The sequence below is a fragment of the Rhipicephalus microplus genome, chromosome 6 (assembly GCF_043290135.1).
Source record: "Rhipicephalus microplus isolate Deutch F79 chromosome 6, USDA_Rmic, whole genome shotgun sequence".
Taxonomy (NCBI): domain Eukaryota; kingdom Metazoa; phylum Arthropoda; class Arachnida; order Ixodida; family Ixodidae; genus Rhipicephalus; species Rhipicephalus microplus.
In genome coordinates, this window is record NC_134705.1 from 129,718,268 (window position 1) to 129,790,356 (window position 72,089).

The following is a 72,089-nucleotide window of genomic DNA, read 5'->3' on the forward strand; positions in this document are numbered from 1 at the left end:
CCTCAACCACTGGGACAATGAAGAAAAGCTCCGTCGTGTGTACTTCTACCTGGAAGACACTGCAAGGACCTGGCTAGAGAATCGGGAGTCCACACTCCGAACGTGGGATGTCTTCTGCGGCGCATTTCTTCAAACGTTCGCAAGCGTCGCTCGCAAAGAGAGGGCCGCTGCTCTACTCGAGACCCGGGTTCAGCTACCAAACGAAAAGGTTGGAATTTTCACAGAGGAGATGACCCGCCTATTCCGTCACGCTCACCCAGACATGCCTGAGGAAAAGAAAGTTCGTTTCCTCATGCGAGGGGTCAAACAGGAGCTCTTCGCGGGGCTGATGAGAAACCCACCGAAAACCGTCCAAGAATTCGTAGCCGAAGCGACCACTATTGAAAAGACCCTCGACATGCGCACCAGACAGTATAATCGTCGCCTGACTGCAGACTGCGCTGCTGCTCAAGTCAGTAACTACGGAGACCTGCATGAAACGATCCGAGCGATCGTGCGGGAAGAGCTGCGCAAGCTGTTGCCTTCGGCGCAGCCTCAAGTGGATTCGATCGCCGACATTGTGCGAGAAGAAGTTCGGCAATCGCTTCAAATTCCCCACGCACCGCTGCCCGAGCCGGAAGCTATGAGCTACGCCGCTGCACTGCGCCACAACGCTCCTCCCCGTCCACGCCAAAACGCCGCCCCATCGCACTTCCGTCGACAGACGCCACCGCCGCCACCACCCCCACCGACGTCATACCGTTCGCCAGCGGCCCAGCGCAGTGCACCGAGGAAGACTGACGTCTGGCGCACCCCTGACCATCGCCCGCTCTGCTACCACTGCGGCGAGGCCGGACACACATACCGCCGTTGCCAGTACCGACAGATGGGACTGCGTGGCTTCGCCGTCAACGCACCGCGTCCACAGCCAGGAGAACGACCACGTGACATCGCCGACTACCTGACAGGAACTCGGTGGACACCACGAAGCCCTTCGCGTTCGCCGTCGCCCGGCCACCGCACGTCACCGCACCACCGACAGTACTCTGGCCCAACGCGGGGCCGGTCTCCTAGCCCGTATCCGGGAAACTAAGGGCAGCAACCGGTGGAGGTGCGGTTGCTGTGCGACGAACTACCGAAGATCCTCCGACGACGACGACGCCGCGACGGAGCTTTCCGAACACAACGCCAAACAGGCAAAGCCCTGACGGCGAAAGCTCACTTACCGAAGGTGGCCGGACGACGCAACAGGGAAGCAGCGGAACAAGCCGACGCAGCCGTGACCCGACGCCACGCCCTAACTGTAATGCGAGACGGCGAATTAGCGACCTCGACGTTCTTATCGACGGCCACAGTGTGACCGCTCTCGTCGATACTGGAGCCGACTATTCTGTCATCAGTGGGTCGTTCGCCGCGAAGTTAAAGAAAGTTAGGACAGCTTGGAAAGGCCCTGAAATCCGCACAGCCGGAGGTCATCTCGTAACGCCTGCAGGAATCTGCACAGCGAGAGTCACCATTAACGGCCGTATTTATCCTACAGACTTCGTAGTCCTACAGCGTTGCTCGAGAGATGTCATCCTTGGCATGGACTTCTTATGCCTCCATGGTGCTGTCATCAACCTAAAAACAAAGTCAATAACGTTATCCACAGAAGAAGCACTACCGCCGCGCACGCCGTCTGGACACCATGCCTTGAATGTGCTGGAAGAACAAGTCACCATTCCGCCTCGCTCAAGCGTCATTATTTCAGTCGGCGCTCCTGAATCACCTGACTTCGAAGGCGTCGTTGAAGGCAGTCAGCATCTGTTGGTCACCCGAAATATTTGCGTCGCAAGAGGAATTGCAGAGTTGCGGGGAGGCAAAGCAACGGTTATGCTCACAAATTTCAGCAATGAGTACAAACATGTGAACAAAGGAACAACGGTCGCATACATCGAAGAAATTGTCGAAGCCACCAGCGCTTTCACCCTCGCCGATTCTGCGGAACCTGCTCAGAGGAACCAAGCCCCTCCCATAGCTTTCGACGTCAATCCCAGACTTCCGAACGATAAGCAAGAACAGCTCAAGGCCCTGCTCCTGCAATACGAAGATTGCTTTTCGTCGTCATCGAAAATTCGGCAGACCCCAATCACGAAACATCGCATCATAACCGAAGAAAATGCCAGACCACTTCGTCAGAGTCCGTACAGGGTTTCGACGCGAGAACGTGAGGCCATCAAGAGACAAGTTGATGAAATGCTGCGGGATGATATTATCCAGCCGTCCAAGAGCCCATGGGCATCCCCCGTAGTGTTAGTGAAGAAAAAGGATGGGACCCTACGTTTCTGCGTCGATTATCACCGCCTGAACAAAATCACAAGAAAGGACGTGTATCCTCTCCCACGAATAGACGACGCACTTGATCGGCTCCATAACGCCAAGTACTTTTCGTCAATGGACCTCAAGACTGGCTATTGGCAAATCGAAGTCGACGAAAGAGACCGAGAGAAGACGGCGTTTATAACACCGGACGGCCTCTTCGAGTTTAAGGTGATGCCCTTCGGCCTTTGCTCAGCGCCTGCAACTTTTCAACGCGTTATGGATACAGTACTGGCAGGATTGAAGTGGCAGACTTGCCTTGTGTACTTGGACGACGTCGTCGTGTTTTCCTCGAGTTTCGACGAGCATCTTCGGCGCCTTGAAGCTGTACTTCAAGCCATCAAGACTTCCGGACTCACACTGAAGCCAGAAAAGTGCAGATTCGCGTATGAGGAGCTCTTGTTTCTGGGGCACGTTATCAGCAAGTCTGGAGTTCGTCCCGATCCACGGAAAACAGCCGCCATCGACGACTTCCCGCCGCCCACTGACAAGAAAGCCGTGCGCCGATTTCTGGGCCTGTGTGCCTATTATAGGCGGTTCGTGAAAAACTTCGCCCGCATCGCCGATCCTCTCACTAATCTTACCAAGGCCGACGTGGAGTTCAAGTGGGAAACGCCACAGGAACACGCTTTCCAGGAGCTTAAACATCGCCTCCAGACGCCTCCGTTACTTGCCCATTTCGACGAATTCGCCGAGACAGAAATACATACTGACGCAAGCAGCGTAGGTCTTGGCGCCGTTCTTGTGCAGAGGGCTGACGGACTTGAAAGGGTTATTAGTTACGCCAGCCGATCGCTATCCAAAGCAGAAGCAAATTATTCCACAACAGAAAAGGAGTGCCTCGCCATCATCTGGGCTACGTCGAAATTTCGCCCATACCTCTACGGCAGGCCCTTCAAAGTTGTGAGCGACCATCACGCATTGTGTTGGCTAGCTACCTTGAAGGACCCCTCAGGTCGCCTCGCACGATGGAGCCTGAGACTTCAAGAATATGACATTACTGCCATTTACAAGTCCGGCAAAAAACACTCCGACGCCGACTGTCTCTCTCGTGCGCCTGTCGACCAACCACCACCCGACGACCCGGATGACGACTACTTCTTGGGAACGATAACTACCGACGACTTCGCTGAACGAATGCGGGCCGACCCGGAACTTAAGGCCCTAATAGAATACCTCGAAGGCAGGACCGCCGAAGTCCCGAAGGTATTCAAGCGCGCACTTGCGTCGTTTTTTCTACGAAACGGTCTTCTACAAAAGAAAAACTTTTCACCGCTTCGGGCTAAGTATCTCCTTGTGGTGTCTTCAGCTCTGCGACCAGAACTCCTGCAGGCCCTGCACGACGATCCGACGGCAGGGCACCTCGGTGTTTCTCGCACGCTCGCGAGGATACAAGAAAGGTACTACTGGCCGCGTCTTACAACCGACGTCACTCGTTATGTGAGGACATGCCGGGACTGTCAGCGATGCAAGACACCGCCGACAAGGCCAGCGGGACTTCTGCAGCCAATTGATCCACCTTGCCGACCTTTCCAGCAGATTGGTATGGACCTATTGGGGCCGTTCCCGACGTCAGCTTTCGGAAACAAGTGGATCGTGGTAGCCACCGACTACCTCACCCGCTACGCCGAGACAAAAGCCCTGCCAAAAGGCAGTGCATCCGAGGTAGCTAAGTTCTTCGTCGAAAATATCGTCCTACGTCACGGCGCCCCGGAGGTCCTTATCACCGACAGAGGAACGGCATTCACTGCCGACTTAACTCAAGCGATCTTGGCATACAGCCAAACAAACCACCGCCGCACGACAGCGTACCACCCACAGACCAACGGCCTCACCGAGCGGCTTAACAAGACGATCGCCGACATGCTGTCAATGTACGTCGATGTCGAACACAAGACGTGGGATGCCATTCTTCCGTATGTGACCTTCGCATACAACACGGCGGTGCAGGAGACGACGCAGATATCTCCATACAAATTGGTCTACGGAAGGAGCCCGGCAACGACGCTCGACGCCATGTTACCCAACGTCACCGACGAAGAAAACCTCGATGTGAGCGAGTACCTTCAACGCGCCGAAGAAGCCCGACAACTTGCGCGTCTCCGTATCAAGAATCAACAGACGACCGACAGCCACCGTTACAACCTTCGACGACGCTTCGTGGAATACCAGCCCGGTGAACGTGTTTTGGTGTGGACGCCGATACGTCGACGTGGACTAAATGAAAAGCTTCTGCGACGGTACTTCGGACCGTACAGGGTGGTTCGACGTCTCGGCCCACTTGATTACGAGGTTGTCCCCGACGGCCTCACGAACTCTCAACGACGCCGATCGCGACCTGAAATCGTCCATGTCGCGCGCCTCAAGCCGTTTCATGCGCGTTAATGAACTAAAACAGTGTTTTGTTTTTGCATTGTAATTTATTCAGTGTACTTTCTTGCATATGATTGTACCTTCATCTTTAGTTAAAGCATCGAGACGATGCCTTTTTCAGAGGGGGGCAATGCCACGTTCCATTTTCCAAGTTTTTGTTATCGTCCCAAAACACCACATGATTCTCAGCGCAAACCGCCCCTGCAGTTTTCTAGAGGGTTCCGGACTGTAGTAGATCATTTCGATAAGATCACGCCCACTGTGCGAATGGTACAGATTGTTCTGGAACGCACGCCGCCGCCAGCGATAGCACTAGAACATTCGACGGCGGGAGTATAAATGCCGACGCGCTTCGCCGCTTGTCAGTTGTTGATCGAAGGCCGACGCTCCGTTCGCCGCTATCAGTTTGAGACTGCTATCTGTGCGAGACTGCTGCTGTAATTGGACTTTCTGTTTACCGGGCACAGGTTCGCCCAAATAAACAGTTAAATTCCAACAAGAAGTCTCCTGTCTTCGGCCACGTCACGACCCCGTGACAATATGAAGAGGAATATTTATTGAGTTTGCCCTTGACTATTATATCAACAATTTGTATTACCACGTTCATTATGCCAAGAGGAATTATGTGCATTATAGTTCGTGATAATCCAAATACCAGCGTTGTTCTTATGAATACATGCACAAAATACCAGGATAAATATATATTTGCACTTCCTAACTGTTTAATAGCACTAAGACTAGAACAACAACTACATATTTGCTACAACTTCGTCTTTATCCGTCACTTTTAGTCGGTCCTGCCTACTTCTCTCTTCTGTTTACTTCCAATTTTCCTGGCGGCAAGGGTTAACCCGGTGCAAATAGCCTACCTTGTTCTAGGCGCATTGGGTTATGGCAGTGTTGTACGACTGACGTCTGCAAGTTTTCAGCATTCGCAAACTTGCAGTGTCCCCTTGTTGGGCTCAGTGGTGGGTGGCCGCCAACGCTGCTGAATAAAGATAAGACCGGCATGCAGAGAGCATTCCCCCTACTTACTGATCACACCGGCATAAAGCATGTACGCACCAATGACATAAATTGTTTCCAATAGCAACGCTTCTTCACTTCCACGTCAATCACTGTGAGAAAACTGGAAAGAGAGCCAGTACCGTATCTCTTTTCGTAGTTGCCAGGTGTCTTACCGAAACTCTTGAAGGTGGATACAAGGTAGCCAAAGTGGCTAGTGGAGACCTCCTCCTCCAAATTCGGGACAAAGAACACTTTGTAAAGCTAGACTGCCTCTCAACTTTCAGTGACGTACCGATCACCCTAACTCCACACAGATCAATGAACATAACTCATGGAGTGGTATCTGATGCAGACTTACTTGACCTGAGAAAAACTGAACTTTTGGAGGGGTGGAAGAGCCAAAATGTGACTAATGTACAGAGAATTATCATCGGAAGAGATAACAAGGAAACACCAACAAAACACCCAATACTCACGTTTGATTCCAGTAAACTGCCGGAATCTATTGAAACAGGGTACACGAAGACCTCTCTCAGGCCGTACATCCCAAATCCTGGTCGTTTGCTCCAATGCCAGAGATCATGGCTCTAAAAGCTGTCATGGTCGCCCGACTCCACATTGTGTGCAAAATGTGGAGTCCTAGGCCACGTGTCTTAAAACTGCAAACAACCGCCACACTGTGTCAACAGTGAAGGAAACCATGTGGCATATTCACGCTCCTTTACATACTGGAAGAAAGAAAAAGAGAATTACATTGAAGGGGGGGAGAACAGTTCATTTAATGAAGCTAGGCAAAGAGTCTAATCAATCTATGGACCTACATATGCTGATGTGGCGCATCAGGATGCACCGCCGCACCAGCTCCTATCACTCCTTCGGCCTGCGCAAAGCGAGCCAGTGGTTGTGGCAGCGGCCTCCAAGGCGGCTGTTGTCCAGACTACTCGGCCTATTCGCGTACAGTGACCGGAAACTCCAGGGTCCTCCGGTCTCAAGGCCTCGCCTCACCAGGCGAGGCCCAGAATTTGAACTACCAGCTCGCACGTGCGGGAATCCAGTGCCTCCGAGGAGGCAATGGATACGTCGGTACCCTTGGTGCCGAAAGAGCGGCGTGGCTCCTTCAAAATCATATAAGATTGTAAAGAGAAACAAGTTTTTTTTTGTGCTTCAAAGGGTAGTTGTTACAGGATGTCGTACATGAGAGAGTGAAGACTTGAAGAAGATGTGTTACGATAGTCCAGTGCTCCTTGCGACACTGCTAAGGAGAATGGTTCCTTGTACGCCTCAATTGTTGTCAATTTTTTTCTAGGTATTGTTCTATTTGTGGCTTGTACTTTTGGAATGTTTCAGAGTAGTGTGAAGAGCTCGATATAAGTTCGAAACCTTCACCAAAAAAGCTAGCTCGGTCCTCTAAGGTTTCCTCAGGGGTATTGAACAATGAGGGAAAATATTTTTATGGGCCTTCCATTTTATGCACCTTATTCCACACTTTTCCCTCATCTGTGTACGAGTTGATCCTCGCTATGAATTTTGTCCATTTCTCTCGTCTGTCTTGTCTGCGTGCTCTCCTTGCCTGCCATTTAACCTTAAAATTTTCCAAGTTTTCTGCTGTCAGAAAGCCACAAAACAACGCCCACACTTCGTTCCAAGCTTTCCTACAAGCATTTGGTCAACCATGAAACTTGTGCTTTGGAACACATTCCGCTCGTTTCAATAACGCAGTTAGATGCGGCATCAACAATAAAAGCTGCGAAACACATGACAGCATCACCTCAGTTCATGGCATGCTGGAAAGAAATTGGTACTGCTCCCAATAAGCTGAGTCAACCTTCCATCTAGGGATTCTAAGTAGGTAGTCGACCATTATTCGGCGCTGTCAGGATGAATGGGAAGTGACCACTCTCATGCGGGTTTTAACGACATTCTATTCAAACTCGCCTGATAGGGACAGTGATAAAATGATAAAATTTATCGAGGTGTACAAACTGTTCGCAAAGCTAAAATACGCAGGCTCCTTTGTATTTAGCACGCATAAGCTAGACGAATGAAGAAGCTGTTCAATGAGACGTCCTTCATAATCACAGTGGCAATTGCCTCACAGGATACTGGGAGCACTAAGATCACCTAAAATTAAATAGAGTTCAAGGAGTTCATCCATTGTTGATTCTAAGTCGTGCCTGTTAAGATGTTGGCCACCATATCCTCTTGCGATGCACTGAACACTCGCTCAAAAGAGCAATCTGTGTGTCGCTTAGACTTTGCCTGAGTCGATGAAGCCTTTGTTCCACCGAGTCAGAAATTTATGGGACCGCCTTAGCCTCCTAATTGCCCTGGATTTTGTCAGAACTTGTAGAGAACACTGGTGTGGACTGCTTGATTGTGCACAGGGTACCGCTGGCTGCTCCAACCATAGCGGCAAGTGGCTTTCACCTGGGCACGCTTGGTGTGGTCCAGGTATCCGCCAAAAACCCTTGTGGTGAGGCCCCTCGTTTCACCACTTCAGCGAAAGATGTTCTTAGTGCGAAGGAAGGTAAAAGGTGTTGTCGCGCTTCGTGGAATGTGATATTTTCCTTAACATTTATGGTGATAATTTTTTTTCTTGTTCAGGCTGGGCACGCTCCGGAGTATGCAGGATGTCTACTTTTCAGCTTGCACAGAGAACTTCGTCGCATCTGCAATCATCAGTCCTCTTACCAGTTGTGCCGCACTGAGCGCAAGTCAGCTGACCTCAGCAGGTCTAAGACCCGTGTCAAAATCTCTGTAATTCAAATCAATGCCTCGCGTTAGGAATGTGCGCACGCACAGGAAGTTTTACATTGCCGGTTTCGCGTGTCTGGTATGCCGTGGAATAGTTGAGTTGAAAGCAAGTAATAAGTGCTTTGTTGCGATTTCAGTGTTGTCGAGTGTTGTTATTATGTCTTTGTTCTTCCATGCATCAAATAGTTCAACTTCACTTAGGGTCATCTAATTTCATTGGATGCAAGTCCTACTGTGTTCATGGTACGATGTGCACATACTGACGCGGAGATATTGCGAAAAGCTGCGAGGTGTGAAAATTCGTTGAAGTGTTCCTTCTCTCATTATTCGAGTGAACATCCCCACTTGCTATCTTTGTACTCTCATAGCCGGTTCGAATGGTGGCCTTTAGACCCATGACAGGAAGAAAAGCTGAGATTTCGCTGGTTTTGATCGAGGAGCGTTCGCATTGCAGAACGTGATATTTCGGGAAGGTTTCGATGTTTTCGGGGAAAAGGGGCTGCATCCATTTGAAGGGGCACGATCGGTTACGCAGTGTTCCTCGAGGGACGAGCCTCGAGGGACGAGCAGAGCCGGAGTGGCCGTGAACGAAGAACAGTAAGACGGTTTATTACTACATGCATACGGAGTACAAAAGAACACTGAGCGCCCGGTTCACAGCGCTTACATAGCCATGAAGCACCGGCGCTATCAGCGTGACGTCACACAGGCTTCGCATGACACCACACTCCTTCCCACAATAATAATGGCCTATACCAATCGGGAGGTTTTCTTGTACGAGCACTGTGTCGAAGAGTCTGAGCACCAAGAGGAGACGCAGGAATTCGCAGAGGGGACGTTGCCGGGGCAGAGCCTTGATGTGGACTTGCGTTTGGTTGTTCCGAGGGAGCGGAGTCTCCGGGTTGCTCCGGCGGTGCGGTAGCAGACCTGGTAGACGCATGAACCGGAAGGGGACTGGGGCTCGTAGGAAGGTCCTCGGACCCAGGGTCTGGAATGGAGCTGGGCACGAAACAGGGACGCTATCTGGGGCCTTCTTTGCCACTCTTAAAGTAGCGCGGACGTAAATTGTCTACATGCATGAACCTGTTTTCGGATCCTACGCGCACAAGGTACGTAACGGCACTGCACCTTTTTTCGGTGAGACCTATCAGCCACTTGGGATCACCTGGACGAAGGCCTTGAACCAGAACGCTTTCCCCCTCTTTGTAAGCTCTTTTCGACCCTGTTTTTTCGTCAACTTGAAGCTCTACTTTGGAGAACCGTTCTTCCATCCGTCTCTCTAGGTCTGGCTGTAGCATAATCAGGTGAGTGCGGGGCGACCACGACAAAAACAGTTCTGCTGGTGTCTGCCCCATGGTTGTGGTCGGTGTGTTCCGGTACCTAAACATAGAGAGATCTATGCGGTGCTGTAGGGTCTTACTCTGGCCCGATGACCTTTCTTCGAGAAGCTGTCGCGTAAGATGCCGTTTCACCGTCTGGACGCATCTCTCGGCGTTTCAACTGGACGCAGGGTGGTATGGAGGTGTTCTGGTGGGCCACACTCCGTTCTTAAGCAGGAACTCTGTGACTCTTTGCCGTGAACTGAGGCCCGTTGTCCGTAACGACCTCCTCTGGAAGGCCATACGATGCGAACACCCCACGCGGGCTCTCGATGGTCTTCTCGGTCGTCGTTGAATTCATCACAAACACCTCCACCCACTTGGAGTGTGCATCCGCCAGCACGAGGAGCCACTTGTCTGTGAATGCCAAATCCATGTGGATTCGCTGCCATCTGGGGCTCGGCCAACCCCAAGTTTGTAGTGGGGCTTTAGGTGAAGCATTCTGCATCAACTGACAAGTACAGCAACTTTTAACAACATTTTCAAAATCTTCAAACTGAGGCCACCGGACATGGCTGCGCGCGAGAATTTTCATACGCGTAACTTCGGGGTGACCTTCATGACAAAGTGCCAATACTTGTTTACGCAAACAGTGCGGAACAATTACCGGATTTCCCCACGTAACGCACTGCTGATCTACGGATAGTTCATACCGGCGAACAAACTACGGTTCCAATTCACTATCAGTGACATCCACAGGCCAGCCATTCATCGTGTACCACAACACTTTCGATAGCACTCTATCAGTATTCGTTTTCTTGCTGATTATGTCAGCAGACAGTGGAAGTTCATTGACAACAGAGAAAAATTGTACGTAATGAGAGACATCTCGCTCATTTGCCAATGGCAATCGCGAAAGCGCGTCGCCGTTTCCTATGTTGGTGCCTTTTCGGTACACCCATCTGTAATTGCACGGCGCCAGTACCACAGCCCATCGTTGCATGCGCTCTGCAGACATTACTGGAACTGGTCTGCCGTGCCCCAGAAGGCTGTCTAATGTCTGGTGGTCTGAATAAATGACAAAACTACGCCCAAATGGGTATTTGTGGAATTTCTTCAGCCCAAAGACCACGGCGAGAGCCGCTTTTTCAATGTGAGCATAACCTTTCTCTGCTTTGCTCAGTGCCCTAGACGCATAAGCAATAGGTTTTTCCACCTTAGGTTTCTCCACCAATAGGTTTTCCACCTGCTGGTATGCAGTGGACAAATCCAACACCATGAAATATTTGCAACCGGCCAGATTTACAAACAGGTCCTCAATCACGGGAAGAGAGTAATGATCAGTTCTTAGGCATGGGTTTAGTGTCCGCATGAAAATCCCACACACCCTGACCTGGTTGTTTGGTTTCGGCACCACTACTAGTGGCGTCGCCCATTCACTCTGATGAACAGGTACTAGGACTCCGGTTTTCACGAGGCTCTGCAGTTCCGAAGACACTGCTTCTTTGACTGAAAATGGTACCGACCGCGCTTTACAAAAAACGGGTGTGTCTTTAAGCACTAACTTAATGGCCCGGTTCTTAATTTGACCCAAGGTAGGCTCAAAATCTTAGCATATTTTTTAAGCAGCAACGCCACTTTGTTTAAGCAAGCCCCATGCACACTAGCCCAGTCTAACTTCAGTGCTGACAGCCAGTCTCGCCCCAACGGCGTAGTGCTGGTACTCTCGTTTGTTTTCACGACAATTAGCGGAAGTTGTTTGTGCTGATCATTGCGCTCTACAAAAACGTTTAGCTTCCCTTTTACCGTCAGCGAAGTGCCACCGTAGGTTTTCAGCTTGAGACTGCATGGCTCCAAGGGTAGGCTGGGCCAGTATTTCTTGTACAGTGACTCCGGTACAATTGACACAGACGCCCCTGAGTCAATCTGCATGCGCACACTTTTCTGATCTAGCTTCAGGCAAATTTCGTAGAGTCTGGCGCGCCCCTCACAGGAATAGATATTGTACAGCACATGTTCACCCGCGTCACTTTCCTCGTCTATCACGTTCGCAGCGTCTCTACCTCTGTCCCTACACATCTCCACTAAGTGTCCAACCCCTTTACACACCCGACAACGGTACTTGCGAAATTTGCAGATAGATGATTCATGCTCTGAGCCGCATCAGAAATAGTGCGGTGGTTCCGCACCTCTCGTTCAAGCAGGCATCCCTGAAGTTTCTTCTTTCCAGCGTGGTGGGCATTTCCCGCTCTCTGTTTTGCGGTTAAGTGTGCTGATCATTCTTTGCGCCGACTTGGGCTGAAAATCCTGGCTTTCTTTCCGGGCCAACTCGATACTCCTAGCAATATCGCAGGCCTCTTTAAAAGCCAACTTGCTTGTCTTTAGCAGCTCTGCTTGTGTTTCTTTGTCACAAAGTCCTGCCACATACCGGTCGCGCAGCGCGTCGTCCAGAAACGTTCCGAAATCACAGGATGTCGCCAACCGCTTCAGCTCTACAGCAAAGGCTGTCACCGCTTGCCTACCTTGTTGAAAACATTGATTGAACTTGAAACGCTCAGCAATCACGGAAGTTTGGAAACGTACTGCTCTTTCAGTGTCCGTACTAGCTGTGCGTACGTATTGTTTTCTGGATTTTCTGGCTGCAGCAACGTTTTCAGAGTTTTGTAGGCTTTCTTTCCTATTGCCGTAATGAACACTGACACCTTCAGGTCGTCACTCACTTGGGAGGCCTTCAGGAAGTGGTCGAACCGCTCCACGTAGGACTTAAAATCAGTGCTATCAGCGTGACGTCACACAAGCATCGCATGACACCACAGTTTCGATGTCAACGGGGCAAAAGGAGCTGCATCCTGTTGAAGGGGCACGATTGGTTACACGGTGTTCAAAAGTCACATGAAAACGTGGCACTTTGGCAGTGGAGCCTACTACCGACCACGGAGCGCAGCAAGGGCACGTGGCAGAACATGTGAACAAGTGCGCACTACGCAAGCAGTACGCCGTTGCTATAACCGAATATGGTTTAGCCTAGGTAGGATAGTCACACAAGGTCAACCCAAGCCACCAAAAATAATGAAGGAAATGAAAAAATAAGAAGCTAGGATAGACCTAAATGTGGCTAAGGTACTCGGCTTCTCACCAGCAGGTCGCGGGATCGAATCCTAGCTGCGGCGGCGGCATTTTTAGTGGAGCCGAAAATGCTATAGGCCCGGTGCTCAGATTTGAGTGCTCGTTAAAGAACCCCAGGTGGTCAAAATTTCTGGAGCCTACCACTACGGCGTCTCTCATAATCCTATTGTGATTTTGGGACGTTAAACCCCACATATCATTAGGACAGACTTAAATTGCAGAAAAAGACGAAGATGGAAAGAAGAGAGAGACAGGAGAAAGTGACTGCCGGTTCTCCCGGGTGGACCAACTTAGTGGTATTGTCTACGTGAAGCTGGAGCCAAAGGGTTGTGTTCCCTCTGCCGGAATGCCTCAAACGTCCCATCGCCGAGCATTGGGTCAACCACCAGGACTTTCTTTTCTCCGGACACGACAAAATCACGCTCTTCTAGGCATAGGAGGAAATCTAAGTCATCCCGTTGGCTCGTGTCCGTGCTGATGCCACTCTTCAAACGCCTGCTTACGCATACAGCCCTGCGGGCACTCGTTTAAAATATAAACCCTTTCTGAAACTCCAGCATCAAATGTTTTCTTTGCTATCAGTTGCTGAAATCCTGTCTTAGATCGTGCCAAGTGTTGTGAAGATTTCGCTTAACGTATTCATGGCTAGGCTTTTTCAAGACGCCCCGGAGAATTTCGGTATTTTCTTGCAGCTTTTTCTCTTTCTTCGCCCATGAAAACGTCAAAGTGGAGGACGTGCATCAATGTCTCTTTATTGCGGTCCTCGTACGCTGAAAAAATAACATTAGGGTCAGTTTTATGTTCATACCAAGAAAGCACGTTCTCAAAGAAGTCTCCGAAATCCACTCGCTATTGTAGGAACAGTTAAAAAACTGTCGAAAGTGCGTTTACCGATTTGGCATGGTGATTGTGCATGGTATATTAGTAAAACGCCACGAAGCAATCGTAAGGGTTCCTCGTGATGTATAAGTACTTCGCCTTTTTGAAGTAAAGGTTCATGTGAAGAAAAAAGTGGGTCTTCATAATGTGCAGTTTTAGTGCGTACAATGCGCTGTTGGCTCCTTGCATCACTAAAAAGGACATTCACATCCCTTTATCTAATAAATCTTTAGGTTCCTTGGCCTGCATGAGGATTTTGTATAGGATGTGATGCAATCGTATGGTTCTACATTTAAAGTAGCTGACAGCGAATAGGTCCTCCCGTTGTGGCTTGTAGGCCAGCATTGACAAGACCATGTAGTCTGGAAAGTGCTTGCCCTGATAAAGTCGTCCAATGACTCTTCGGAACACATCCGCAGCCACTGTTTCCCGTCTGATACTGATGTAAAACTATGATGCGGTGCTTCAGTTGCAGTGATGTGGGTACTTGACTTGTCACTGGGGGACAACATTTCAAGTATATGCTACATTCATTCATTCACTTTATTTCCTTAAAGACCACATAATATTTATAACATATAATATGTTACAGTAACATATAGTATGTTATATAACAACCACATATGTTAATTGCATGAGAGGTGATGGGTTATACCTTGACGGAATAAAGTCGGGCCGGTAGTGGCGGCAGTGCTGTGGGAAAGGTCATCCCATTCAGCAAATGCACTCGGGAAGAAGAAGGTGGATGGAGAATGTTCTGGTGTGGCTGCGTGGTCTGGCGCCTTGGAAGGCATGGCTGGTGTGGTGAGATATGTGGGCTGGAGGGGTGATGAATTCTGGTCGGTAACATGAGCTGTAACAAAACTTGTGAAACAGGGCTAATGTAGCTATGCGGCGACAAAGCAAGCGTTGATATGGATGATTCTTCTTTGAATGATGACACACTGACAGGATACGAATAAGTATAATGAATAAATCATACCCTACGGTTCTGTAAAGCATGAGTGAATCGGTTAGATATGCCCGAGGCGGGCTATCTAAGTTTGCGGGTATACATTGGCAGCGGCAAGCACAGCACCGAGTTAGGTGGCGGAACATGGGAGAGGCCTTTGTCCTGCATTGGACGTAGCGAGGCTGGTGATGATGATGATGATGATGATGATGATGATGATGATGATGATGATGATGTTACGTCAATGGCTTAAAAGACACTTTATTCGATGAAAAGAAATGAACTTATCAATTTCGGAATCTCTACAGAGATCAATGATATTCGTGCAGGCCGTATTTTCTGCAGTCCTGTCCTTCAGTCTCCAAACGTGAAAAGTGATTTTTTGCCGTGTCCTGCAACATCTTTTCTAATGAAACGTTTTCCTTTAGGTCTGTTCCCACTTGCTCTGTATGTCACAGTGCACTTCAATCGACGTTATCTGCTCGTTCAGTGTCAATGCAACAATGTCATTGAAGGCCGACCGGGGCTTTTTTCTGAACATTTCTTTCATTTTCTGCATGAAAAAAAGTGCTCGACTTTTTCTTCATGCATAACATGTACCTAAACCGAGGATAAGGTACGTTTATTCTTCTGCTCTCTAACACACTGTACTCGAAGAGTTTCCAGAAGAAAGTAAACGTAAAAACTGGGTTTCGATATTGAAGTCATTTGTCTCAGAAAATGACATCCTACTAATATACAAAACATGAGATCGGTTGGTAAATGAAATACTCAGGTACATAAAAAATCCACTCGCTTTCATAATGCGTTGGTGAGCTGTATTGAAACTAGCTGTTTGATAGTCGTTGTCACAAGTAGACATAAATTATTCCTTATGACTCCGTGAGATGTTCGGCCTGTGAATACACAAACTAAAAGTAAAGTGAAAACCTTAAAATAACCAAAACGTGCCAATTCAGACCCCGTAGTGTCTTACCTTAAGACCCGAAATGCCCAATCAAATACAAAAAGGCATCGTGGGCCTCTGCGTCAGTGAGAGGTATGCAGAAATATTGTCATGTGATAGTTTTCTAGTAACGTCATACCTTCAAAAATGAATGAATGTGCATTAAACAACACTATAAGTTCTTAGACTTGGCGGGTGGGTGAATGTTTTGTGTGAATAAGCTGACAACAAAGGCTGTATCTGAAGGAAACGAGTTAAACCGATGCACACGTTTTGATAATCAAGCTATAACGTCGGCATTCTTTGTACCTGCATACCAAGCGATACTTTGCAATACATTGTGCTTTATGAAATACTTTGTGCAATACTTTGTGATACTTTGTGCTTTACGCTTAACATGTTTACAACCAGGTCCACTTCGATGGGTAGTTATCAGTGACTCACAGTCTTCATTAGTTTCTTTAAAAGAATCAGCTTGGGCAACAAAGCTTGTGAGCTCGCATATGAAATGCAGAGGATGTACGCTATAGCAAAAGATTTAAACCACACCATAATGTTCCAGTGGGTAGCAAGCCACTGTGGGATCGCAGGAAACGACATATCTGATTACATTGCACATGCAGCACATCAAGAAAATAAATCACTGCTACCTCTATCGATGAGCAATGCGCGGTGTCTCATAAATAAACTGAGCTGTCAACTGTCTATCGAAACCTGCTTCAAAAATGGTGCGCAAAACTCTCAGTTTTATAACATTGATCCCGGTATAAAATTTATTTTTCCGGTTAAGGTTAGCCGATCAATAGAAACAGTCATCCATATGCTTCGACTTGGTACAGCCTACTCGAAGACCTTCCTGTATCGAAGAAGGAAAGATAGCAGTCCTACGTGCTCATGTGGAGAAGCTCAAGAAGATGTGGAGCACATTTTTCTGCATTGTAAAATTCTTGATGTACCTTGAAAAATTGAATTGCTGCACAAACTTGAGAAAAAAATAAGAAAGACGGAAAAGATCGCAGGAACTGCGCTCTTTCCTGTCTCCCTTATTTTCCTTCAAGTTTGTGCAGCAATTCAATTTTTGAAGTATGAACCAACTAGTATGCAAAAAAGTATTGCTTGATGTACCTCAATAAAACCTTTTACAAAAACAGAATTTTTGGTGAAATCCATACATTGCTAAACTTTTGAGTCCATGGCAAAAAGGAAAGCTACTAGCCACTGCAGCGCGTTCAGTCGTTCACTTTCTGGAGGCTTCAGAAATAACTCAAAAGTATTAAACAAAAAATTGTGCTATCGTCACTTTTAATCGGTATGTTTCAAAACAGTATTTTCGTAAACTTCTTTGTCTGTCTGCCTGTTTCACTACAATATTTCACTACTACAAAGTATGAGTTTTTCGGCACACACAGACCTGCAATGTTTTGAAGAAAATGTGTGGTGTCTTTTATGTACGACGCGATAGTGCATGGACTGTGGCTTACATGTTTGTCCACGTATTCTGATATGGGTTCAGTTATTGTACCGATGCCTGATATGATTCGTCGACCTGAGTTACGTGGTTTATGAATTTCTGGGAGGATGCAGAAGCGACCAGGACGAGCGGATGCGGCTCGGATCAGTTTGTGGTCAGTGTTGGTTATCTTTTCTGCATCGAACAGTTTCTTTAGTTCTGTTGATATACGTTTGTATTCGTCTGTTGGATCACCTGGGAGGCGTTCGTAAAATTTTGAGTCGTCAAGTTGGCGGTATGCTTCTTGTAAGTTTTTGGTTGTATTAAGGACTACAATTGCTCCTCCTTTGTCAGCTGTGTACAGGAGACACACTTAAAACGAACTAACACAAACTTTTTACGTCACTACATAATCTTCCGAAAGGATATAGATGATGCCATGCTACCATCCGGTGGTGTAGCGGTTATAGTAAGTCAAGGTATAGCATGCACACAATTACCCCTTCAAACTTCTCTCGAGGCGGTGGCTGTCCGAGCAGTTATTCTAAACAAACTTGTCACTGTTTGCTCTTTGTACATACCTCCGCACCACCGTCTCGAAAAACTTCAATTCCAGTTTTTAATAGACGAACTACCTGAACCTTATCTGGTCCTTGGGGACCTGAACGCACATAATGGTCTGTGGGGTGACTCTCGCTGTGATGCCCGAGGTCGTCTCATCGAACAATTCCTCATTTCATCGGGTGCTTGTCTGTTGACTAGAAAAGAGGCAACATACTATAACCTTGCCAACAAAACTTACTCTTTCATAGACCTCAGTATCGCATCTCCTTCACTTGTACCATTACTTCAGTGGAAAGTCATAAATAATCCATACGGAAGTGACCGTTACCCTTTAGTTTTGAGTACACCAATAATAAATGAATGTCCTCCACATGTTCCCAAATGGCTGGTAAACAAAGCCAACTGGGAACGATTTCAAAAGCTTACTCACCTAAATTGGACTGACATATGCGGTTAGGCATAGATGAAGCTGTGCAGTACTTCACGGCTTTTCTTACTGACGCAGCAACCAAGTGCATTCCACAAACATCTGGACTGCCCGGCAAACGACACGTTCCGTGGTGGAACACTGAGTGTCAGAATGCGCGAAAGGAACAGAACAGGGCATGGAGGTTGCTGCGGAACTCGCCGACAGCGGAAAACCTTGAGAGCTTTAAGAAAATAAAATCTCGAGGCAAGAGAACACGTAGGCAGGCCAGAAGGGAAAGTTGGCACAAGTTTTTATCAGGGATAAATTCGTATACACAAGAGGCCAAAGTCTGGAACATGGTTCGCAGGGTAGCAGGAAGAAAAGTACACTCACTCCCACTCGTAAACACTCAAGGTGATACCTTGGAAGATCAGGCAAACTTCCTCGGTGCGCACTTTGAACGGGTATCCGGCTCGTCCCACTATACTGACACTTTCCAAAAATACAGAACAAGAATAGAAAAGCAGAAACTCGAACACAAATCTACTAGATACGAAGCATATAACCAAGCTTTCAGTCTAGCTGAGCTCCGAACATCTCTAAACTCCTGCAGCACTTCTGCCCCAGGTTCTGACCGTGTGGTGTATGAAATGTTAAAAGACCTACCAGCAGAAACACGAAAAACCTTACTCTGTTTGTACAACGCTATCTGGTTTTCTGGCACTACCCTACCTCCTGGAAAGAGGCTACTATTATTCCCATTTTGAAAGAGGGCAAGGACCCTTCTTCAGCTTCAAGTTATAGGCCTATTGCACTTACAAGCTGCTTGTGCAAAGTCTTCGAAAAAATGATAAACTGCCGACGTGTACATATCCTTGAAACAAACAATTTGCTCGACCCATTTCAGTGCGGTTTTCGAGAAAGTAGATCCACCACAGACCACCTTGTTCGTATCGAGGCACAGATCAGAGACGCCTTCGTCCATAAACAATATTTTCTTTCTGTGTTCCTCAATATCGAAAAGGCTTATGATACAACATGGCGTTTTGGAATTCTAAGAGACCTGTCCCACCTTGGTGTGCGCGGAAGAATGTTTCACATAATCGAAAGTTACCTGTCAAACCGGACATTCCGTGTCCGAGTGGGCACGGTTCTTTCCCAAACATTTGTCCAGGAAACAGGCGTGCCACAAGGTGGTGTACTTAGCTGTACACTTTTTCTCATCAAAATGAATTCTTTGCAGTTGTACATTCCCCGCAATATGTTCTATTGTACATATGTCGACGACGTTCAGCTTGGCTTCAAGTCATGCAACTTGGCCATGTGTGAGCGGCAGGTTCAGCTGGGTTTAATTAAGGTCTCCAAATGGGCAGATGAAAACAGATTTTGACTTAACCCACAAAAAAGCACGTGTGTCTTGTTCTCTCGAAAGAGAGGCATGCACTCGGAACCTGACATTCGACTGAACAGGCAACGTCTGTCCGTCAAAGGCAAGCATAAATTCTTAGGCTTGATCTTGGACAACAAGTTGACCTCCGTACCGTACATCAAGTATTTAAAAACAAAATGTTTAAAAGCCATGAGTGTTATAAAAGTGTTGTCACGTACTTTGTGGGGTAGTGATAGGCAATGCCTCATGAACCTCTATAGAAGCGTCATTCGCACCCGCTTAGATTATGGGGCCGTTGTCTATCAGTCTGCCACTCAAAGTGCCTTGAAGATGCTGGACCCTGTGCACCATGTGGGCATCCGCCTTTCTACGGGTGCTTTTCGCACCAGCCCCGTAGAAAGCCTTTATGTTGAGTCAAATGAGTGGTCGCTTCATCTGCAGAGAACTTACATGTCCTTTGTTTATTTCCTTAAGGTGAAAGCAGACAAAAAGCACCCCTCATACTCTACAATTATTGATTTGTCGAGCTCAACTCTGTTTAAAAACAGGCCTTCGATGAGGCAGCCCTTCTCAGTTCGCCTGAAGAGTGTAGCTGAGGAAACTGCAGTGTCACTTGAACACAGTTTAATGGCTCCTGTAGCATACCCACCACCGTGGCAGTGGCAGACTATAGACTGCGAAGTGTCTTTCCTAGAAGTTACAAAACATGCACCTATTGCCCATATCCGAACATACTTTTTGGAACTTCAACACAAATACACACGTCCTGAGTTCTTCACAGATGCCTCCAAGACTAACTCCTCTGTGTCCTACGCTGCTGTCGGCCCATCCTTTTCGGATGCTGACCCTCTACATCCACGCACAAGTATCTTCACAGCGGAAGCTTACGCGATACTTGTGGCAGCTAAACACATCAAACAATTACAAATACAAAAAGCAGTAATTTATACAGACTCTCTAAGTGTGGTAACGGCTCTGCACAGTCTTAAAAAACTAAAAAACCCGGTCCTTGTCTCACTTTACTCCATTTTGTGCACACTCTACACACTCAAACAACATGTTGTAGTGTGCTGGGTGCCAGGGCTCCGTGAAATCCAAGGCAACGTGAGGGCGGATCAGCTCGCTGCATCCGTCCACGAGAGCACCGCCATTACATCCATATCAATCCCGGCCCTTGATCTTAAGCCGTCTCTGAAACGAAACCTCAGAGACTACTGGCAGAGCAAGTGGGATACACACACACAAAACAAACTATACGTTATCAAGCCACACCTTGGCCATTGGCCACCAGCATCAAAATCACGTCTAACAGAGGTAACACTAACAAGACTCAGGATAGGACACACATACACGACACACACACACATCTTTTGTCCGGTGGTGATCCACCATTGTGTGATAAATGTGGTGAGGCATTAACAGTTCTTCACGTTTTAATTCAGTGCAAACAATTGGACACTATAAGAAGACAACACTTTCCATTACCCTACCGACAACATATACCTTTACACCCTTCAATGTTCGTCGGTAGGGAACCGTTTTTTAGTCATAAATCATTATTAGCGTTTTTAAAGGAAACTCATACCTTTCATATCATATACCCGGGCATACCGTAGCACGACCTCTCTAGAGAGGTTTTTGCTGCGGTGGCTACACAGGAAAGCACTTGCCTCACGGCCCTTGGACGCAAGGGTATGAACGAGTGAGGTACTTGTGCTAATGCCATACATGTCCACCATCGTTTATCATTATCACTAATTTTTGTCACCTATTCACATCACACACACCTTTCACGACATGGTCATGATTTTATTACTTGTATGTTTTTACCCGCCTTATTGCGGGGAATTTTATGGCCCTTATACAGCCGCTAATCACAATCATTGTCCATATTTTTTGTCCACTGAACTGGCGCTCTTTGGCCATCAAATGGCCCTTGCGCCAAAAAACACCATATATCATCGTCATACGAATAGTCTTCACGATGACGGCATAGCTGCATTACAAAAGATGTACACAAACCATAGGCAATCGAACACCCAAGATTTCTCTGCCATCGCAACTTTGACGGGGATGGTCCTCTAATGAAATTCATTTGAGGTTAACTAAGAGTATTTTCGACAAATCAGCGGGACCGCTATGGGCACCAAAATAGCACCCAAAGTTGGAATCAGAATTTCTTGCACAAAGTTCTTTGAAACCACTGTTATACAGAAGATACATAGACGACATCTTTCTTATTTGGACACACAGCGAGGACGAACTACTCAGCTTTATCGACAGTTGTAATGCTGTGCATCCGAACATACACTTCACACACATACTCGCAAGTAACCGTAAATTTTCTTGATGTCACTATAACGATAGTTGAGGACAAGCTCTCTACAACCCTACATCGCAAACCAACGGATCGACAACAATACCTTCATTACCAAAGCGATCACCCGTGCCACTGTAAAAAGAGTATTCCATACAGCCAGGCTCACCGGTTTAAACAAATCTGCTCAAGAGACGCTGATTTTGACACGAGCTTACATAGGCTAAAGCTTATGTTCGAGAAACAAAAATACCCCCCACATGTAATTGATGACGCTGTTCAAAAAGCGAGAAAACTGAAGCGTGATGACTTACTTATGAAGCGACAAATGCAAAAAGACCCACAACGAACAAACGTCTACTTGACTTACAGCAAAAACTTCCCTAATGTAAACAAAATCCTTAAACGACATTACAACATTCTGAAACAAAGTGAACGTCTGAAACGCGCATTCCCATCCGCTGTAGGCGTCGTGTACCGACGACCTCGCAACCTGATTGATATGTGGGGTGTAACGTCCCAAAACCACCATATGATCATGAAAGACGCCGTAGTGGAGGGCTCCGGAAATTTCGACCACCTGGGGTTCTTTAACGTACACCCAAATCTAAGCGCATGGCCCTACATCATTTCCGCCTCCATCGGAAACGCAGCCGCCGCAGCCGGGATATGAACCCGTGACCTACGGGACAGCAGCCGAGTACCTTAGCCACTAGACCACCGTGGCGGGGCGACCACACAACCTCAAGGACACACCTGTCCACTCTGAAATCAATACCTCACCCCCCAATAATTCATGCCGACCTTGTTTAAAGTCACGATGTCTTGTATGTAAGGCGATGCGAGAACCACACAAAGCAAGCAGCACACAATACAAGTTTTGGATTAACATACGAGGAAACCTACCATGCGATTCCTCTAATGTGGTATACCTACTCGAATGCAACGTGTGTAGTATGCAGTACATCGGACAAACAGAAACACCATTTAGGATTCGCTTAAATAATCACAGAGTTCATGCGAAATCAGCCCCAAATCTACCCCTACCAAAACATGTTAATCTTCCCGACCATGCATTCGACGAACTCTCAGTAACGCTCTTAGAGATGGGTTTTAAATCAAACCGAGAACGTGAACAACGAGAGTCATACCTTATCCACCGATTTAGCACCTTCGATAGATGAATAAATGAGAATGCTGGTACACTTGCAGCAATGAAAGCATTGGAAAACAATAACGGCAATAATGAAAATAGTATCTGAGTTCACGGCACTGCAGCTGCGAAGGGCACTGGACAACTCAAAAAAAGTCCAAGTGTAACTACTCTTTCTAAGTACAGCTGTCGTCTTTTTTCTGTTTTATTTTAGTACCCAATCAGTCGTGCCATGCATGGCATGCCCAACAGCAACCCTGTGCACAGCCGGGAGGCCCCTACTGCACGCGTAATCCAGAAGCGGGCAAGGAATTCGCATTGCGCCCCCTTACCAGCCTCTGCCGCAATACGCGGCACCCCTCTTTCTACGACGAAATCTTGACGGGGCACCGAGTACTTAAAGGCTTAAAACTTCCTAAAAAGCCCGCTTGCCAGCCTCTGCCGCAATACGCGGCACCCCTCTTTCTACGACGAAATGTTGACAGGGCGCCGAGTGGTTAAAGGCTTAAGACTTCCTAAAGAAGCTTTTTTTTTTTTTCACACCGAACCGCCAGAGCCAGGAGACGCCGTATGGTCGGGAAAAATGCATTAGTAAAAGGAAGCATACACAGACCGCTGACACCATACAGGTGAAGGGGAGAAGAGGGAGATAGATGGAGGGAGAAGTGTAAGGAAGAGAGGAAGGGGGCGTCCGGGGGGAGTCCACCTTATATTCTTTATCTTTTTTGCTATTTTTCTTCTCTTCCTTTTCTTTTTTTTGTCTTTTTTCCTCTTTTCCTCTGATTTGAGATTGCATAAAGCTGAGCAACAACAAACTGTACCTTTAATCCTGATGAAGGCCAGACTCTAGGCGGAGACCGAGACGTCGAAATAAACCACGTTGTGACCGCTCACGGAGGATCTACTTGACTATATGCAACGCTACGGCCACTCAACCACCATGCCTATATATATATATATACATATAGCATCGAACGCGTTATGCGAAGGTCATAGGTTTGATTCCTGCTCACGGCAAGTTTTTTTTCACGCACTTTTTCTTTCTTCTCATATTCATTACATTGCTTCTAATAACTTCCCCTATACATTCCTTGGCATTATTGTCTTTTAGATCTCATTATTATTGTGTCGAAGCACGGCAAAACGAGCGCTTAGGTATAGACTTCTTTCCCTTTACACACACACACACACACACACATATATATATAAATATATATATATATATATATATATATATATATATATATATATATATATATATATATATATATATATATATATATATATATATATATATATATATATATATATATGTGTGTGTGTGTGTGTGTGTGTGTGTGTGTGTGTGTGTGTGTGTGTGTGTGTGTGTGTGTGTGTGTGTGTGTGTGTGTGTGTGTGTGTGTGTGTGTGTGTGTGTGTGTGTGTGTGTTTGTGTGTGTGTGTGTGTGTGTGTGTGTGTGTGTATTCAAGCGAGCTCAATAGCGCTTGCGCCAGATGGCAAAAAGGCAGAAATAGAACTAATGGCTCGCTTTTGAAATAATCTGCGTATATTTTTATATGAAAGGCTTCAGTTATTTCACGCGTTAGCTTATCTATGTGATAAAACAAGGTTTCATTGTCAGACGCCACTTCCTTGAGAGGGTAGAATTCGCGTGCGCTGTCCTACGCACACGGGGAAAATTTCGTGTTATGAATTCATTGGAACTCATTTATCTTTGGATATTTCAAATTAAAAATGTGACCTGTTGCTGTGTTTCCTGGACTTGCTTATCAACTAAACGACTGCTACTTTTCAGTTTACCAAGATACAACTGAAAGTGAGGTTTTATTTTTCCTTACAGGTTTCACTGAGACAATCATATTCAAGTTCCTGCAAACATATTAGCCATGGATTTCGATCAGTGCAGAGACGTCGGCGGCTTATGGATCCACAAGTTTTTCCATGAGGACATCATACGTTCCGCGCTTGCGTACAAACCACGGTATGACGACCTATTCTTGGTGACGTACCCTAAGTGTGGCACGACTTGGACGCAGTACATCATCCTCGGCATACTCACCGACGGTCATCCGCCCAAAACTGTTGTTGACGTCGAGTTAGCTTCGCCGTTGATGGATATGATGGGCCCTGAAGCAGCCGAAAGAATGGTTAGGCCAAACTGTTGAAGACTCATCTTCCATTCAACTTGCAGCCATACTCACCTCAAGCTAGGTACATCTACGTCACACGCAACCCGTACGATGTATGCGTCTCATTCTACTATTATCTAAAAAGCATGACGCCCAAGAGATATGATGCTTTATTCGAGCGATTCTGTAAATTATTCATCGCCGGCAAGCTATCCAGTGGGGACTACTTCGACCACTTGCTCTCCTGGTACGAGCACCGGAATGACCCAAACATCCTCTTCTTCACTTACGAGCAAATGAAAGAAGACATTGATTTCTGGATAGTCAAGATCGCGGACTTCATGGGCAAACAGTACGGGAAGAAGCTTCGTGAGGACAAGACATTACTAAGCAGGATACGTGAATCATCAAGCCTCAAGAATATGCAAGGCGTCTTCAACGAACATGCGAACACTTTTTTGAGAGACCTTCTGAGCCTGGGTCCGGACAGAGCTATTAAGTCAATGGAGGTGTACAGAGGAATGATAGCTCATGACGATGAGCTTCTACACAGTGACGATGGGTTTGTTCGCAAGGGCATCGTGGGAGACTGGAAGGCACATTTCACGAATGATCAAATCAACGATATGAAAAGATGGATTACAAAGAAGACGACTGGGTCCGCTGTCATGGATTTGTGGAAGGATGTGGAACTACCATAACACTTCCACCACGTCCTACTTCCTCTGCGCGTGTATGTCACGAACTTCATGCGTCAGAAGTATTCTGCCTAGGCAAGTTGGTGTGACATATGCGAAGTTAGCCAGTGTGATAGGCGAGATAAGCAGGATATGTACAAGGAGGGTCAGCGCTGTATCTAGGTTATGATGCTAGTCTGTCAAGCTAGTTTTTTATGTGTGAATCACCGTACAGCCAATGTGGAGAACCTATTAATTGTTTTAATGTTTCTCATAAAGCATGAATAAAAAACGGCATATTAGCATCGGTAAATGAACTGCGCAAAGAAGTGAGAAGAACGTTGTGACAAAACAATCTTGATCTGTATGCTCTGTGCCTACGATGAATGCCCCAAATGTGCATGTTCAAAAAGCGTCTATTTGAGAAAAGGCCGACTGCGCATAAGAGCACCACAAATAACGTGCAGATAACGCTACTGCTGCCGCGAATTATATAGCTGCACTACCGTTTCACTTTGATGTCATCACCATGCAGTCTGATTGCTTGCGAAAACTTGAAAGTTAGTTTTACGTACATGTTAAAGCTGAAGAAATACTGTGTTGACTTGCACAGGTTACAAGGGCTGCAGCGCGAGCACGAATGTGCTAGAAGAAACAGACAAAGTCGAGGTACGGAAGGCAAAAGAGGACAACACACGCGCTCTTTTGCCTTCCGTACCTCGACTTTGTCTGTTTCTTCTAGCACATTCGTGCTCGCGCTGCAGCCCTTATTACTATGAATTCAAACCAACTAGCCCAAATCGCCATTCTTCTTCTTGCACAGGTTAGGTGCTCAGTTTCTATCTAGTTGGGAAGCTTACGCTCTTGATTTGTAAGACACATTGAATGAGTGCTAGCACGCGACAAGCCCGCCCTGTCGATTTTCCGCGCTTCAGTGATTTGACACGTAATTTCGTTCCGATATTACGTACCCCAGAGTTGCCCTCTAAAAGTAAATTAAAGACACAGTCACAGCAGTCCAACGCTGGGCGACCAGTATAACCTGCGGGAGATATGACATGGGTCAAATAGGCAGGTGCAGAAACGAGAGAGTCGAGGTTTTCAACAACAACGGAAAGAGGCTGTTGTCCGACTTACTATAACGAATGTTTTAGTTCGAGACATTACATCTCGCTAGCAGTATCAGCGCACGGGATGTCTCTAGTGACTACGAACAGTTTAAGCACAAAACGACTTCAAATTGTGGGTGCAAGTCAGATAGTGACATCGCCAAGCATTATTCAGAATACCGTGCAGCGGTGAAGCAGAGTGAACAGAATTTAGTAAGATGCTTGGGAAACGAAAGAAAAAGAGGAGACATTTTAAAAAGCAAAGTGTAGGAAAGTTTGAGAAAACATAAAAATATTGAACGAGAACATTAACAAGTATAAAGCATCTTGTTACCTAATCAACACCTGCGCTTTATACAATAAGTGTTCCACGCATATGATGCGTGACAAACGCAAAGAGCATTTGAAAAAAATGCACGGAGCTAAACGTAAAGCGGCAATTTTCGTGAACACTTGTCTGTATTCTGAATTTGAAGAAATGTCTATGCACCAACACTCGCAAGACACTCTCACATATAACTCATAATTCCCATTATGCAGTACAAAAGAGCGTATAGAAACCAGAGCGGGACCATTATAATTTGGTAATGCGTGGCGTGCCTTAAATCTGGTTATGCAAACACGGAAGAAAGATTCTAGTAAGTTAACGTGGTGTCACTCGAAACTGTGCGTGCGTTTGTTTATTATGTAGAGAAAATCCCTTCCCTAAACACGTATCTGCAGATACGTGTTTAGGGATGATGAGGATATAGATGAGGATATACTCTGTGCATGAAGGAATGTTTATTTCAAATAAAAGACATTGCGTTTGCCAGCACACTAATCAAAAGCAGCAGAAAGCTTATATTTTTAATGACGGAACTCAGTGTCACCTGACCTGCTTCACATAACCCAAACAAAATATTGCTTTTTGTGTGCAATATGTGCCAACTGCCGCTGACTCTTCTTTACTGAGGTTCGTCGGGACTGAGGTTAGCGTGACCGTGTAACGAGAGTATAACTGCGTCGCCTCCAAGCGAAAACACCGTTTCCGCCCTCACCCCCCCCCCTCTCAAAACCGCCACTAAGTTGAAGCACTGAAGCTCACCCTGCCTTCGCATACAGTGCGATAATGCAGTACTTCCCTACATCGCTTTCAAACGGTGGCACACCACAGTGTTATGACGAGCATATGATACGTCACAATTATAGGCGTATTAGAGCGACACCAATCAATAACTTCTGTGGTCAAGTGCATTTTTATCGACTGTTGATTGCGTAACGCGCAAAGCCGACAATGTAACTGCAGTAGAGGCGTTGTCTTGACGTTAAGTTGGTGTAGGTTGTTTCTGCGGTTGTATTTTAAGTACCGCCGTGGCTTCGTAGAAGAACAAATCATTGTCATGTGGTTACCATCACGGTTACAAATTTTCCTGGAGCCCGGATATAGCTGAGTTGTTTCTGTCGAGATTTGCACTGTTTGAAGCACTACGACTCTTTGTGAGTTCACGCTTTTGCGTTAATACATAAACTGGAAACAAAGTCGGGCACATACAGCTGCATACCAAGGACGGCAAACCACGGCCCTTACTCTGCGGGTATGTGCCGCAACGATTATTAGTGTTTGATGACACGCGTGGCAGGTAATTTCTGCAACTTATGCCATGACCTGCTGTTCATCACCGTCCTCCTTCGCTTATACCTTCCTATTTTAGTTATATACGACCAGAAGGTGCCTACAGCAATATATCCCAGACTTATATAGCTCTCTGTCTCGCTCTCTGTCTCTCTCTCTTTATATATATGTATATATATATACGGCCGATAGATAGATAGATAGATAGATAGATAGATAGATAGATAGATAGATAGATAGATAGATAGATAGATAGATAGATAGATAGATAGATAGATAGATAGATAGATAGACAGACAGACAGACAGACAGACAGACAGACAGACAGATAGATAGATAGATAGATAGATAGATAGATAGATAGATAGATAGATAGATAGATAGATAGATAGATAGATAGATAGATAGATAGATAGATAGATAGATAGATAGATAGATAGATAGACAGACAGACAGACAGACAGACAGACAGACAGACAGACAGACAGACAGACAGACAGACAGATAGATAGATAGATAGATAGATAGATAGATAGATAGATAGATAGATAGATAGATAGATAGATAGATAGATAGATAGATAGATAGATAGATAGATAGATAGATAGATAGATAGATAGATAGATAGATAGATAGATAGATAGATAGATAGATAGATAGATAGATAGATAGATAGATAGATAGATAGATAGATAGATAGATAGATAGATAGATAGGAACATCAATGTTTAATTCGTTCGCTGACAAATGCGTAGCCCTTGCTATATGTTGTGTTATAATAAAGGTAGTAGAAACAATAATATTATGTGAATTATGTTTTATTATTAATTTTAATATTATTATAATTATTGGTGGCATGTTAGTAGTACCATTTGTAGTAATGGCAGAGTTTACAGTGTACTCGTGAGGACCGAGAGACAGAGGGAACCGGCAGGGAAGAGCAGATTGAAAACTGCCAGCTTCTCAGGCAAAACGCCCTGCGGCTATTCCTTCGTACGGAGGAAAAAAAACAAAGAAAAAAAGAAGTGCGAGAGAAACAGATTAGGCGCATAAAGGGGTCTTGGACAACAATACTTAAAACATGGCAATATGTCTATAATATAGAGGCCAAATTCCTTGAGATTGCGAGTGTTGGCCTCGCTCAACACTCTCTTCGAACAGCATCAGGTGCTCTTCGAATGAAGGAACCATCGATGGTGGCACGCTGAAGTTGAATGAGCTTGAATTTCTTGTTTAATAGTGACGCACCTAGCGCAAGAAAATGCAGTACCCTGGAAGCAAGAATACGCAATGCATTGTTGCAAAGAGAGCTGCGTTATCTTTCGACTTTATTGTTAAAAGTTTGGACAACACTGTGAGTGCTCAGCAATACATTATTCTTCGAACCCACATTTTACCGAAAGTATAATGTGTGATCTCACTTAAAACATTTCGAGACTGCTAGCTCTAACTTTTTTAATGATTTCTATGCCAATGGTTTGACCTCTAGGTTAAAAAATGCTTAAATTAACGCTTATTATTGCTTTACACTCTTTCTGTACTGTTACGCAAAGTAGAATATGATTTCGACAGTTCCCTGCAAAATAGGTTCCGGGGTTTGCCAGGGAGAAGAATGCATGGTTAATGAAAATTCAATCAAATAATCGAAAGAACTAAAACATTATTACACTAATGAATCGCGTGTTATAGTTACCGACATATGAAAGTATCCTAGATGAAACCACACTTTGGCGAACATATTCAGGTCAGGTAGTCATGGTTTGCAGGTATAGGCTCTCTGCTTCTTGTTCACCTGAGTGATCTTGCAGTCTGTTCCCCTGCATATAATCTTAACCACTATACAAATATGTTCTTCCAAAAAAGAACAAAGGAATTATTTGTTGTTTTTCCTACGAGCACCTCTCCAGAAACGCGGTAAAGTAACTGTGAAGCTTTCAAGTCATGCATTTCCATCAGTGCAGAGCCGTGAATGGCCTATGGATGCACAACTTCGCACATTAAGATCTCATCCGCTCCTAGTTATCATACAGGACATGACAGGACGACATATTCATCGTGACGTATCCAAAGGGTGGCATGACTTAGACACAGTGCCTCATACTCCGCATACTAACCGATGGTCATCCACCACAAACTGTTGTAGATTTCACGCTAGCGCCGCCTTATATGGAAACGATGGGTGCGGAAGCAGCCAAGAAAATGGTAAGGCCAGGTGTTCTGAAGACTCCATCTCCCGTTCAATAAGCAGCCTTATTCATCTGAAGCAAAGTATATCCACGTCACGTGCAACCCTTATGACGTTTGCGTCTCGTACGGCTACCACACGAACAGCAGGATGGCCGAAAGGAATGATGCGTCTTGACAGATTTTTCAAGTTGTTCATTGCGGGAAACGTGCACAACGGAGATTACTCCGACCACCTGATTTCTTGGTACTAGTACCGAAATGACTCCAACGTTCTCTTCTTCACGTACGAGCTACTGAAAGAAGATACTCGTTTTTGGACACACAAGATAGCTGACTTCATTAGTGAACAGTTCGAAAACAAGCTTTGCCAAGAGCCTGGCTTTCTATTTAAAGTTGTCGATGCCGCGAATTTCAAGAATATGCAGTGTTTGTTCACCAAGCAGGTGCGTACGCTTCTCAAGGATTAGTTAAACCTTAGCCCAGACAGGGCTATCAAATAAATGGAGGTTCACCGCTTAAAGACCATTAATGAAGGGAGCTTGAACAGTGATGCTGGATTTGTTTGAATGGGCATTGTTGAAGACTGGAAAGTTCGTTTTACGAACGGCCGGATTGGGAGCATGAAAGCATGCATCAACAATAAGACAACTGTGTCGAACGTCATAGATTTGTGGAAGGAATTGAAACTACCTCATCTTTTTCGAATCGGTTTGGTGCAGAAAACCTCCCACTTGAAACTGAAAGCAGTTTAGAAAACGTGCCTTACAATGTATCGTGTTGTGTAGGCGCATTCACTGGTAAACATCTGTTGTGGCAATAACGAGGATTGTGGGACATCAGTGAACAGAATAAAAAGGTATTAAAATTCAGACTTAGACACATATACATCAAAATACGGTTTACAGCTGCTCTGTAGCATGCCATAGAAACATACATATCTTTATTACTAGCGCGTGTCTACCCAAATGAAAACAAAAATTGAAAAACGGGGGACGTGTGCTGTAAGCAATGTTTTGACCAGCACATTTGTGTGTTTTTTTTTTCAAGGCGGCACCATTTCCAGTCTCGAAGTAGCAAAGCGCCGCCTTAGAGAAGACAACCCAGTTTTAGCCTTCAAGAAGTCACGTCCGCTTGTTCATACAACGGATCCAGCCTCTTGTCTACTAAGCACCTCATGTCTACGAGTTTTTAATAGCAAGCGTTCCTTTTTTCCTATATGCATTGTTGGGGATGGATGGTGGTGGTGGTAACAACTTTATTATTAACTCCGGCAAATCCGCGGCCTGGGCCTAGACCACCCCCGAGGAGAACCGGAGATCCCGTCTCCTCGCCACCTTGCGGGCTTGCTGGATGGCTCACAGTAGATCTTGCAGGTTGGAGGTGCGCCGCGCAGCCATCCACTACTCCACAGACTCATCTGGGAAGACTGCATTTTCTTCTGCTAAAACTTCCATTCCCCCAAAAATGTGCCTAAGTGACGCGTGAGTCCAGCTACACAATTTGCAAGTATAATCTGGGTAGACATCTAGGTATATCCTCCTAATATGAATGCGATTGGGGAAGGTCTGGGTTTGAAATCGCCTCTAATTTACCGCTTCCGATCAGTAGAGTTTGGGGCTTGGTGGTGGATAAATACGCCTAGACTTTTAGGGGCGAAGTTTTTTATAGCGGCACCTGTTCGTCCCTCGTAGTGGGAGTAGTAGTGTGTAACCAGTCTTACATTTTGACCTCCAAGGTGGTGCCGGTGGAAGACTTCTTTTGTACGTTGTTGAACAATAAAAATTTCGCAGCGTGCCCGTTAACTAAAAGCCGAATTCTCCTGTCTCTCATTCCCCATTATCAGCCATTGGCATGTATATTGAGCCCTATCTGACAAGAAAGGGTTGCTACGTTATACTCGCTGGGCGTAACCTCCTTGGTTTTAGATAGGTTTAGCCAGCGTTGAATGCAGTGACATGAATACAGTGAACTAGTATATACCATGAACTCGAGGTGGTTAAAGGTGGGAAGTAGACACGAAGTGCAAGCCGTAAGAAAGAGTGCGTGTGCCTCCTCTCGTTCAGTCCTTCGAATGTCCGCTGGATGGCGGTGCTTCTATATGAGGAATATATGATGAAAAGATGTGAGATGGTGGTACTTGGAGTGTTGAATAGGTGGACGAACGGACACACAGACAGATGCAAGGACGAAAGCACGGATGGCTGCACGGACGGATGGACGCATGGACGGGCGCAGGAGCGGATGCATGGATGAACGCCGGGACGGACGCACAGATGGACGTGTGGACGCACGAACAGACGCACGCACGGGCGGTCACACAGACGTACGCATGGGCGGACGGAAGCAAAAACGAATGGACGGACGGATGCTTCGCCCCACTCTCTATCATTCACTCCGTGGATATGCTGCCATTTTTTTATAAAAGTTCTTAATTTTGCAGTATTGGGTCATTCTATTCCTCTCTGACCAGACCTCCACGACATGCCCGTCCTCTGAAGAGTACTTTTCTACGCAGGCGCGGAACATGAGACCTCACGCTATGCGATCTGCCTTCCCATTGAGGTTGAGGTTGGGTGTGGGGGGTACGTGTGAGCCGGGAAACATATAATATATCGTATTCCGTCTCTTCGGAGGTTACATACATTGCTTTGACTTTAAGGATAGCCGCATCCTCTGGCGAAGTTCTGCCATGAGCGTAATTTCTGACCGCTGTCTGCGAATCACTTAGCATATATCGGCTATTGAGGCGAACTACGGCTTGTGCTGTCGCCACTTCATCCGCTACCTCAGGGTGTCTGCTGCATACACTATATGAGCTGACCAATTGTTTGTCAGTATTGAGGACTGCCGCTGCGAAAGCATGTAGATCTGCGTATTCTGACGCGTCTACGAACAGCGCTTCCTTGTGCCAACTAATAGCTTGTAGTTGAGCCCGGGCTCTGCTCCCTCTTCGACCCTGATTCAGTTCGGGGTGCATGCTCTTGGGTATGTTAGCCACACGTATCTTTTCTCTGGCTGGGTTGGGAGGAAGTTCTTATCGCCGTGCTGCTTGTGAAAGGCTATTTCCTACTTGTCCAGGATTGATTGAGCTGCTAAGGCATTTCGAGGGTGCGCCCAACGAGATCCAGCGTGTTATGCCGTCCTATTTGCTGCTAGAAAGGCACAACTTCTTGCAGTAGCAACAGTCATTCCACAACATGCATAGATGCACTCGAAAGCAGCTTCATAAAAACGCATGGCTTGTCATCGTCCGTGCCTGACAGCTTAACTGTGGAAGAGGCGGAAACAGTGAATGTTAGAGAGCTGAACTAGGTATACTATAAAAACAGGGCGTGCCAGTACGGTCATTAAAAGCATGTTAGGGCACCACGAACGCATACTGACTACTGAAGGAAGCGAGCCTACCGATTGCTGCTGTGGTCAGCCTATCACAATTCATGCCTCCTCCTGCTTGGGAGGAATACAAAAATAGCCCGGAATGGAGAAACCTTTAGCGAACCACTGTCGGTCGCCAAAAAGAGAACGTTGGTAGAGCAAGGGCACAGGGGCACGCGGGTGGTTCATGTCTTCACATTCAGCATTTACAATAAACGTAGTGAGATGAAGAGGAATGACGCGAGTTTAACCAACTATTAGCATCTGGTTTGCGACTCAGCACGCGGGGGAGGGGAAGAAAGGGCAACAAATTGGGTGAAGGGAGAGAGAAAAGGTGAGAAAAATTGCATGCGCAAGCAGGAAGTCTCCTTTTCATCTATGGGGTTCAAGCTATCGCTAGACAATCTACTTAACTGCTTCGCTCTTGCGGCAAACTGCAGATTTGTTTCGCTGCCCGTGTGACTCATATTTGAGGCGCATGTTTACAAGTTCATACAGAGTTCGCTGCAGCACCACTTGCAGTCAAGGACGTTCTTTGAGCCATTTGATAAGAAGCACGCAAAGCGGATGACTTTCGGGTGACAGGAGACTGCCAGAGAGAGAGAGAGATAAAGATACAAGGAAAGGCAGGGAGGTTAACCAGACGCACATCCGGTTTGCTACCCTGCACTGGGGAAGGGATAAAGGGGAGAAAAGAGGTTGCACAAAGATGAGAAGGTACACACAATCACGAGCACACTCGGTGAGCACACACAGTTCACAGGCGGTCGCTCAGGTTTGTTGACTTAAGGTAAAGAAGCAGTGCTTTAGTTGCTTTCTGCGCAACTGAGGCAGATGCCCAAGGTCCTAGTATCTTCCGCACACAAAATGGTCCGGAGTCAAGTTGATTCAAAACCATCCGTAGCTGGCATCACTGTGTGTCGTAGCAAGCGCAGCTGCAGAGGACGTGTTCGATGGTTTCTTCATCTCCGCAGTAGTCGCATGTAGGAGTGTCTGCCATACCAATGCGAAAGGAGTACACCTTTGTGAATGCAACACCCAACCAAAGGCGGCATAACAGTGTCGCATCGGAGCGGGAAAGTTGTGATGGTAGCTTTAGCTTTAGCGAAGGATCCAGTTCATAAAATTGACACCTTTGGAAGCTGGTAGACGACCAGAACGTGCGTGTGAGATCTCGAGCCAGCAGGTAAAGTTGTCTTGCTGCATCATTCCTTGATAGAGGAATCGGGACTACACGGGTTTCTTCATGGGCTGAGCGGGCTGCATCATCGGCTAGTTCCTTTCCGGTAATACCGATATGTCCAGGCAGCCATTGATATATAATATCATGCCCTCGTGCTAGAGCTTCATGATGGCAATGTCTTATTTCTTGTACCAGTTGGTCATGGCTCCTCCTACGCATGGCAGACTGCAAACTCTGAAGCGCTGCCTTCGAATCACAGAATATGACCCATTTTCCTGGACGTTCTTGAACTAGATATTGTAAAGCAGCCCTTATAGCAGCAAGCTCTGATGCCGTAGATGTAGTCATATGTGACAACTTAAATTTGATTGTCATTTCTGCAGCCGGAATTACAGCGGCACTTGATGAGCTGCTGGATGAGACGGACCCATCAGTGTATATCTGCGTTCGGTCTAAGTACAACTCATGTAATAATAGCAGTGTTGCTTGCTTCAATGCTACTCTGGAGTGACTGCTTTTCTTTTTGATTCCCGGAATTTCTAAACGTACTTGCGGCTGGTCGAGGCACCACAAAGGGCATGCCGTTCTCGCAGCTGGCGTATATCCTGATGGAATGCTGTTTAGGTGCTTGGCTATGACGTCTGAAAACGTAGCACGTGGTCTTCCGGAAGGTAGAAGGGCCAAGTGGTGGTCGGGGACACGGCTAGCATGTCGAATGTGCGCTCTGAGGCAATCCACAGCTATATATGTCCTGACCGGATGGTCTTTGGCAAGCATGATTGTGGCATAAGTAGAAGCGCATCGGGGCAGTCCTAGGCAGATACGCAGTGCCTGACCCTGCAAACTCTCCAATGAATGAGTATTCGATTTGCAAGTGTTATTCAGTACCGGCAAGCTGTAGCGCAATAGACCCAGAAATAGGGCCCTGTACAGCTGTAGCATGGAGGCCACAGAAGTTCCCCATGCTTTACCGCACAAGAATTTCATGATATGCACAATAGATAGCAGTCTCTTCTTCAAGTACGCACAATGTGGGCTCCACGAAAGACTTCTGTCGATTATTATGCCCAGGAAACGATGCGTCCGTGCATATTTGACACTCTGCCCATTGATGTAAACAGGGTATGGCGTCATTGGTTTGCGTGTAAACGCCATCAACGCGCACTTCACAGTTGATATATTTAGGCCTTGTTTCTGAAGGTAGGCTGTTGTGAGTGTTGCTGCCCGCTGTATTCGTGCACGCACCTGAGGGCGAGTAACTGCAGCACTCCAGAGGCAAATATCATCGGCGTATGTGGATAGGCACACCGACTTTGGCAGAACCTTCACCAGACCAATGAGGGCCACATTGAACAATGTGGGGCTTAAAACACCTCCCTGAGGTACTCCGCAGTAGGTGTAATGTTGGGCAGTTGTACCCTCATATGTTTGTACAAAGAAACCTCTGCCAGTTATATAATCTTTTATCCATTGAAACATTCGTCCACCAACGCCCATTGCTGCGAGAGAAGTGAGGATGGCATCGTGAGCTACATTATCATATGCACCCTTCACGTCAAGAAAGAGTGCCACTGATATGCGCTTGCGACTTTTTTCTTGTTGAACAAATGTCGACAAATCAAGGACGCAGTCAATGGAGGAGCGGCCCCGACGAAGGCCTGCCATGCAAGAAGGGTATTTGGTGTATCGTTCCAAGTACCACTCGAGACGAAATAGAACCATCCTTTCCATCACTTTTCCGAGGCAGCTTGCGAGGGCAATAGGGCGATACGCTGTCAAGTCCAATGGTGATTTTCCCGATTTCAAAAGTGGTATTAATCGACTAATTTTCCATTCTCGGGGAACACTGCCGCTGAGCCAGGAGTTGTTGAAGCATGTTAAAAGTTCTTTTCTAGCTTTCTGTCCAAGGTGTCCCAACGCACTATAAGTAATACCATCAGGACCTGGCGATGACATGCGCTTAGAAGCGACTAACGCACCTTCCAGTTCTTCCATGGTGAACGGAATGTCCATTTCTGGTAATCGCGTCTCAGGAACGATCACGGCGTCGATGCTCTCGTTCACAATATTCCCGGCAACTCTCGTGCAAAATTCTTCAGCCACCTCGAGTTCTGTTTTTCCCTGATGGAGTGCCAAAGCTTTAAAAGGGTGCCGTTGTTGTGCAGAGGAGCGAAGACCACGAACTGTTCTCCAGATATATGACAGCGGTTTATGAGGGTCTAGAGATTCGCAGAATGCTTTCCAGCGTTCGCTCTCCAGTTTGTAAATGCGTCGTTGAATCTTTTTCTGGAGCCGCCTTGCTTCCCTCAGATCGTAAATTGATCTTGTGCGTCTGTATCGTCGTTCTGCACGCCTTCGTATAGCTCGTAATTTTTCCAGTTCGATGTCAAACTGTGTAACTTTAGACGAAAATGGTAATTTACATTTGGACGCTTGCATAGCTTCCACTATGGTATTTTCCAGGCTGCAGGCGAGGCCTTCTTGGCAAGCGTTCTCAACACGCGATGCAAACATCGACCAGTCAGTGCCAATTGCAACACCGGAAGAGAAATTTTTTACGATACCATCGATCGTGACGTAGGTGGGTATGTGATCACTCCCATGAGTCTCAATATCGCAAAACCACTTAACTTTGTGAGAGAAGCACCGTGACACCAATGTCAGGTCAAGGCAACTGCCATACGTGAGACCCCGCAGATATGTGGGGGTACCATCGTTCATGATGGAAAGGTCGTAATCGGAAGCAAATGTAACAATGTTCCGGCCCCTGGCATTCATCCTAGTGCTCCCCCAAAGCATGTGATGGGCGTTGAAGTCACCGGTTATGATCGAAGGCCCATCGGTTCTCATTAAGATGTCTTTTAATCTGTCGCAGTCAAATCGCGATGACGGAGATATATATCCACCAATAAGCGTGAACGAAACTGCATTCTTCTTCACACGAAGACACACGTACTGATTGTCGTCATTTGAACTTATTGGGTGCGAAAGATAAGTCAAGTCTGTGCGAATGTAAACAATTACTTTGCTACGTTCTTCGCAAGCGGCTGAACAAAAAGCTTCATAACCGGACAATCTATAAGGCGTTGACACGTTTGGTTCACATATGACAAGTATAGGGAATTGATTGGCCCGAACAAATTGGCGCAAGTCCGAGATACGGGACTTCATGCCTCTGGCATTCCACTGAAAAATCGACGCACTTTTAACTTCAGTGCGGAAGTGGAGATTTTGTTGAGCCATTGTGCTTATACGAAGTTAGCAAGAACTGGATTCAGTACATCCAGTATTTGCAGTGCACTCTTAGCAGACGGAGATTGTATGCTGCTCAGTAGCGTGCGAATCGTGGCAATTAATGATTGCACGATTGCAGCCACTTGCCTGTCTTGGTTGGAAAGATCTCGAACCGGGACGATTGCAGTCACTTGCCTGTCTTGGTTGGAAAGATCTCGAACCGGGAGCGTGGACTGGCCGTCATGAAGCTCCTTCGGTTCGCTTGATGCTGCTTCCCTTGGAAGTGCAGGCCACTCTGTCGCAGTCAGGGTATGCTCACTGGCTTTGTCCTTTACAGCCTTTCCCGCGGCATGTGGTCTGGGAGGCAAAGGAGGTGGATCTGATGAGGGATCACGCAATCGTGTCGAGGGGGTAGCGGGCGTCCTCGAAGACCGACGTCGACGTGAACGACGCCTTCTGACTTTAGCTGCGGCTTCTCGGTGAGATGAGTGATCGCGCACCATCTCCTTCAAGATGGCAATTTCCTTCTGAATCCGCGGGCAGTCCTTCGATGTGGCTTCATGGGATCCATTGCAATTAGAGCATTTCTTGACGGTTGCGACGCACTTATCCGCTTCATGGTGCTCGGCGCAGCGGTGGCATACCACCGAATTCTCGCAGACGCTGCTCACATGTCCAAGTTTCATGCATTTACGGCACTGGAGAGGCTTTGGAATGAAAGGCCGCACAGCATGTCTGAAGTACCCCACCTTCACATGAGAGGGGAGTGATGTGCTCTTAAACGCAATCTTCACACAGCGAGACTTGCCTAGCCGGGTGACATCAACAATTGGAGTATCAGTTGTTGACTTGACAAGAAGCTGTAAGTCCTTATTGGAAATAGCGACATCAATGTCGTAGATCACGCCGGTTACTACATCACATCCCAAGGGAACATGAGAGCGCACCTGGTTGCCGTCCAAGTCAGTTACACTGCGCAGAATGCCCAACGCACTTGCGTGCAAAACGTCCACAGCCAGTATATTCTTTCTGGCGTTCACTCTTATGTCCGTGATCTCATTTGGCACGAGCGTTTCCAGAGACCTCGACACAGACTGTCTGTTAAGGCGTTTCATGCTGACGGTAGGAAGTGCCGGCAGAAACAGGATGGTATAAATGTTCGATTTTGGCGCTTCACTCACAGTTTGAATAGTTGAGGATGAGGATGTCCTCATGTTCCTTCTCTTCGCCTTGCGGCTCAGCACAGGTTGGAAACCGTCATCTGAGAAGTCCTCACTGCTGAGATAGTAAGCATGAGTATCTTCACTGTCGCTGTCGCTCGCTTGTCCCATCCGCAATAGCAACACCTAACAAATATATAGTGATATTGACGCATAACACACCAGGATTTATCAGCAAACTTGGTGAGTCATGTCCAAGTAAAATGAGTCGTCTTATCTAAAGATAAAAAGAGGAGACTGCCAGATGGACAAGCAATCTTTAATAGGTCAAGTGGCGGAGACTTTGGCTGCAGTAGTCAACTCGTAAGCATAGATAGTGCTTGAAACTTTCAATGAAAATGATGAAAAGTAAAGTATACATTTTGAGGTTATAGTAAACTGAGCAGTGCCCTCGTGCATTTTGAAAGCTAGCGTAAGCTTATGAATTATTACCATAAGTACTCTCATTAGAACAGTAAAATAATTATGAAAGAATGAGCGTAAACAAAGGGCTGACTAGAAATTTTCGGATGCCAAAAAGACCTTTAAAAACCAACGCGCCGACAATTACAGATATTCCTAGCGAGGTACACGTCCACCCAAGTCAAGGGGGAAAAAAGGACAACTCCGCAACAACTGCGTCACGCTACTACCTTTCATGATTTCAGCCAACATGTAGTTTCGTAAACTAAAATGCACGGATTTTTAGACGCAATGCAATCACAAGCGAGCGCACTATATGGCCATCCATCACAAAAATACGATCCAACAGCTCAGCGAGTTTGCCTGCCGGCCTGCCCTTACGTGACCTTCCATGCCATAGGCAGCGTCACCTGGTATACATCCGCGATATTCCGCCAAATGTTCCATTGATATGACTACGTAGGTGCTCCACTACAAAATCTTTCGCATTGAATTTCATCACTCTCATCATTGTGCTTGACGTCATTTAGAAGGCATTCTTTCTTGATAGGCTTGTTATCTCATGGGAATAGCGGGTTGATAGCAGTAATTATTTATGTGGTTTCACTTTCCAAAACAATGGGAACATTTCGTAGCTATGGGTTCCTTACTGTGCACCTGAATTCAAATGCAGGAGACTAAAGCATTTTCGCCTCCATAAAAATCACAGCCGCCGGCGTGTGGCGTTGATCCAATGAACTAAAGACTACAGAGGTAGATAGCCGTACCCAGTAGACCACCGTGGAAAGTGATGAGTTGGTTCCGCCAAAATATTAGTCTTGAAGGTGTAGCATGCAGCAACGCCACGTACATGGCTCCCTATAAGTGCTACTATTTACTTTAGATAAGACGACTCATTTTACTTGGACATGACTCACCAAGTTTGCTGATAAATCCTGGTGTGTTATGCGTCAATATCACTATATATTTTTTAGGTGTTGCTATTGCGAAATAGAGGGCTCATAAAATTTAGGCTATCTTCTGTTCAATAGGGAGGTCTTGAATAGGGGCCGCAAAAGTGTGCGGTCCCAAAGCACTTGGCTTACTTATGCACGCTTTGGGTCAAGCAGGAGCGCAAAGTTTTTGAATAGGGTCCGCGGCGCTTTGGATACTCACCAAATTCTTGGTCATGTAACTTAAGTGGGCGCCATTATGTCTGTCTGAACCAATACTGCATCTGGAGAAGGCTCTGGGACTCCCGCTCAATTCGAGAAATAGCGTTCCCAACCCAAAACGTAAACGTGGCTTGGGTTTTTCGCGTGCACAGTGGCCTTGACGCTATTTATTTTGGGCCTCCAACTTTTGGGGCCTTGAATTGAAAACTTCCTATTAATATGCACGGGCCTCTAGTGATTCCGTTTCATGCAACAGGCGCACGGACTGGATCAAACCCACAACTTTCACTTCAGCAGCAGACCACTAAAACCACTATACCATCATGCAAATTTTGAGTTGTCGACACTAACACACCTATTGTGTAAGGTATAATGATTAGAGAAGATACTTCACAAATTATACTGTGAAATATTAGCAGAACTGTATCTTAATCAGCTGAACTTGAATGGCCCATCAAGGGATTCGGTTACTTAACCGTCTTGTCGTTTGGAATATATCGTAGCACACACTAATGAAAGAAACTTTACGAGGGCATGAGGAATATTTTGTGACGCATGATGTTATTCTTCAGGTTCTCTTGAGTATTCTCTAATGGTTGATTTTATGATGTTGGCTTAATTTTACTGCTGACAGAATGTATACTTGTAGCAAAGTAAAGTGCCACAGTCATACAAATTGGTTAGAATATACTTGCTTGTAACAGGTGTGTCAACCAGACCTGAACTCGCTGAGAGCCATGCAATGTATAAAACTTTCTGTACATCGTTCATACAAATACTGCGATATGAAGCCCATCGAGATAAAACAACGTCAATGTCAACATCAACACAGCGCGCTAAAAAACAGCTATGAAGTAAAAAAAAAGGCCTCATGCCCAACAAGTGGCGTTTAGACAAGTGCACACCTGCACTAAGCGATACGTGATTAATAAATACGTGTTCTGAGGTAGCTCTAACACTGAAGCGCATAATGTGCACTTACACAAAGCGAACCTGAGTCTGAGAGAAAAGCCATAATGTTGGTGGCGAATGCACCGTATAGACTCTCGACGGCCAAGTTCCTATAGAATATCCTCTCACAATGCACACGTGGTAGCAAAACGTGCTGCAATAGGTGAAAAAAAAAATTTGAGCATCCGTCATTTCCAATTGATGTGTTGCGGCAGATTGATAATGCACGCATCAATTCAAAGGTGCAATTGGCATCCATATTTGAAGATATATGCACAGCGCACGCAGCCCTTGCATCGATTCAAGGGAAAAATTATTGAAAACAACGGTGCCTCGTGTCCAGAAATTGCCATACTGAGTGGCATAAAACATTTCGCTGCTCACTCGGTAGAAATTTATGACCACCATCTACGACTTGATAACTGCGCGGCTGAACAACCAAAAAGTCATATGGTTCTATAGGCGTTCTCTATACCACAATCTTCACCAAAAACTGAGGAGGTGGACCCCTAACTGCGTAGTTTGTCATCTTATCCAAAAACCAAATAGAGTTTTCCTAAAAACATTTTCTATCGCCTCGTTTTCTGATGTATAAACGCTTCCCTAAGGCTTTCTTTATCACTCTTCCACTGTTCGTGGTGTCTCAAAAAGCGACAAGCCGGGCCTGTGTGCGACAGATGATAGCGGTCTGACCCAGCGAGAGTGTTTCGTGGTCCTCCCACTTTTCGGTGCCGCCGTTTGTCAGGAGTCAGTCTGTCGTGTTGTGTAGGGTGTTTTGCTTTCGTTTTCACTGTGGCTATCACGTGACAAGAAAGAGAGAGAGAGCGAGTGTAACTTTATTGTAGTTTAGTGCAGACGCTGACATTGCTTCACGCCACCCGCCCTAGAGCAATATAAGAAGGAATGTCTCAGTTGCCCGCTTTTTCGCACTTGATGAATGCCTCTCACGCATGAACGGACACAGTACGCGCCCTAAAATACGCCCCAAGTACAGCTCGAACAACACACAGCTCCGAAAACTGACTATTGCTGGGAAGTATACGCCAAGCATTCAGGAAGAATGACTGGAATGTAGAGTTCCACTTCGAACCTCCGAAGAATATCTTTTGCACGGTAAGTACCAAGCTTTATATCAAACGCGCATATTTACCAGTGATTCTATGACAAACATCAAAACATGCTGTGATACGGAAATTTGGTGTCAAAAGGATGTTGAGTGTTCTTCCACGGTGCTATTCCCCAGATTACAAGTTTTAAAGCACGCTTGTTAATGGGTTTAGAAACACCAAATATTCTGAAGGTTTATTTTAGATGCGCACATCTACAATGCTGATCCGTTCATATCAAACAATGCACACTAATGTGTTGTCCACTCCAGGCACGCTGAGTAGGAATTGGTGAAAAATGCTCCCCCGATCAAGACACATATTTCATGCAATGTGTGAACAAGCAAGGTAAAAATATCAGAACACTTACCACTTCGCAGTTCGGACACGTTGGTTCGGTTTTCGCGTGATTGTCACCTTTTTTTCCCACATGTGGGTTTAGGTTACTCTTTAGTGACAATTAATCGATCGCGTTGTGTAATCGCTCGCGTTGGATGGTGTCTTTCGTGCGATGCACTTCATTTCTAGTCTCTACACATTAAGCAAAGCGGTCTCTCTTCTATTTTTGTAGCATGTAAAAATTTGAGACAAACGAAAGCAAAAAAAAAAAACGTTGGTGAATCTAGCGAGCTTAGTATAAATTGAAAGCAAGACTATACGTATATTGAGGTGGCAGTAAATGTCAAGTGGGTGAATATTACAGCTGCATGTTCCAAATGGGCTGCATAGACAAACCGCGGACCAGTCGAGAAAAATATATGCAAGTTCATTTTTTGTTATGTTTTACTAAGCTTCAGTAGCCTTTGAACCCTTGATATTTGATAAACAATGCATTAGTAGGATCCTTTGCTTCGATTTCAGCTGTGCACCTTGCAAGAATGTCTGGATTATACTTACCTAAGAATCAGCAACTATATATTGCTGAAGGAACATTCCTCCTGCTTAGCATATTGCTTTAAACGATATACTGAATTCAGTTTCAAACTGAGGTTATACCCGAAAAGACTTCGCAGGAACGTAGTCCTCGACACAGTTACTAGGACCATGTATGCAATTACTGCTTTTGTCGTTTATCGTTCTACGCTTCGTGGTGCAGCTTTCTTAGTTTAAAATGTTGTAGTGCTTCACTTTGCAGTAGTTAGAAGTGACTTATGGACACGTTCTTATTGCAGTCCAACATTGCTTCCGGGACAGGTGTCAAGCAACTTTGCATGAGAAATGGAAGTCGGAGAGCTCCGATTCATCGACGGCCTATGCATCCGCTCGTTCTTCCCCGAAGCACTGATCAGGTCAGCCATGACTTACAGTCCTCGCCCCGACGACGTCTTCGTCGTTTCTTACCCAAAGTGCGGCACAACGTGGACGCAGTATCTAATACTCAGCATCTTCACGGACGGCGAACCCCCGACGAAACTCGAAGACTTCATGCTCGCCTCTCCCTACCTGGAAATGATGGGCGCGGAGGCGGCGGAGAAAATGCCCAGACCGGGACTCCTGAAAACGCACCTGCCCTTCGAGACGCAACCTTACTCTACGAAGGCAAAGTACATCTACGTCGCAAGCAACCCGTACGACGTTTGTGTGTCATACTACTACTTCCTAAAGAGCATGACTCCGAAGAGAGTCAAGGATGTATCGTTCTCGAAGTTCCACCAGCTGTTCGTGTCCGGTAGTGTCTCGTATGGCGACTACTTCGACCATTTGCTTTCTTGGTACAAGCACCGCCACGACAATAACGTTCTATTTCTTACCTACGAGCAGATGAAGAAGGAACCTGAGTATTGGACTTTGAAGATCGCAGATTTCCTTGATCCCGACAACGCGGACCGCATGCGAGAGGACCCCGTTTTGCTTAAAACTGTGCTCGACGCAACGATGTTGAAGAAGATGAAGGAAGTATTCAACGGCAAGATGTATACCGTAATAGATCGTCTGCTGAACCTGCCCCCTCATAGGACCATAAAATCGATGGAAGTCTACCGGAGTAAGGTGGCACACCGAGAACCGATGCACGAAGACAGCGGCTTTGTTCGCAAGGGCATCGTTGGTGACTGGAAAGCGCATTTCACCAATGACCAAATAAAGAAAACGAAGGCATGGATTGCAAGGAAAACCGCCGACTCTGATGTAATGCAGCTGTGGCGAGACCTCCGCCTGCCATGAGAGCTGCGAAGCGCATAACTGTACAGCTGCAGGCACCTACACCGCACTGCCACCAGATGTCACCACAGTGCTGCGACTTTGACCGTGGTCGTAAAAGCCAGTGCCGCGTCGTATCATCTAAGTGCAATAGTACCACTTTACTCAGAGAGAATTTCAACGCTGAAAAAACTCCTTTCTCACTTTGAATCTGTCAGTGAATTTGTTACTTCAAGAACAAAGTAAATGAGGGTGAGCATCCTGTGAGCACCCTCATGGTCATTTCATTCAAACATACTGGTAAAGTGGTCGAAAAGTGACTAAAAGTTACCTTGTAAACATCAAAGGCAAAAAAGCATCAATATATTTAACATAACGCCATTAGTATGGCTGTAAGATAACTACTTCCTACCGGTTTTTAGTTTCATTTCCAAATAACGCTTTGCACGGACTCCACGGGTATTTGGATCCTTCTAAAACGTTCATGAAATTTCGTGGCCTGCAAATATATGCTTCCTAATTTCAAATAAAACTGAGTGTTAGCATTTGTTTGTAATTACAAACGTTATTTCCATTATGTACTGAACTCCCAAATTTATTGCCCTACAGCTGAAACTGCTACACGATTTTTTTTTATTCCGAGCTTGGCTACGGAGCTGTCATGTGGGGAACAACTACCAAAGCTATAGCTATATGAAGTCATGGCTCTGAGGAAATAGTTATCCAACTTTAAACAACAACAAAGAAATTCTGAAAACTTAGGTAGAGCATCTTTATTTGAAAGATGCTATATGCTTTGTGGTGCTGAAGGTTGGTTCATGAAAGTATTGCAACGCACATGCAGCAAAATGTTGTGTGAGTGAAATGAAGCAGCTAGACAACATCATTATCATATCCGAGGAAACCTACGCTCCTCACAACAAGAATAATTTCTGAGAAACATATTTACCGACAAAACTACTCACACCTTCAACAAATTAGAAAATAAGCTTAATTTTTGTTGTAACAAAAGAGATTTCATCATAAAAGTTTTAAAGTTACTGATGTAGCGAAATATAAAATTCGATACAACTTAACAGTAATGTTACAGACAATTATTGTAGTAGAGCGATGGACAATTTTATTGTATGTATTCTGTAAACCATACCAATATTACGTTTCACATGTTTGATATTGTTCAAGTCTGTTTTTCCCAGAGTGCTGTGCATGTCGACATGTTAGTGCGAGCTATTTTGTACATTCAAGTCCTTATTTAATATAACGTCATGTTTTTATTGTGACTGTTTTCTGTGGTCTATGATGAATTTGATGCCAAAAAATGTGCCATTCTTGTAAATCAGAACTCAGTTATGTAATGTTCTACAACTATGGGTACCCTGCAAAATGTCTACAAAGATGTAGCGCCTTCCGTTAAGAACTACGACATTTGTCACAGCATCCTTTTGTGCCTGGTACTGGAACAATAAAACAGTTTTTGAAACTGAGTTGCAAAAAAGTGGACTGGGTTGGTTCATCAATGATTTTTTCCACAAAACCAATTGAATCTACACTTGTTCAGTGAGACTAAGCCCGTTGTCTGTTATATAGTTCACAACGAACACTATTCACATAGAATACACATCACGTTTCCTTACCTTTCATCCATGCTTATTTTTTTTCTTATCTCCTCGACTGGTTCTTCACCACTTTTTTTTCGCACCGAGTAACATTTAACTCATCTTCACACTTCAGTTTATTATTCCTAATAGTGCACCTTTGCTGGATTGTGCCCACCGAGAAACAGCTTTGTAACATTCGTCCAATACAGCGTCATTTTTTACATTTGGCATTAGGAAAAAACGGTGAATTCTGCTTTCAAGTTTCAAGTGGATGAGCACGAGATTTGGAAGTGGCGAAAATTGCTTGGGTGCATTCGGCAAACACTTCTGCGACACGCAGTTGCAAACGTACGCTGTATAAACGAAATGGGATGAATTGGCGTGTTAAAACTTCACAGACACACCCGGAAGCTAGCTGCATCGCAGTTAACTACACCCTCGCGCTGAGAGCCGCGACGGCGCCGGCCAGCGTCCATGCGCCACGTTGTGGCTAAACAAGTTCACTCCCTTTTCATGGCGTATAATGGAAGTACGCAGGCTTTACTTCGTTGCCTAAAACAAGGCGTGCAATAACTTGAAACCTGCACAAACCAATGCTGTCCACCTTTGTCAAAGCATTTGAAACTGTGTCATCTCTCGAGAAGCTTCGTATGACTGCATTCAATCACTTCAAACTTTTTTCGACGTCACTGCAGTAATAGGAGCGTATGTAAACGTATATGCTTAATTAACAGACGCATGTGCGACGAAATTAACGAAGCATTGTTTGGGATGCTTTATATGTACACCCGACCGGTCATGTTCACATCCTAACTTCAGCACGAAGTTTTCATTGCCATGATAGTGTGTTTTACTGAACTAAAGTCGACCCTACCTGGTACGATATACAGGTGTACTTAGAATTTATATCTACTACAGGCTTTCGCAACGTTCCAGCATTACTAAGCGTACGCTGCGTTTTTGTATTTATTAGGCTACATATGGCACATGGTCGAGCCTGCGCTACAAACTCTGTGCTTTGTTGTCCACCTGCATCATCCGCTGGCTGATAACAATACCAACCTTTAAATTTACGTACATGTGGCAGCGAGACATTCGCACAACAAATTAATCGCGTAGTCTTCAAAGACTCAGTTATCCTCCAATGTACGTTCATGTCGCATCATGCGGAAAATTTTTTATTTCTACGCTTGGTTTTGATAACTTCAGTATTATCCGCACGGATGTCTTGCATACTATGGAAACATTGAACGTATTCCCGACGCTGGTAAGAGCTAGATAATTATTACCTTACTACGTACTGTTTCCTTTAGCCCCTCCGCAATGGGGTGCGTTAGGTTTTGAATATGGAATCTGTTACGGGGGTTCATTGAGGTTCATAGTAACCGGGAAGATAGCAGCAGCAGCAGGCAAAGCGTAGCCAGAAAACAAACATCCGAGCGAGCCCGGTGATGGCAATGTGCTTTCCCATGTGTCCATCTTCTTCCTCACAATAACCCCCGGTATCGAGAGGTAGCCATACTGGCGACCTAGAGAGAGGTCCGAGGGTCATAATACGACTTGAGACGGTTAATGTGGACTGTTTCTCGCCCCCGGCGACGAAGGTCGGAAGATGGCGTAACGGGTTCAACCACATAATTAACAGGAGAGGTCTGCGCAACCACGCGGTAGGGTCTGTGTTACTTCGGAAGAAGCTTAGACGAAATGCTGGGAGCAGGAACTGGCGGGACCCAAAGTCACACAAAAGAGTCGGCGGTGAAAGGGTCAGAAGGTATGTTGGAGTCGTGACGCTGTTTTTGGCGACACTGTTGGTCGTAGGTGAAAGAACGGGCCAGTTGTCGGCAGTTTTCGGTGTGGTGAGCCACCGCAGACACAGGCTAGTAGTCGTAAACGTCTGTATGATATGCAGAATCGTATCAATGGTGCTAGTGGGTGCATGACCGTATAGCAAGAATAATCGTGAAAATCCGGTGGTGGCTTGGGAGGCGGTGTTGTAGGCGAATGTGACAAACGGAAGAACAAGATCCCAATTGCAGTGGTCTGACGCAACGTACACGGACAACATGTCACCCAGAGTTCGGTTAAATCGTTTTGTTAACCCGTTACTCTGCGGGTGATATGCGGAAGTGGTGCGTTGGTTAATTCTTCATTCGGATAGGAGTGATTGCAACACGTCTGAGAGAAATACACGGCCGCGATGACGGAGCAGTTCACGAGGGGCACCTTGGCGGAGAACAAAGCTGCGTAGAATAAACGAGGAAACGTCCTTGGCTGTTGCGGAAGGTAATGCAGTGGTTTTGGCGTATCTTGTCAAGTGATCCACAGCGACGACAATCCAGTGGTTGCCAGCGCCAGTGCATGGCAGAGGCCCGTACAAGTCAATGCCGACGCGATCAAATGGGTGGGCTGGGCAGGGAAGCGGCTGGAGAGGTGCTGTGTAGAGGTGCGAGACTGGTTTGCTTCGTTGGCAGGCGAGGCATGAGCGGACGTATTTGCAGACGAGGCTGTACACTCTGCGCCAATAGTAGCGTAGGCGAAGGCGCGTGTACGTTTTGAACACGCCACCATGGCTACACTGAGTGTCACTGTGAAAAGCGGAGCAGAGGTCGTGACGAAGATGGCGAGGCACGTCCAATAACCATGTGCGGCCATCGTTGTAGTAGTTACAGCGGTATAAAAGACCGTCATGGATAGCGTAATGCTGCACTTGGCGGCGTAGCACTCGTGGAGCCGGGATGGTCAGGGGGCTTGACAAAAAGTTTAGAATTGTGGTGATCCAAGGGTCATTTCGTTGCTCTGAGGCCATGTCCAAGATGTCGAGTGGCGAAATATTGTGATTGTGACTACATGCGCTGGCGTCTGAAACGATTGGGAAGCGTGAAAGGGCGATATAAGACCCGTATGCCGTATTCCTGGAGTCGGAGGGCCTATCGAGCAAGGTGACCTGACGGGTTCTTGAGGCTTTACAACCAACACAGAGCGTGGTGGTCTGTTACGACGTCAAAAACACGACCGTAAAGATAGGGGCAAAATTTCTGTAGAGCCCATATGATGGCCAGGCACTCTTTTTCAGTTACGGTGTAATTGGTCTCAGGTTTTGTGAGTGCACGACTGGCGTATGCAACCACGTATTCGGCGTTGGCATCGTCACGTTCTGCGAGCACAGTACCAAGGCCGACACCACTAGCATCAGTGCGAATTTCTGTGCGTGCGCTCGGAGCGAAGTGACGCAAAATTGGCGGAGACATAAGCATGCGTCAAAGCGTTGTAAACGCATTGTCACAAGCTTCTGACCAGGTAGATAGTTCGTTGTCGCCTTGGAGGAGTGCATTGAGAGGTGCGATGACAGTAGCGAAATTACGAACGAAGCGCCGAAAATATGAGCATAAGCAAATAAAGGTGCGCAGTGCTTTCTGGTTAGTAGGCTTTGGGAACTCGGATATGGCTCGAAGTTTAGCAGGATCGGGAAGAATGCCTTTTTTGGAGACGACGTGGTCTAGTATAGTTAGTTTTCTAGCGGCGAATAAGCACTTTTTCAAGTTAAGCTGGAGACCGGCATTTTTGACACAGGTCAAAACTTGATGCAACCGTTGTAGATGGGTCGGGAAATCAGGCGCAAAGACGACAATATCATCCAAATAGCAGAGGCAAGTGTGCCACTTCAAGCCGCGTAAGATGCCGTCCATCATGTGTTCAAAGGTGGCGGGTGCGTTACAGAGACCAAAGGCATTACAGTGAATTCGTATAATCCATCTGAAGTTACAAACGCGGTTTTCGAGCTGTCAATCTCAGCCATGAGCAATTGCCAGTAGTCAGAGCGGAGATCCAAGGAAGAAAAGAACTCCGCTCCTTACAAGCAGTCGACTGCGTAATCAATTCATGGCAACGGGTACACATTCTTGCGGGTAATCTTGTTAAGCCGGTGATAATCGACGCAAAATCATATTGCACCATCTTTCTTCCAAGCAAGGACGACGGGTGATGCCCAAGGACTGTTGGAAGGTTTAATGACACCGCGTTTAAGCATGTCATTAACCTGGTCATCGATAAGGCGCCTCTCACTGACCGATACTCGGTAAGGACGCTGACGAATGGGTGCGTGGCTTCCGGTGTCGATAGTACGCGAAACAGTTGTTATGCGGCCGAGTGCTCTTGCTTGGCAGTCAAAAGACTAAGAGAAATCGGCAAGCAAGCGAAGAAGTTGGTCTCGTTGTGTCATCGTAAGGTCGCTGGCTATAGCTGGTGTGAAAGATAACGGTAGCTGCCGAGGAGTTGATGTCTCGAGGGTGGCCATATCAGTGGGGTCGTCCGTGGTCTCGAATATTGAAGATGACGCCAGCGGCTCGGCTTTGCCGAGGATTTCCCAGCGTCGCATGGTGATTGGTTTGTGCGATGGATTGGTTACGATTGGCCCATGGTGGACGCACACTGTTAGAGTTAGGTGGTGCACGAAAGCGACAGTAATGGGCCACATGTACAACTAGTCCACAATGAAAACAAATGGGACGGTTGTCTGGCGCGCACCAAGGATCGTCGGCTCGTGCGTACTGTATGACTGGGCGGGTGGGCGGCGATACTGGCGGGAGAATAGGTGGACTACAAGGGCTGTAACCTTGCATAACAGGCCTGGAAGTGACTGCGGCATACGTCAGGGGAGCTGCAGTCGGAGCCTGGTGGAGCGAAGGCGAGACCTCTTCGGCGACCTGGTCCCTGATGATGTCTTGGAGAGGGGGCGCCAACGGGGAATTCGACTGGTCGTGAACAAGCGGTGTCAGCGAAAGCTGGCGAGCGACCTCTTCACGAACGAAATACTTAATCTGTAGCAACAGCGATGAGTTGTCTGGAGCAACAGCCAATCCCGACATTAAAGTCGCCTGTAGATGACAGTGGCACGTGGCTGTGCGTTGTTTGCGCAGCTCATCAAAACTTTGGCAAAGACTGACAAGTTCAGACACTGTGGACGGGTTCTTTGCCAGCAGCATCTGAAAGGCGTCGTCTTCAACTCCTTTCAAAATATGCCTGACTCTATCGGCATCGGGCATTGCGACATCAACACGGTTACACAGGTCGACAACGTCTTCAATGTAGCTGGTGAATGTTTCACCATTCTGCTGCGTTCGGCCACGCAACCGTTGCTCGGCTCGAAGCTTGCGAACAGCGGGGTGCCCGAATACTTCCGTCGCGTGTGTTTTGAAAGAACCCCACGTCGGGAAATTGTGCTGGTGGTTTCGATGCCACAAGCTGGCGACTCCACTCAAATAAAATGACTTGTAGCTGAGCTTCGCAGCGTCATCCCAGCGGTTGATCACGCTTACCCGTTCGTATTCGGCGAGCCAGTCTTCAACATCCTCCTCTTTTGTACCGTTAAAGATTGGTGGGTCGCGTTGACGCAATGGGCCAGGGCAGACAAATGTGGGCACCGGGACAGCAGGTTGTTGCTGCGGTTGATTTGGTTCTTCATCCGGCATTGCAGAGGCTGGCTTGAGGTTCCGGCTGCGAAGTTCCAGGTTGGCACGACGCAGCAGCTCCACCACTTGTTATGGGGGTTTATTGAGGTTCACAGCGACCGGGTAGATAGCAGCAGCAGCAGCAGGCAAAGCGTAGCCAGGGAACGAACAGCCGAACGAGCCCGGCGACAGCAATGTGCTTTCGCATGTGTCCATCTTCTCCCTCACAAATCAATTAATGATCACTGGTTAGCTGCTCAACTTTCTGCTTTGAATTGCGTCTTAAAAATGAATTGATATTATAATAAACAGTAATTTTGTATGCTCTGCTTGTATATGACTCTTCATTTTATATGTAATGCGGTATTCTTCAGCGATACCTGTTTCGTAAGTGATATTTGCTTCTTAGAATGATAAAAACGTATAGTTTAAGCTCTTCTTAGTCAAAATATAGAAAACTTTAGATATTGCACATTCAAAAACACAGAATAGTGGATGGTCTTGAACTATAAATAGTAGCATCTGCGCATACCAGGATGTTCTTGGTATGGAAAGTGCATGGTTTTCGAACTTCGTCACCATAAAACCTCGGAGATCACGAAATTCGAGAAACCAATGCGACACGACTATGACGTCATCCGATGACCTCATCAAACGACATCCCACTTCTTGAAGGGTGTGACGATCACACGGGCAGCTGAAAACCATACGAGAAGCAGAAAGTGTGCAATGTCTCTTATTGTGGATGCTGCGCAAGACAATGTTTGGTGCAGAAAGCTGTCCGAGTTGCAGGATGATAAATGCAACGATGCGGCAGCTCTAAAGCAGTTGACGGTTTTCGCGATTGAGTCGTTTTAAGGGAATACGTGAGGGAGCCCGTTAACTCTCGCACTGCGTGAAAATCAGTATGTCGCATGCATATCTCAGACGTCGCTTCTTCTCTGTTTCAGCCGTACTCGTCTCAAGCTCTCTTGCGCTTTTACTAGCGCGTATAACACGTGATGAACCGTGTGATGTTATCACTTTGGACTTTATAGGGAACATGGTAATGACACAACGAAAATCCACCAAGCGTTTTACCTAATCAGTGTCGCAATAAACAACCATGCAACCTTATTCTCTGTAGACGTAGACGACCAGCGAAGCTGCACGTTAATGAACGTTCGCTCTCACAGAGCGTGTCAGGCAGTTTCCCCCTCATCGTCGCAGTCTCTCGCTCCACTGGAGCCCTTGTAGCGTGAAAGTAGGTGGCGGGATTGTGAACGAAGTAGCCGTGCCTTCGTCGCAACTACATCTATACTTGGAGTGAGAATATGGTTGCTGATGTTTCAATAAAAGGAGTGTGGGCGGGGGAGGAGGGGAAGGGATGCTAACACTATCAGAGCGAGCCAGGGAAACGATTTTTTTTCTAACCCCCGCACCCTTCACACATATAAGTTGTTTCTCTATATTTACCACCAACTTCAGCCGGCTACGTGCCGTTCGCAGCACTTGCTCTTGCAGGATAATGTACTTCTGAAAATTTGTTGAACATCCAAGGGAAGCTCAACCCCTCGTAGCCATTGCTAGCCACCACATTATTGCTTTTTACTTGTGATTCGTGCGAACTCCGTGTTTATCGGAGTGAGGGGCGCTGTTGGACGTGCTTTTCATCACATGAAAATTTCCAACTGGATGGTCCGGAGCACATTCGAGACATGTAACTGGCCTGACAAAGATGGCGTAAGACTGAGACGGTGCAGGAAAAGCCAGAACAGTTCCGTGCAATCCGGGATGGTAACCATACGGGATAAGAATGTAAATACGGAAACAGCAGCTGCGGCAGTACCCCCAAGCTGACGAGTAGCCAAGACATTTCTCCTATTTGTCTCGCTCACGCCGCAAGCTGTGCTGTTATTCATTTCATCGGCTACATGACTCTTTTCTTGAAATAAGCCGAGCACATGCGTCTTGCTTCTGCTGTGCTCTCTCTTCCACTAACTTGGCGAATAAAAATTTCACCCGGGGCTCTTACAAAGTTTTCAGCGTAGTGGTGACGCCAGAGCGGCGTGCAGTTATGCACACACCCCCGACAGAGGAACAATGGTAGGCCCTTCTCTCAGCGCCAGCCGAAGCATTCAGGCACGAGTGTTGGAACGAGTGGAAACCGTCATCAATGAGCCCAGCTCGAGGCCCTACGTGGCTTATAGCCTCCCTTAGTCCTCACCTATGCGATTGGTAAGGTTGTTACTCACTTACTTACTCGGCAGGATGATGACGCCCCTCCTTTGCAACAATCTTCGAGGCCGGAACGAGATGGAGCTGCTCGCACACGTACAGTTTGCCTGCAGTCGTGTACAGCATTGATGTGACACTTACGACAGGGCCAAATCAATTACATGCCCCTAAAAGTGATGGGTATCAAAACTGCACGTGATGACAGCACCGTCTGGATTCCGGCAGCGTTGCTTATTTGCCTCGCACACACGCAGGTTCTTTGCCGAGCACCATGCATGTGCTCTTCAGTTCTCATAAGAAGAAAAGACAGCTAGTCGAGCCAAAGTTATGACTTTTCAGCCATATTCATAGGTAACCGTAAGTCAAATTTATTGATTGATCGATATGTGGGGTCTAACGTCCCAAAAGCACGATATAATTATGAGATACGCCCTAGCGGAGAGCTCTGAAAACGCACCACCTGGGATTCTTTAACGCGCACCCAAATCTGAGCACACGAGCCTACACCATTTTCGCCTCCATCGAAAATGCAGCCGCCAAAGCAGGAATTCGAACTCGCGAATTGCGTGTCATTCACCGAGTACCTTAGCCACTAGACCGCCAAGGCGGGGCAACTGAAACTTTTTAGACTGCTTACAATGGTGATAAGCTCAAACAGTCTGCGGACACTACATGCGGTGTGTTTAGTATTGTGCTTAGAGAAATTGCTGTTACATATTCAAAAGCAGGCGTACGACTTGTAGCGCAATGGTCAATTTGGCGATCTGCTCAACGATCACACGAATAGTATAGGCGCTGAATGTTCAAGAAGGAAACCAGGCCGCAGGAAAGCTTATGCGTGAAAGTCCGTCGAGCACAGTATTCCGAACCGTTCCCATTGTTTCTTATCTAGAAGACATGGGTCAGGAGGCATACCTTTGTCGCTTCTGTATCATTGCATAGCACATCGTTTTCGCAGGTACCGACTCAAGAGCTCGGCATTACACGTGATCCGCATTCTTCCGCTGCCCGAGGGACAATGAACTCAAGACGTCCACCAACCACAAAACGTACCTCACAACTCAGAAACAACAGAGAACGCAAGCAAGTGCGGAACACGTGAGGGGGTGTGTAATAACAGACGAAGTTTAAGAGCATGCCTTTCCAGGCAGTGCAAGCACTGCACTCAATAATAACGGCGTGGGCAGAAGGCTCTAGGGTAGAGAAGTTTTGGCATAATAAAAAGTGTCATAAATGCTCTACTCATTACACCTACATAATATCGTAGGGAGAAATAAATGTAATTTGTGTGTGTTCCCTTAAACACTAGTCGCGCTTCAATCGCAGCGCCAATAACTCCCCATGCCGATGTGCATTGCAATAGCTTCTGAGCGACTTTTCGCCCGAACTTTCGCGACCGATTTGAGTTGTTTTTGCGAAGTCCACAAGAACGCCGAGCTTTTTCAGGGGCGAAGCTCCTTATGGTGAGACCTGGCCAGTGCGCGAACGGCTTTGGTCATCGATCATCGTTCGTCAACCACCCTCTGTACCTAACAGTGTATCCTTTCTCATAAAAAAATGGCGCTGCCCCTTAGAGATGCTTGGAAACTGCAGTTGGGTGACGATATACTGTATCGCGCTGTACGCAATCCATTTCTCGTTTCGTTTTCGCGAAGGCGCTCAAATAATACCAGCTCAAATAATAGGTACAAATATTTGTTCTCACCTGTTGCCACTAGGAAACCACGCCCCGCCGCGGTGGTCTAGTGGCTAAAGTACTCGGATGCTGACTCGGAGGTAGTGGGTTCAAATCCCGGCTGCAGCTGCTGCATTTCCGATGGAGGCGGAAATGTTTTAGGCCCGTGTGCTCAGATTTGGGTGCACGTTAAAGAACTCCAGGTGGTCGAAATTTACGGAGTCCTCCGCTACGGCGTCTCTCATAATCATATGGTGGTTTTGGGACGTTAAACCCCACAAATCTATCTATCTATCCACTAGGAAACCACGAGAACCTTCGCGGATCAGGAAACTCTGGGGCTAACACACGGTAGAGCCGCGCGAAACACGTGATGGCCCAATCTAATCATCTTCGTCTAATGCACAGTTGATCTCACTTATCAGGCATACTGCGGCTTCCGTTAGCTGCACGCTACATCAAATGTCTTATTTTTGCCGTATTCATACTTGGCACACTAACCGAGCGTGACAACCAAGCGCGATTCAACATGCGATATCGTTGAGCAAGTGGCAAGGGGGAGCCAAGGCAAGTGTTAAACACGAGTCTTGCTGTGCTCCGTGCGACTCGAAATTCATAAATTAACGAATGAAGAAATGAAAAAACGATGACTTCTTCACAGTTGATTCAAACACCTTTATGAGTAAAAACCGGTAAAAGACAACAAACGCGAACATCTACGTCGACCTCACTTCCTTCAACCAGATCTTAGGATGCCCGACAACCGCTACGAGAGCAATTGTTCCCTTGAACCGAAATTATATCGCTGAGTTTCCGGGTCCAGCTTAAACTTCGCTTTTAAGAGTTAAATGCGATAGCACAATCCCGTCCCTTGTGGGCACTTCAACCACTTGGTTCATTCTCTTTATTGTATGATGTTACTCGCAAATAATAAACTGTGTGTGAGTTCAGCGTAATTGATAAGGGTGAAAGTGGCTTGTGTCAGTGGTGCTTTCGAATTTGGCCGCAATCTGTGCATTGGGCAGCATTATTTAAACGACGAGCAATAATGCGCGTAAAATGTTTTCGGCCTTGTAGTTCACCCACTACGTGGTCTAAAAGGAATACGCGTAGTAACGCGTAGTAATGCGCGCGCCTTTTGTAATAAGTGGCCGGCTTTAAACCATGAAGTCGCTATTATGAGCACTTTTCTGGACGTACGATGGCAGTTTGCGCTTCAACCAAGCCACAATACTGTTATATTACATGTTGTATTGTAAAGCTTTCATACTTGGCTTGTGTGTTGGTAAAACATCAAAGCTAGTTCCACTGCATTTTCATGCAGACACGTGGCATTTTTGTTAGTAGAATGGCTACTTGGTACAAAAACTCCCGGGCGCAATCCTCACTCCTACCACAAAAATTGTCTAACCTATTTGCATTTGCAGCATTTTGCGATCATGAACAAGGTGATTTTTTTCGCTCACAACCAATGACACTGACATCACTGCCAAACGGGGATTTCTGTGAAAGAAGATATTTAATGACATCGCATTAAAGAGAAATGGAAAGCAGGCCCATGTTCGATATTGCCACGTTCCATTTCCCAAGTTTTTGTTATCGTCCGAAAACACCGCACGATCCTCAGCGCAAACCGCGCCTGCAGTTTTCTAGAAGGTTCCGGACTGTAGTAGATCATTTCGATAAGATCACACCCACTGTGCGAACGGTACAGATTGTTCTGGAAGCTACGCCACCGCCAGTGATAACGCTAGAACATTCGACGGCAAGAGTATAAATGCCGACGCGCTTCGCCGCTTGTCAGTTGTTGATCGAAGGCCGACGCTCCGTTCGCCGCTATCAGTCCGAGACTGCTATCTGTGCGAGACTGCTGCTGTAATTGGACTTTCAGTTTACCGGGCACAGGTTCGCCCAAATAAACAGTTAAATCCTAACACGAAGTCTCCTGTCTTCGGCCACGTCACGACCCCGTGACATCTGGTGGAGGTGCTGCTTCGTTCATGTACCGGACGCCCCCGTCAAGCCGTGAACCCAGCCCACGTCGCGGAGAAGACACCGACACCAACCAGGAGCAGCGAACAAGCCGCCGACAGCAAGGGCTACCACCGGAGTACGGGCTTCTACCAGACAAGGCGCGGAAGACGAAGGCCATGACCGCGACTGCAGCGACAATGACAACCGCAGCGTCCCAGCCCACGATGGTCATGCATCAACCCAGGGAACCACCAATTTTCCATGGGTCATCCTTCGAAGACCCGGAGTCCTGGCTGGAGACATACGACCGTGTGGCCGCCCTCAACCACTGGGACCATGACGAAAAGCTGCGTCGTGTGTTCTTCTATTTGGAAGACACCGCAAGGACTTGGCTTGAAAATCGGGAGTCCACGCTCCGAACGTGGGATGTTTTCTGCGGCGCATTCCTTCAAACGTTCGCGAGCGTCGCTCGCAAAGAGAGGGCCGCTGCTTTATTAGACACTCGGGTTCAGCTACCAAATGAAAATGTCGCAATTTTCACAGAAGAAATGACCCGACTATTCCGTCACGCTGATCCAGACATGTCTGAGGAGAAAAAAGTTCGTTTCCTCATGCGAGGGGTCAAACAGGAGCTCTTCGCGGGACTGATGAGAAACCCACCGATAACCGTCCAAGAATTTGTAGCAGAAGCGACCACTATCGAAAAGACCCTGGACATGCGCACCAGACAGTATAATCGTCGCCTGACTGCAGACTGCGCTGCTGCTCAAGCCAGTAACTCCGGAGACCTGCGTGAAACGATCCGAGCGATTGTGCGGGAAGAGCTGCGCAAGCTGTTGCCTTCGGCCCAGCCTCAAGTGGATTCAATTGCCGACATTGTGCGAGAAGAAGTTCGGCAATCGCTTCAAATTCCCCACGCACCGCTGCCCGAGCCGGAAGCTATGAGCTACGCCGCTGCACTGCGCCACAACGCTCCTCCCCGTCCACGCCAAAACGCCGCCCCATCGCATCATAACCGAAGAAAATGCCAGACCACTCCGTCAGAGTCCGTACAGGGTTTCGACGCGAGAACGTGAGGCCATGAAGAGACAAGTTGATGAAATGCTGCGGGATGACATTATCCAGCCGTCCAAGAGTCCATGGGCATCCCCCGTGGTGTTAGTGAAGAAAAAGGATGGGACCCTACGTTTTTGCGTCGATTATCGCCGCCTGAACAAAATCACAAGAAAAGACGTGTATCCCCTCCCACGAATAGACGATGCACTTGATCGGCTCCATAACGCCAAGTACTTTTCGTCAATGGACCTTAAGACTGGCTATTGGCAAATCGAAGTCGACGAAAGAGACCGAGAGAAGACGGCGTTCATAACGCCGGACGGCCTCTTCGAGTTTAAGGTGATGCCCTTCGGCCTTTGCTCAGCGCCTGCAACGTTTCAACGCGTTATGGATACAGTACTGGCAGGATTGAAGTGGCAGACTTGCCTTGTGTACTTGGACGACGTCGTCGTGTTTTCCTCGAGTTTCGACGAGCATCTTCGGCGCCTTGAAGCTGTACTTCAAGCCATCAAGACTTCCGGACTCACACTGAAGCCAGAAAAGTGCAGATTTGCGTATGAGGAGCTCTTGTTTCTGGGGCACGTTATCAGCAAGTCTGGAGTTCGTCCCGATCCACGGAAAACAGCCGCCATCGCCGACTTCCCGCCGCCCACTGACAAGAAAGCCGTGCGCCGATTTCTGGGCCTGTGTGCCTATTATAGGCGGTTCGTGAAAAATTTCGCCCGCATCGCCGATCCTCTCACTAACCTTACCAAGGCCGACGTGGAGTTTAAGTGGGAAACGCCGCAGGAACACGCTTTCCAGGAGCTTAAACATCGCCTCCAGACGCCTCCGTTACTTGCCCATTTCGACGAATTCGCCGAGACAGAAATACATACTGACGCAAGCAGCGTAGGTCTTGGCGCCGTTCTTGTGCAGAGGGCTGACGGACTTGAAAGGGTTATTAGTTACGCCAGCCGATCGCTATCCAAAGCAGAAGCAAATTATTCCACAACAGAAAAGGAGTGCCTCGCCATCATCTGGGCTACGTCGAAATTTTGCCCCTACCTCTACGGCAGGCCCTTCAAAGTTGTGAGCGACCACCACGCATTGTGTTGGCTAGCCACCTTGAAGGACCCCTCAGGTCGCCTCGCACGATGGAGCCTGAGACTTCAAGAATATGACATTACTGTCATTTACAAGTCCGGCAAAAAACACTCCGACGCCGACTGTCTCTCTCGTGCGCCTGTCGACCAACCGCTACCCGACGACCCGGATGACGACTACTTCTTAGGAACGATAACTACCGACGACTTCGCTGAACGACAGAGGGCCGACCCGGAACTTAAGGCCCTAACAGAATACCTCGAAGGCAGGACCGCCGAAGTCCCGAAGATATTCAAGCGCGCACTTGCGTCGTTCTTTCTACGAAACGGTCTTCTACAAAAGAAAAACTTTTCACCGCTTCGAGCTAAGTACCTTCTTGTGGTGCCTTCAGCTCTGCGACCAGAACTCCTGCAGGCCCTTCACGACGATCCGACGGCAGGGCACCTCGGTGTTTCTCGCACGCTCGCGCGGATACAAGAAAGGTACTACTGGCCACGTCTTACCACCGACGTCACTCGTTATGTGAGAACATGCCGGGACTGTCAGCGACGCAAGACACCGCCGACAAGGCCAGCGGGACTTCTGCAGCCAATCGATCCACCTTGCCGACCTTTCCAGCAGATTGGTATGGACCTACTGGGGCCGTTCCCGACGTCGGCTTTCGGAAACAAGTGGATCGTGGTAGCTACCGACTACCTCACCCGCTACGCCGAGACAAAAGCCCTGCCAAAAGGCAGTGCATCCGAAGTAGCCAAATTCTTCGTCGAAAATATCGTCCTACGTCATGGCGCCCCAGAGGTCCTTATCACCGACAGAGGAACGGCATTCACTGGCGACTTAACTCAAGCAATCTTGGCATACAGCCAAACAAACCACCGCCGGACGACAGCGTACCACCCACAGACCAACGGCCTCACCGAGCGGCTTAACAAGACGATCGCCGACATGCTGTCAATGTACGTCGATGTCGAACACAAGACGTGGGACGCCATTCTTCCGTATGTGACCTTCGCATACAACACGGCGGTGCAGGAGACGACGCAGATATCGCCATACAAATTGGTCTACGGAAGGAGCCCGGCAACGACGCTCGATGCCATGTTACCCAACGTCACCAACGAAGAAAACCTCGATGTGAGCGAGTACCTTCAACGCGCCGAAGAAGCCCGACAACTTGCGCGTCTCCGTATCAAGAATCAACAGACGACCGACAGCCACCGTTACAACCTTCGACGACGCTTCGTGGAATACCAGCCCGGTGAACGTGTTTGGGTGTGGACGCCGATACGCCGACGTGGACTAAGTGAAAAGCTTCTGCGACGGTACTTCGGACCGTACAGGGTGGTTCGACGGCTCGGCCCGCTTGATTACGAGGTTGTCCCCGACGGCATCACGAACTCTCAACGACGCCGATCGCGACCTGAAGTCGTCCATGTCGCGCGCCTCAAGCCGTTTTATGCGCGTTAACAAACTGAACTAGTGTTTTTTTGTATTATTGTTGTATCGTAATTTATTCATTGTACTTTCTTGCATTATTATTGTACTTTCATCTTTAGTTAAAGCATCGGGACGATGCCTTTTTTCAGAGGGGGGCAATGCCACGTTCCATTTCCCAAGTTTTTGTTATCGTCCGAAAACACCGCACGATCCTCAGCGCAAACCGCGCCTGCAGTTTTCTAGAAGGTTCCGGACTGTAGTAGATCATTTCGATAAGATCACGCCCACTGTACGAACGGTACAGATTGTTCTGGAAGCTACGCCACCGCCAGTGATAACGCTAGAACATTCGACGGCAAGAGTATAAATGCCGACGCGCTTCGCCGCTTGTCAGTTGTTGATCGAAGGCCGACGCTCCGTTCGCCGCTATCAGTCCGAGACTGCTATCTGTGCGAGACTGCTGCTGTAATTGGACTTTCAGTTTACCGGGCACAGGTTCGCCCAAATAAACAGTTAAATCCTAACACGAAGTCTCCTGTCTTCGGCCACGTCACGACCCCGTGACAATATATTAGAGAAATAAGTGGCAGCCCCCATAGCCCACACCCTGAGTGGGTGTGAGACACGAGTTTAGAGAAACAAACAAACAAACATAGCTCTACTAATCCAATGCCAGCTAGGTATCCTTCAGCTCCGTTGTGACCCAGCCTTGCCACTTGGCGCTGCAAGCTGTCTCAGTTTTTTTTTTTATCTCTGCAATAGCACAAGGAATCGTTTCGACGCAGCTCGATAATCACCAAAAAAAAAAAGAAGAAACACTGATTTGTTCAATTCGAGCAGGCACAATGTGTGGTCTTCCCGAAGCAGTAACTTGTTGAGAATTAAAAGTGACGAGCCACTACATTTTCAATCATTCAGCTCAAGTTCACCTCTTCTCAGAAATTGTTGGCGTTGTGTATAGATGGTACTTATTGATACGCCACACTTGCCACGCAATTTTACTATCTAATGCGCACAAAATTGTACTAAAAAGAGAATGTAGAAGATTTTTTACGTTGTTCGAGAGTGGCGAGGCTGCCAACGGTATTTTGTCGGATGGGCGACAATCTTCCTTGCTACGGATCTACCAAAACCGTCATTGTAGAGAGCACAATGCTTAAGGCGCGCGGCGGTGCGTCATGTGCTCTGAATGTTGAATAATACGTATGCCACTTTTATTAAAAAAAAAGAACTATGAACCACCTCTGCGAAGGGAACCCTGATGGGATGCAAAGCAGCAGCGGTGCGCACGGCGCTGACCCGGCTGCAACGGGTGTCGACGCGGGGGCTGGAGTAACGGTTTCAAGAGAAACTTGGTGCAGCATTTACTCGAGAAACGTTTGTTTGAAACACAAAGGCACGGGAGGCGGGACGCGTCGAAGACGCTTGCGCTCGGCTTCCATGGCTCGCGTCTTGTCGGTGTTATCCGCGCGCCGTCTGTATCCTCGAAGGCGATCGATGTTCTCTCACGCCTCGTTGATGTGGCTGGTCTTCCACTGCCGACGCTTGCGTTCGGCTTCCCTGGCTCGCACTTCGTCGATGTTGACGTTGCCACTCGCGAATGCGATAGGCTTCGCTAAACCTCTCAAACGCCAGTGACATCCGGGGAAGTTACGCACATATTAGCGGGAAGCATGCCCCGGCTGCGCCCCACCCGTCGGCTCAATCACGCGGCCAGCAGCGGTGCGCTGTTCACATGCATTGTCGGTGCCGCGAGATTCTCGAGGCGCGCACCCGCCAACTCGCGGCTTCTTCTCCCTGATAGATGAAGAGAGGTGGCGCGGTTGAGATGATTCCCACATTAGGAATGGGCTCGAGCATTGCAAGCGGTGGAGAGTGTGAAGCATTGAGGTGACATGGGGCGAGCGGCGACAGGCTAGGAAGATAGGGACATAAACGTGCACGCATTGCGAGGAAAGACGTGACCTACTTGGCACAGCCCCAACACCTGCGGCCAGGGGAGCGCGGTGTGTATGGAAAGACAGCGTTACACAGGCTAGTCGAAGAGCTGCGGTACTTATCTATCTATCTATCTATCTATCTATCTATCTATCTATCTATCTATCTATCTATCTATCTATCTATCTATCTATCTATCTAGCCGCTTGGGTTCTCTCATGGTCACTCCCTTAACTTGGCGTCAACCAAACTTACCATGGGAAAGTAAGATGGCTTGACGAATACGACGGGCTGGTCAAGACATGTATAATGTTACAATCCCATCGCTTACGTCGTCAAACACTTCCCACCAGACAGCGGCACATACCCACAGGCGGGTATGTGTCGCTGGTATGCGGGTATGTGCCACAGGTGATATACACTTATTATCTACCCAGGAACGACGAGAACACACATGGGCAAATATAACGCAGGAGCGTTAAGAAATACGCGACATCGGTAGCGTCGACCCGACGAATGCAAAGAATAAATTTCAGGGTCCCAGCTAGAATTGAACCCAATCATTCTGCGTGGCAATGAAGTATTTTACCGCAGAGCTTCGTCAGCTCTCGGATTTACTTTTCGAATAGACGCTAATCTTGGTGAAACGTACAGTACTTGCAGTGATGCTTACCCAATTTTATAAACATTACATATGTACTCCTTTGATACAGCCGTCACGTCGAGGTAACGTCAATTGTGGTTAGTTGCCATGCGCTGAAGTTGATTTATGTAGCATTGTCCAGGGCCAGCAACCTCGCGAGCATCAGCGCTTCATATCAGCTTCTGGTGTCGCTAAATCCCCCTACCACGGTGGTCTAATGGCTAAGGTACTCGGCTGCTGACCCGCAGGTCGCGGGATCGAATCTCGGCTGCGGCGGCTGGATTTCTGTAGGAGGCGGAAATGTTTTAGGCCCACGTGCTCAGATTTGGGTGCACGTTAAAGAACCCCAGGTGGTCGAAATTTCCGGAGGCCTCCACAACGGCGTCTATCATAACCATATGGAGGTTTTTGGATGTTGAACCTCACATATTAAACATTCAATGTTACTAATACACATGTTTCAGTTGGCATCGTCACGCAAGTGCAAACAACTGGTTATATAAACATCTGCAACTCTTCAGCACATGTCCGTGCGTGCAACATTTGTACAGATATGTAGCGTCATTTCGTGGCCTGTCGCTCAATAAAAAAATTGCAACACGGTCACTTTTAATCCGCATTCCTCGCATAACGTCGATTCCCAGGTACATGAGATCTGCCGAATTTTTTTCCTACCTTGTTGCATGTTTTCCGCATAAGTGAGACAAGTAGTCTCTTGTGGCAGGTGCAATTGTTAAAAAGCGCCAGTAACACCGGAAGGAGTACACAACGTTCCTGGCAGTTGCAAAACGTGTGTCGCAGTTTTTTTTTTTAATTGTCATCGGTACGCCTTCGCTTCTTACGGCATCTTTTCCCCTTCTCTGTTTACGATTCATCAAGGGAGCACTTGTGTGTTTCTTTTTTCAGCGTCAGGTCCAATAACTTCTAAACCTAGTTTTTCCATGTTTCGCACGAAACTCCACCCGAGTCAAACATCGTCTCACTTATATATATGCGAAGAAAGATTGTGTCATTTCGTTTGAACATGCAATCGAATTTACGTCGCCAAAACATCAATATCTTAGTATCTGAGGAGTGGCCTGTTGATATCGCGGGGATCAGGACCACCAGTGGGTACGAGTTAAAGTAATCAGTATAAAGCTGCGCGAACTTTTGTAAGTGAGACTTCGGAAGTGAAAACTACTGCAGCGAAGGCTCACGAGAGAGCATGTACACTCGTGTTTCCGAGCACGCGTACTTGATATTTCGCTGCACCACAGTATTTATCTGGAACCAAACATGCACTGAGTGCCTCAACGATATATCTTGGTGATTTAGAGTTCCAATACACATCGAACAAACATGGTTTGCCAGTCAATACTGGCCAATCTAAACACATTAGAGCAGCAAGTTTTTAAAGCGGACGCATTGAGTACTGTCAGATTAGCTAAGTTGTTTATGCGACTGCGCTTTTCTTACTTTGTATACTGGTTTTAGGTGGCTATTTCTCACCAAGCTGAGACCATTATTGTATTAGGCCTTCTTTTCTACTGTCATTTTCGAATGCAATGCTAGAAGTACAAACTTGTTCTTTTTTTACAACTGTATAAAAATTATGTGTTTCGCACAGTGTATTCTTGCCTCGTGACTTATATTTCCCTCTGGGCTTGCACAATTATTTGTTGTTGATTTTATGTTTGTACTTCTTGAACACCAACATTTGTTAAACCATAGATGGCGCTCAACGAAATAGCAGTATCCCCAGCATTTTCGCAATTTCTTTTCCTTCACCCATCTTGTTGTGTGAGAAAAAAAAAACGAACAGCTACTGAGTGTTTTGAAGAGCTCTTACAACATGCTCTAGCAACTTTGGTGAGTCAGCGCATGTTCAAGTTCAGAAAAAAAAAAGAGAGGACAGATACGCGATTCAGTCGAGGAGGAAGCTAGGATATGGGTATTCAGCCTTGAACTCGGGACTTTATTGAGGTAGTAAATTCATACGGCATAGCAGCGTAACAAGTTTTTGGATACACGTGACCTGGGGTCACTCAGGATTTCCTTTCTAAAACAATACCCCCAGTAGGAACACCGTGTCTTTGAATAGATCAGCAATTCAAATGAATTCGATATTTGTTCTATATTTCAGAGCGTATCCGTGAAGTGAATGATGATGAGTGGGGCGAAGCGTGTGCCAGTCGGTCCGCGCTTCTGCCTGTCTGTTCTTTCTTGCTTCCATCCGTCCGTCTTTCCGCCCGTCTGCCAGTGCGTCCATCCGTGCGTACATGCGTGCGTCCATCCCTGCGTTCGTCCGTCTATGCGTGCGTCAAGCAGACAGACATACCGACGATGGGCGGAGGCAGCTAGCGGATCATTCACGGTTTGGCGATAAAACCCTCCGAAGCTTCGCCCCACTCACCATCATTAACTCCACTGGTATACAGTTAGGTGGTTACATGAATACATACAGGTGACGACCGACCCGTGCCTCAAGGAGCTTCGCCCCTAAAATGGTGGTGTATCTGCGTGCTACGATGGCAAATGTTGTGGAAGGTATTTTTTTAGAACTCTAAGTCACTAGTGGACGGCAGCAGCACGTAATTTTGTTGAAGCGTATGAAACACCCGTTTTTTGCTGTTTTTTTTGTCATAGTGTCATTTTGCCAGTGCCACGTAGTAAGCACTGCGGTCTTTCATTTACCTATCAAGGCATTTTAAAGTTGAATTAACACACTACCGAACGACCCCATGCTGATTTTGCGCCAAGATATGCGTAATATTTGCTTTGTTTTATTGACAATATTAGCACGTATGTACACAGAAACCCGACTAAGATGGTTGGTCGCTTAGGAAAGGGTTAAACTTTCGCCATTAGCGTAATATGGTGACGGCCAAAAAGCAGAGATTACACACAGACAGAGAGACCAAAATCCCTGCGTCGTAGTATCCCAAGAGATACTATCGTCTCTAAACCTACACCATCTCCCACTATTTTTGCTTTTTGAAGTGTTTCCTGACACGTAGTGCGTCTTGAGGGACGTAGTGCGTCTTGAGCGTATGAAACAGCCGTTTTTTTTTGCTGTTTTTTTTTGTCATAGTCTCATTTTGCCAGTGCCACGTAATAAGCACTGCGGTCTTTCATTTACCTATCAAAGCATTTTAAAGTTGAATTAACACACTACCGAACAACCCCATGCTGATTTTGCGCCAAAATATGCGTAATATTTGCTTTGTTTTATTGACAATATTAGCACGTATGTACACAGAAACCCGATTAAGATGGTTGGTCGCTTAGGAAAGGGTTAAACTTTCGCCATTAGCGTAATATGGTGACGGCCAAAAAGCAGAGATTACACACAGGCAGAGAGACCAAAATCCCTGCGTCGTAGTATCCCAAGAGATACTATCATCTCTAAACCTACACCATCTCCCACTATTTTTGCTTTTTGAAGTGTTACCTGACACGTAGTGCGTCTTGAGGGACCCAAAAATGATCTTTCCTGCACTTTGCTGCACTGGAATACATGTAGTGCTCAACGCTAAGACGAACACAAAAATAATTTTCAAAAAAATGCACCGTAACAGATATTATTAGTCCTCAAAACATAAAAACCCCCGCATATGACGATGAAAAGCGCTCCATTTCAAATTTCACTGTCTCACTAACGTCAGGCCGGTTCCATTCGTCGGGCGTCAATAAAAAAAAAAACATGCCGAATGATTCGCCTCGTTTGGCCTTCGTATGGCGCACCTAGTGTCATTTTACAATGGTTTTCAAGTTTTCATATCTAAAACAGATATTCTATCGTATCTGAGGCACTATAAAGACTGTTTTGATAATTGTTAGGCCACAATAACATGGCCTGTATGGGACCATGTGAATATTGCGTGAGACTTGTTGCGTCAAACCAAACGAAATGCCCACTAAAAGTCTTCGTTCCCATGGAATGCAGGGCCACCTCGTACGACAAAAATAGCCGGTGTGGGTCGATGTAAGCCGGAACCTATGTGGTTTATCAGCTGACGGAAAATTATAACAGCTTTCTTTTTCGGCAGCTCCACCCATGCTATCATGTCGGTGCATTTCATGCACAGTTGTAGATGAGGTGATAAAGTGTGTATATCCTTAAATTAGGTCGCACCAGACATTCGAAACACCGTTTGGTATCATGTGTCACACCCTTAAGCAGGTATGCACAAAAAAAACTAGTAGGCTTATCTAGTTTTATGTACTCATGAACAGCAGAAAAGTTTTTATAACTAAATGGAATGTTGTTATATTCTGTTCATTGTTTCCGTAGAACAGGTGCTATTCGTACTTATAAATATCAATGCATATAGCCAACAAATAATACCACGTTTTAAGTGCTCCAAAATGTTCAATGTATTGGAGGACTACCATAGAATTTATTTATACTTGCATACAATGTATACCCGAAATGTATGATTTCTGGCTTTGTAGCAGGCTGTTGCTCAAGGCGGTTGCCATGTTGCTTTCGTTTGGAATGTTCTACTTCTAATTTTCTTGCTTCAAAGCTAAACACTATTTGCCATATAAATTTCCATTAACAGAACTACTTAACCGGTCACTCAATGTCCAACAATTTTTGGAAGAAGCTAAATTGCCTCACCTTCTGGCGCTATTCAATGAGCATTGAACTTCGTCTGAACACTGCATTCTCACACGCACGTGTGTTCCCAATCTTAATTTAAAACTGTGAGAGCCCCAGCACAGCCCTAAGAAGGTAATATTGGCACCAGCGTAGTCCATATTTTGAATTTAAAAGTGCACTCGAGATGATTACACAACGAAGGAACACTCACGCACACACATATTGCACACACAAACTGTCTGTCGGTCTGTGTGTGTTTGTTTGCGTGTGTGTACTTTTGTTGTGTTATTGTTTCTAGTGAGTTTTTACTATTTGTGTAATGTCCCTACAGACGGACTACGCCAAGTGACAGTTAAAGCGATTTCGCCAACATTCTGGCCAAGATTATTCTTGACCAATACTGATTGTTGGCCTAGTTGGTACTTGCTTACTGACATGCTTTGGCCGCAAATAACACAAACACAAAGTAAAGAAACACTCAGCGCTTGTGCTTGTCGTTGAGGTTTTCTTTACTTTGTGTTTGTGTGATTTGCGGCCAAAGCATGTCAGTATTCTTGACCACTGTAACCTCAGGTCAAACTTCATTTAAGGCCCCGCCGCGGTGGTCTAGTGGCTAAGGTACTCGGCTGCTGACCCGCTGGTCCACGGGATCGAATCCCGGCTGCGGCGGCTGCATTTCCGATGGAGGCGGAAATGTTGTAGGCCCGTGTGCTCAGATTTGGGTGCACGTTAAAGAACCCCAGGTGGTCGAAACTTCGGGAGCCCTCCACTACGGCGTCTCTAATAATTATATGGTGGTTTTGGGACGTTCAACCCCATATATCAAGCAATCAAACTTCATTTAACTCCACGCTTAAGCAGGACCAGGAATAAAAATGTAGGACTATTTTGCATGGGATCAAATTAGGTACCCGCTACGACGCGTCTTGCCTTCATGTCTGGCCAGGCGCGAACATCGCCGTCTCAGACAAGCGCTCAACGTCCACATTCTGGCTAGTCTGTCAACAGCGCTCAAGATACAGTCATTTTCTCAAAATCAGCACGTACACATCTTCTGCGATACCGCCTCCGTCTTATCGCAACACTCATCGTGTACTTTCCTTCAGTCAGAGCCGAGGAGTCAAAAATATCCGTCGTTTTCGCCACGCCACTGTCCGAACGCTTAGTTGTCTATGCACGGGGGGCAAGGTTCACGCAATCAAGATACTTGCTCGACGGGGCAGAACCTGCTTTTCCTTGCAGGGGGCCGTTGCTTCTAGCGTGTGTTTTCGTCCGACGACCATTGGAATAACGTTCGTTCCTTTGAGCAACTGTCGATATCTTCGAGCTTATTGAAAGGAGCCGCTTGTTTTTATGCGCTCGCTTCCAGCGGATCAACCAAGAAGATACCTTAATCAACAACGCTGCGTACTGATAGGTAAGATTTTTTTGCTCATCTCCCATACATTCCATGTACGTGCAAGCATGATGGAACTCATAACTTATTTCCCTACATGCACAAGTGTAGTTGCCATTACACTTTACGCAAATGACTTTCCGTGTGGCCTGTTCTGCAGAATTTCGCCCGATAATATCACAGATGCGCGCTCTATTTTCAGCCACAACGGCTGTATTTTAATGGTGTCCAAATGCAGTGATGTCCGCGTACTAATAGTTCCTCGTCCTACTGAACCTGATGCGAACAAAACTAAACAGGAGGAACGGCTAGAGCTTGCTTATAACCACCTTGAGGCAGCATTTAACGGCGAGTCGATAATGTTTTGTTTTCGACAATGTTCTGCTGGTATGTTGGTACAAACGTCTACAATATGATCAAAAGTGCCCGGAAGAAGGGCCTAAGCAAATTCACTTTCTTACTTCTTATGTTTGGAATAATCTACAAATAGCTGTGAAGAGACAACCATCTTCGGTAGAGGAGTTGAAGGCTTCAATACCGTAAAAAACTCCTTCTTGACGTACTGGTCCACTAGGAAAAAAAAGACAAAAAAAAAACAGAACGTGTCTTGAGGAATCGAGCCTTGTGTGAATGCCGCAACTTCTACTTCGTCGGAAGTTGCAACAAGCTGCCTTTGTTTGGCAGCTTGTTGCTGTGGTTACCTTACATAAGCAAGTATTGGATATCAGTGTTGTAAGTGTACGGTGTGGTATCATACCGTTAATGAGGATGATGTACATAACGTTTGTGAAACAGTTTGAAGAAAATATCACTGAGTCACTCTCTGATGAAAGCACCTTAAAGTCATGTCACTACTTTTAAGCGATTGCCTTATAGAAGTAACAATTCCACAATCTTTTACGTGCCTGTTTTTGACTACACGTTCTCTGTCACAGATTTGCTTCGTCACTTATACCCAAATTTTTTTATTTGGCGCTTCAACTATTACAGTATTTGTCACAAGTCAAAAAAGCACCATGAATAATCGGCTGTTTAGTAAGAAGGCAGAAGCCATGAGGTCAAATTTCTCGGTAATGGGGTCTTTCTACGAGACACAACATGCTTTTTATGTACTGGCACCACCACGACAATAAAAACGGAAGATAACCAGGCCAGGTTGCACATGAACAGAATGTTCTCCTTACCGAAAAAAACCCTATGAAAGCTCACTATAGCATTAGCTGTACCAAATATTCGTTTATTAAGAACACAAAGAAGTTAGAAAAATACTTCCATAAGATGTGCGTTTTTTGCGTCAATTAGTGCAGGAGCCACACAGCTTGACATCCCGCGCTTCTGCTTCAATCAAGTAGGCCTCCCGTGATACACGGCGCTATCTCTAAGAGGTGAACGTTCGCAACAAATTATTTTAGATATATAAACAGGCCTCCTCTGAAATTCCTGTTGTTAATCATGCCAATTTCGTTTTCGCACTGTGGGCTCAACCATTTCATATTACAAAATACATCCGCAAGTCCTAATGAAGCTAAGCAATAATTCAAGGATAAAGACAATGATAAATGAATATTAGCACCA

The 72,089-nt window shown here is 46.6% G+C and overlaps 3 protein-coding genes and 1 pseudogene across 4 annotated transcripts in view; 3 read left to right on the forward strand and 1 right to left on the reverse strand.

Moving 5' to 3' along the window:
* Nucleotides 1–10,020: 10,020 nt before the first annotated feature.
* Nucleotides 10,021–25,031, reverse strand: LOC119162032 (uncharacterized; annotated as a pseudogene).
* A 222-nt stretch (nt 25,032–25,253) lies between these two features.
* LOC142766023 (amine sulfotransferase-like) lies at nt 25,254–25,808 on the forward strand. Its single transcript, XM_075867835.1, has one exon. It carries the CDS (start codon nt 25,254–25,256, stop codon nt 25,806–25,808), a length of 555 nt encoding a protein of 184 aa, XP_075723950.1.
* A 17,317-nt stretch (nt 25,809–43,125) lies between these two features.
* LOC142764937 (sulfotransferase 1 family member D1-like) lies at nt 43,126–46,959 on the forward strand. Of its 2 annotated transcripts, none has more exons than XM_075865474.1 (2): nt 43,126–43,327; nt 44,493–46,959. In XM_075865474.1, the coding sequence occupies exon 2, from the start codon at nt 44,539–44,541 to the stop codon at nt 45,481–45,483; it is 945 nt and encodes a 314-aa protein (XP_075721589.1). In that variant the 5' UTR covers nt 43,126–43,327; nt 44,493–44,538; the 3' UTR covers nt 45,484–46,959. The 2 variants fall into 2 exon arrangements, with proteins under 2 accessions (XP_075721589.1, XP_075721590.1); XM_075865475.1 differs by having other exon boundaries at nt 44,515–46,959.
* Nucleotides 46,960–70,215: 23,256 nt separating this feature from the next.
* Nucleotides 70,216–72,089, forward strand: part of LOC119167378 (sulfotransferase ssu-1) — an 8,615-nt gene continuing 6,741 nt past the window's right edge. The window contains exon 1 of the mRNA XM_037418851.2: nt 70,216–70,535. The gene's annotated coding sequence lies outside the window, so the exon portion shown is untranslated. The remainder of the gene's footprint in view (nt 70,536–72,089) is intronic.

Excerpts from the sequence above, each read along its gene's own strand:
- LOC142766023 (XM_075867835.1), top strand. The coding sequence starts at position 25,254 with ATGACGCCCAAGAGATATGATGCTTTATTCGAGCGATTCTGTAAATTA.
- LOC142764937 (XM_075865474.1), top strand. The coding sequence starts at position 44,539 with ATGGAAGTCGGAGAGCTCCGATTCATCGACGGCCTATGCATCCGCTCG.